This window comes from Pezoporus wallicus, unplaced genomic scaffold (genome assembly GCF_028554395.1).
Source record: "Pezoporus wallicus isolate ANWC-B61680 ecotype Strahan unplaced genomic scaffold, APGP_CSIRO_Pwel_v1 contig_229, whole genome shotgun sequence".
In the NCBI taxonomy this organism is placed as follows: domain Eukaryota; kingdom Metazoa; phylum Chordata; class Aves; order Psittaciformes; family Psittacidae; genus Pezoporus; species Pezoporus wallicus.
In genome coordinates, this window is record NW_026638360.1 from 2,030,758 (window position 1) to 2,102,846 (window position 72,089).

Genomic DNA, 72,089 nt, shown 5'->3' on the forward strand with positions numbered 1-72,089 from the left:
AGACTGAATGACAGCACTGTAACAAAGGCATAAATTACAAAAGGATGTTAACTTTATTGCCTACAGCTTTCAGAAAACTGTAGAGAATACAAAAAAAACAGAATGTGTGAAAAGCCTTGCCCAATACTTCATCTTTCCACCAGCCAAGTGTGCAATCTCAGCAATGCTCTGAGGAGTGAGCTGTGCACCATCTATTACTCCAGTACTTTAGAAATTCCATACATCTCAAAAAATGTAATATCTTGGATGCTAGTGATTGAAACAGATAACTCTTTTGCGCAGATCTCTGTGGGCACTAAAATGTGCTTATGTCTAGAAAGGCTAACTCTAGGCAAATAACTCTTTTCAAGCTGAGGGAAGGTAGCACAAGGGTTAAGAAAAAGTTTAACAGCCATGTTATAGTGGAGCAATCAAGGCAATGCCAGTGCTCTGGGCAATGACAATCTGTTAGCTCTTTTCTAAACGAAGTACAAGCATTTGTAATGCAAATGCTAGAGCACTGAATATATTGTTCTGTTCCTACACTCATTTCATACCAGGAAGGGGAAGAATCATGTGGCCCCATCCTCCCTCGGAAACAGATTGCTCCCTTTAGCTCTTGTTTACTTCCCCTTGTTTTCTCTAATCTAGCTTTAAATGTCATTAAACAGAGATCCTTGTTCAGGACTGGTTATAGTATTTGTTAGCCTTGCCTCTCCTTCCCAGCATACAGCAGATTGATGTACGCAGTGAACAGCTCGATTCCCCTTTCGTGTGATTTTTAATGTGGGTTTGTTGAGCTGTACCGGTGGCACCCCAAATTTAGCACTTTATAATCAATCTACTTTCTTTTCTTTTAGAAAATCAGAATAGGAATAATGGCCAAGTGTTTTTAGAAATTTATGGCTCGATCTCCCTGAAATCTGTACATTTGGGAAACTGAGTCTCCAAATGAGAAAGGTTCAAGGTTAAAGAACGGTATGAAGGAAAATTATTCCTGTTTGATGTTGCCATTCACTTAAGTGCAGAAAATATACAGATAGATAATATGCATAGCCTTCTATGTGCATCACTGCCCTGTAGCACTGGGGCACTTACAAACAACATTTTTTTGGAAGCCACCTTAAGAATTTTACCATGGCAGTGCTGAATGCCCACAAAACCAATTTAAGCCCAGTGTAGAGCTTATTTTTCTGACTGACTTTTCATGAACCTACTAGAAACAGGCCTAAGTTTTCAGAGAGCTCTGTAGAACAAATTGGAAATTGCTATATAGAATATCTGGGTTTTTTTCCTGACAAAAATCACTCCCAGTGACAGCTATTACACAAGCAAATGGAAGGATATTTTATTTTTTTCAGCTTCCTATTGTCCTTGATTAAAAAACAAAACAAAAAAAAACACGTAAGGAATAAAAGAAGTGAATCTGCTTATTTATCTTGGAGGAAATTAGCAACAAGAAATATATGACAAAGTACATTAGCCACATTCAACAGTTTCAGCAAGATCTGATGGCCAGAAACACATATGAAAAACTGGATTTTCATCTTACTTTTCCTTTCCTTCAAATGCACATGTGAAAGTGCATTTTAGGAACCTACCTAATGCTCAGGGAGACAGACAAGTTCTGACGAGGCAGACACCTCTGAGAAAGCCATAGGTATGCAGTGGAATATCAGGGATTTTTTGCACAAGTTCTGAGGTATAGTAGAGTTCACAGCTTCTCACTTTCAAGTTTACAGAAATGGGAAGATAGTGGTAACTGATGTGACTTAAAATTGACACTGGAACACTTGCCATGACACACATGGTAGCTGAACCACACACAATAAGAATGTGCTAAGTGATCTGCACAGATGGTGAACTTCTACATAGTTAAGAAGCCTACAAAAGACATGCAGGGAGAGGCAAGGGATACAGTATAGGAAAGAAAGGTGGAGATCTGCTCTTGCCCAATCCCAATATTCAGTAGCAGAAGAAATTCCCATGCCAATTTGTGCATTTTATTTTTCATAAAGCTGTAGGACTTCAGAATCACATTTCATTAGTACAGATTAATTGGACTGAGCACTACATAAATAAAAAGCAAAAGAGTGATGAAAAGTAGAGTTTTACCTGATAAACTAACTGCTGTGGTTTAAGCCCAGCCAGTAACTCAGAACCACGCAGCCGCTCACTCACTCCCTCCCTTCTTCCCTGCAGCTCCTGGCAGGATGGGGAGGAGAATGGAGAGAATGCAACTCCCACGGGTTGAGATAACAGCAGTCCAGTAACTAAGGTATAACACAAACCACTACTACCATCACCAACAATAATAAGGGAAATAACAAGGGGAGAGAATACAACTGCTTACCACCCACCAATCGATACCCAGCCTGACCCAAACAGCTATTTGGGCCTTCTGGGTGACTCCCCCCCAGTTTCTATACTGGGCATGCTGTGCTATGGAATATCCCTTTGGCTAATTTGAGTCAGATGTCCTGTCTCTGTTTCCTCCCAGCTTCCAATGCCCCTCCTCGCTGGCAGAACACGAGACTGAAAAATCTTTGATCAGGGTATGTGCTGCAGAACAACAACTGAAACATGGGTGTGTTATCAGCACTGCTCTCAGTCTAAAGCTGAAACACAGCACTGCATCAGCTACTAAGAAGGAGAAAAATAACTTTTACACCTGAATCCAGGACTACTAACTTAGCAAGTTTTATTTCTATCCACATGTATTTACTTATTCAAGAAATCACTGCTTCCAAACATAAATATAGAAAGCATAAAGACATAAGAATATATATTCAACAGTATTTAACTACAGAGCTGTTAACAAAATATGAAGTATTTAACAGTGAAGGCTAAAGTTAAACTGCTATAATCTAACATGGACATAATTTCAGCAGTAAAATGTCCCTTTTTTCCCTTCAAAAGAGGAATAAGCAAGTAACTATTGGAATGAATAGCAATTGGTGTTGATAAGTAAATGAATAACCTGAACACAGACAAGTCTTGTGTGACTGAACATCACCTGTTCACCACCAATAGACTCATGCCCCTAAATAAAGGGGATTATTTTGAAAATGTAACACTTCACATAAAGGGTTTCAGTAATTAAACAAAACATTATTGCAGTCATTTACAATCTAAGTAACTAAGAACCAGTACTTTTCACCTACCTGGCTACACAGCCTGAAAGTAAAATCATAATAATGAACTGTCATTCTAGAACATGGGTCAGGACAGGACATTTAACCTTGTACTTCATTAGAGCAAAACGGCTGAATTAGTCAAAAACTACCTCAGAGGAAAAGACATTTTTCGATTGATAGCATATGGCAGCTTCCCATACTGTGTTCCTAAATGTACAAAACAAAATTACTACTTAAAAAGAAGGTTCCTATTTCTTCCTCAAACTAAGTATTTAAAAGACATTATCATTATTTCTTGGGGGGGGGGGGGGGGGGGGGGGGGGGGAGGGAAGGAGATACAATTCTATTTAGCATATCAATGAAATCAGAAGAGAAGTCCTACTGAAGTACTAACTCTCCTTAATGCCCTTATTTTGCCTTCATTATGCCACTGATGTCCCATGACAACGACGTTAATTTGACATGCATGAGTTATGACCCACTGTTTCTTGCACAACTCTCAAGGCAGGGATTTCTTCTTGGGGTATTGGGGCCAGAAAGACCACGCATAAAACCAATGTAGTAGAAGGAGCAATTAAGCTACAGGTTGTTTTGCTGGAAGCAGTTAACCAGCTGTGCCTAATAAATTACTTGATTAGGCAAGATCCTATAGTTTTGACATCGTTTATAACCATGCATAAAACTAACATTCAGTGACTTTGTATATTTACTTGTGTGATTATATCATTAACTCCTCCTGGCACTAATTATGGCACTCTGGCAATCCAGCACTATTGGGTTTTCCCTACAAGCGGTCAGCATGCTCACAGCACCTCAAAAACATGGATTAATAAAACACAACAAACTTGAGAAGGAAGTTGGAAATCATTGTTATTCCTATTTGCTGATGAGAAACAGACCTGTGCAAGACCACTTGCACATGGAACAGAAATGAGTAAGAGGGTGAAATTGAGGCATGTATACATCATGTGTGTGTGCATATATACATACACACACAATGGACATACACACATGTAAGTACATATACACAAAACAATTCAGCAGAAATATGCAAGAAATTCCTGAACTAGAAACCTGATATGCATATAAATATATATAAATAGGTAGAATACCATGCTAATGTGCACGCTTTTTCTGGCACTTGCACTACTTGACTCAGCAGCTCTTCATTACCTCTATATGCACTACTGCAGGCTTAGGAGTTGTAGCTACAGATATCACATTTCCCAGTCCCACACTGACTACACAACCCTGTCTTCTCACAAAAGAAAGGGGAATTTGCTCTGAAAAGAAAGCCAGATTACAAGGTCTTGCACAAATCTGAATTAAATACAAAGACACTGTGAAACAGACTTCACAACCACTGCAAGTCTAAACAGCTGCCCCTCTTGACCACATCCATTTTGTAAGAAATGCAAGCACATGAGCACTCTTCATGGAGGAGAGCCACCTTCTCATGCGACCACAAAACTATGAAGGCTGTAACTGTGAGGATCAGAAACTATCAAAATGACTCAGAGGGCTGTCACACATGACATCTGACAAAGCAGTGATAAAGTGACAAAGTCAGATAACAATTTATAAACTATTAAATGGAAGACCATTAATAACAATTAGATGAACGTAAATTCAGTTTGCCATGGATAGTACATGTACAAAAATGCTAATTTCCAGGATAAATTATTCTCAATGAGTCAATCATCCCTATTCCCTCACAGATCACTACTTCCAGAGGCTATTTATAAGTAAAACAAAATCGGTGTGCTTGTACCATCTATTTCTGTACAAAAGCAAAGCATGTGATAATCCTCTATTGTCTTTATTAAGGCATTTCATGAACTTGAATGATAACAATGAACACAAGAACTGTTTGTAATTCATACTGCAGTGAGCTAAATTGAAACTTGATGGCTTTGGCTAGCATTACAAATTTTGGTAATTCTGTTCAGGCACTTCATAACAAAATGCCTTGTTTATTAAGTGACGTAGTCAGCAGAATTCTGAACAAAACAGCCTGTTTCAGAATTCCGTCACTACCACAGGTGGCACAGGCACCATTCCTAAAATAAAAATACCTATAATTCACAGGAACAGTTACAATTGGATATATTGCCAGAACAGCCACATCACACAGCGTTGCTCCTCCCTGATTTTCCAGCCAGCTGTATTTCTCCCAGCCCAGGATACCCTCCTACTTGGAGGGACTTAGCAATCCTGGGCAGCAGAGAAAAAAAATGCAGTTTAGTTTTTCCCCTCTGCTCCAAAGAACAAGATTTCAGCATTTATAATTTGCTGCGCACTGTACAGCATGACAGAGGCAGTCATCAAGTCTTCCTTCTCAGCAAATCAGCTGTATCTGATTCATTTCCAAAACCGGAACAAGTCCTGAAAAAAGGACTTTTCTGCTGAAAGAAAGATCAACTGCTTGCATACAGGTTCCAAAGAACTTTGCTGAACTGGGACAACAACAAAACCACCTCTGATTCACGCTCTCCTTCTAACATTGGGCCAAGATCCTTAACTGTCCCCATCCTGTCTCCCCCCCTCCCCCCAAATTTTGGCAATTATAGCCCTATCAGAATCAAGGAGTAAGTTTGCTTGTAAAATAGTATCACTAAGATAACAGTTGCTATGTTACTCACTTCAACAACTTGACACAAATTACGAAAAACGAAAGATCCACTAGAGAAACACATTTTTCCAGATACAATTTAAAGGTTAAACCAGACAAGTCCCTTGAATAGGGATCTAATTAGATCCAAAGGCTCAGCACAGGAGTCTTGATGTTGTACAAGCAAAGAGGCTGCTCAACATTGCTTCTGTCAGCAACAGCTAAGACTCCCAGAAGGCTACAGATGCTTGCATGTGGAACCTGGATGCCTCGTTTTACCAATGAAACATCCCAATTAACTTATAAAGCGATTATCCATATGAATTCTCGCTGCAATGAACATGGCCAAATGTCTTTCCTGGCTTTGTAGAATTGAATCCTTATTTATATGTTGCTGAGCTCCTCCCCCCCTCATACCTGGAAATGGCACATGTTTTACCATAGCTGTATGAAGTGATGATGGCATTCAAGGGTTAAGAAAAAAATTGTTAAGTGTGATGTAAAAATAGAATTTGAACTAACCTAAAATAAACTGAATGCTTTTTTAAGCAGTGAAACCAACACTGGTCTAATTTTTTCAATACTGATTCAAAAAGATACAACAAAGAGAATATAGATTCAACTAAAATCAAATGAGATTAAAAACTGCTTCCAGAGTTCATGCTGAAAACGAAGCATGCACAAGGGTCTACTATGCTGCACTCTTGCAGGGCATAAACCAGGTCTGCAATAAACTGCTTGATGCTGGTCATAAAGCTATGAAAAAAAGGGATATGCCATTTTTTATAATACTGCAGGGTCCAATACAATATAAAATATATCTGGCTTTCTGGCAGTATATGCTTTGGGAACAGATTCTAGTGACTTTATATACACTTCTGCACTACAGGAACATGTAGGCCATTAAACAGCTGTAGCTATTCTCAAAGGACAGCATAAGCGACAAGCATTCCAAACCCCAGTGAAAAGATAAATCATCAACAAAAAGACCAAGACGAGAAATCCTTGAGTTGACATTTCCAGGATGAAGAGATATTTTTGTATTCCTTTTCCACTTAAAAGAAACATTAACTTTTCTAAAAATATTAAAATTACTTTATTTGCATGGATACAAGAATACCATCACAACTCCGCTAAATAAATGGTTGCTTCTTCTAACAGCTATTAAAAATTGAGTAAGAAATGCTCTAAAATATTGCAAAATCATCATAACTTAAAAACCCCATAATCTTACTTTCTCAAGGCATGAAGAATATCATGTACTTTATTAAGAATAAAATATTAAGGTACCTTCACTTTATCAAACTATAAGAAAAAAAAAAAAAAAAAAAACAAAAAAAAACCCTCCATAAAAGTAATTACCAAAATGCCAAAAAAAAAAAAAAGCGCACCTACATTAAGGACACACACTTTCGTTTTCATAAGGCCCTGTCCTTGGCTTCCTTTTTCTTTATCCTGTTCCGCAGGAGTCTCATTCGTTAATACAAAACCTCCACTACCTCACTTAGTAGAATAACTTATAGCTCTGCTTCTCTACTCCAGACTTCTTTTTGAAGTATCTGAATTGAAATGTGTGCCTCTCTACCATTAGCTTATAGATATTCAGCTCCACAGGACAGTGCTGCCAACCTTTCACATGCCCAGTGCTTCCAGGCTTCTCCCTTTCCTAAGCCATATGATCAGCACTACCTTCACCGCCATTATTGAGGGTGATCAGCTGAGCATTATCTCCAGTTCCACATCATTTTAGCTGTATAAAGATCTGAGAACACCCTCTTGCAGAAAGCAGCTGTGACAGACCAGTCTCTCCTTTTGAGGCATAAAGCTGAAGCTTTAGTCCAAATACTCAGTACTGTGTCACAGGTTGAGCACACCACCTTTTTTCACATCCCTGATTAATCCAATCCAGCTCCTTCAAAATGTTTTGCAAAAGGCCATTGTCTGAGATCACTGCTCTGATCACATCGCCATTTTCATGACTGCTTTCCAGGTGGTTCCTTTGGTTATTTGCCACAAAGAGCACATCTATTCAAGGCCTTCCCTGGCCTATCCCAACCTCCATACCACCACACATTCATAGTCCATGGTGACTCCTTCCTGAGTTCTCATTAACTCCAGCTTTTAGCAACCCGTTATTAATTTTGGTTTTGCCAATCACATTTTGTCTTCTCCTTACCTACTCATCACTCTCAGAAGGACTTCTTCACAGACTTACACAAAGGTCTTTTTCAAAATGTGTAACACCTTTTTCTCTTGGCACCTATGCAGACAGTATGTGAGGCTACATAAGGAAATTTCTGGTTTCTTTTTTTTGCACCGACTAGTCTGTTGACATTCACATATTATTTCTGACTATACTGGAACAATATGTTCTCTGGGGGGTGGAATGGTTTCCTCCCCTTCCCCATATTTATGGTAATCCTAACCCAAAGCAATCATGCTCCTAGGCAATAATGTAAAACAAATAATGAATAGTAATAGCCTTAAACTGAATTTCCTAGGTTTGTAACGCATTATTTTAGAAAAACTACTTGTAGTGTCTTTTACTTGAAAAAAAAATGTACCTATGTTCTCAGATCTGAACCTTTTAAACACAGGTTTTGATGTGCTAAATCTTGATATGTAGTGAATTCCAGCTAAGTTAAACATAACTTTACCATTAATGCAGCATTTTGCCTGGGCAACATACACTGCATTTTATCTAAGGTACACACAGAAAGTACAAACAACAAGAACATTACTGAAAAGGTCTTCTTTTTTAGGATCAATAGATTTGGGTTAAAGGCAAATTATTTGAAAATTTACTGAGGCAATATTCAATCAAAGTGACTAGTATCAGCCACAAATATATGGGACTAACTACCTAGGGTAATAAGTCTTGTATATTATTGCTGGGAATTCCTTCAAAGCCTGAAACATTTTTCATTTGCAAAGCTCTTTTAATTTATTTTCCATGGTTGGGAGGAATCTGCTACTAAACTAAAAATACAGTTTTAACCCCCATTATCTCTGCACATAAAGAGTCACAGAGCTTTAGGCTAGAATTAACATGAGATAGGCTATTATGACTGTAAGAACATTTAGCAGTCCCTGTTGACTTTGCAGTTTGTAATAATAAATATCCTCCCCATAATCTCTCGCTCTTTTTTCTGAACTTGATGCCTTGAGGAGTTCTTGAAGCTTGTGATAAAATACTAACAGTATTTACCTATTTTGTTGGTAGCCTGGATTTCCTTCTCTCCTTGGGCAAAGTCATTTAAACAGATGATACTTGCAAGCAAACGCTTTTAAAAGTATAACCCTTGATTTCATGAATGCCTTAAAGAAACACAATGTCCTAGTGTACTTGATTACTGAAGCAAAACTAAATCTGCTTGTAAAAAGGAATGGCACTTTTTCATAACGAAGTGTTCACTCTTTCACAAAGAACCTTGCAATCAGATGTGAAGGTTATAAAAGATGTAGCCTGCAACTCAGAAAGATCTTATCATCCCCAATCAAGATAATAATTAAAACCAGATCTTTATAAGGAGGGGCTAGGCATTTAGAGGGTTTCAAAACGTACTGAACTTCCTGCACTTACTAAATGGTGTAAAGTACTTATACTTTATTATGAAGATGCTGAAAGTGACTGAAACTAAGGTGTAATCTTGCCTACATATGTATCTTACTTTGACATGCTATTTCCATGCAACAGAAAAAAACACCAACTTACTTGGCTAGTCTCACATATATTAAGGGGGATGGGAGGTGTTAATATTTTTTTTTTCTCTCCCAAAACCGTTCACAAGCACATTCAAGAGTAAAAAATTAAGATGAAGACAACATCCTTTAAATGTTCAGAGCTCCAGTTCACTAAAAGCTGTTCAGCAAACTACAGTAATATTTCACATTTAAGATACTACAGCTTTCTTTAACTCTTTCTTGCAAGCTTTCACTTATTCAGAAGTCCATAAAGTGAATTTGGTGGGTTATCAGGCAAAACATGCACATCACAGAGCCCCTCTCACATAAGACAATTTCAGTCTCCACAGATGTCACACAGTCCTCACAAGAATAAGTTAAATCAAACCACGCTTCCACACCTAAATGCATATTTCCCTCTATCCTGTACACTTTGTATGCTGTAAGGCATAGATAAGTAGTGGTCTATTAGCAATTAATCCTTTTTACACAGAGAAAGCAGTTATACATAAGACCAACAACACACTCTTTTTCACATACAGGCCCAATTCAACTTAAATTGTGAACAGATGGGAAGCAATACAATCACTTATCCTCCCCTACCCTTTCCCATTTCACCTTCTTCCCAGCATCCCACATTTTGTGCCGATGGAGTGCGTTGCCATCACCTCTCCACCCTGGAGAGCACACTCTGACTTCCAAGTACCATACCTAATGAAAGCAATTATAACATCATGATCCAGAGGCAGACTTCAGCAGAGCCATATGTTAAAACAAAGCCATAACATTTACCCTGTGCCACCACAGATTCTTGCTCAGGAAAGAATTAAAGTGTTGAACTGAACTGCAGCCTAAGCTTATTTAGGGTCTGCAGTTCTCTCCCTGCCTTTTCCTTCTGTCCATCTCCTAACTCAGCCTATTTTCATACAACAAGGTACAAGGTAACGTAGCCTTTAGAACACAATCTCACAAACTCTTACACATGTAAGTGCCATGTCATTTGATTTCAGTGGAGCTCCTCCAGAATAAAGTAAAGCATTAGTGAGCCCTTGCAGGATTTGGAAGATGGCCAGTTGCTGAGGCCCAAAACACGCTCTCCTTGTTATCTTATTTTACACCAGAAGTGCAGTTCCTTTCATATAACACTAGACATATACCAGTCTTCTCTCTTTCAGGGCTCTGTTAACTTTAAACTTATCCATTTCATTCTTTATTATACATGTCCTCATTTAATTTCCTTATATCTGCAGATGAGAAATTAGACAGGCCCAGAATAGATCAGAGTACTGAATTTGGGTCATCTTCCACTGAGCATCCCAAGACAGTCTGCTATAGCTTGTCAGCAGAAGTTAACTTGCAGTATTTCCCTCACCCCAGAAAGAGAAATATGGACTAATAACTTTCATTAGATCAGCTAATATAGCCAGAAAGCTTGAAAAGATTTAAAGCATAACCTTGAGAGTTTCTCAAATGTCTGAAAGCTTACCTCTTTTTCTCCTGAGAGCATGTCAGAAAAGTCCTTTTCAAAATCAGCCACTTTTGCTACTATTCTAAAGAACAGTACCTGACAACACTGATTTACAAAGGTTTCTTCACAGCAGCCATTTCATCTGAGCACCTGAACACATTTAGCATGAAACAGACTGAGCTTAGTCACCTGGTTTAAATTAACAATATGCTTAAGTACTCCAAACGACCAATTATAAAGTAGCTTATATATATATATATCGATATATAGATATAGATATATTTAAAAACAAATAGATGCACACCCTCCCAAACACATATTTTTCTACAGTGCAGCTCTGGAATACAGACCACCTTTCCTGCTGCTAATCTACTTTTAATATCCAAATTAATTTTTCATACTTTGATTTGAAGGTGCTCAGATTAATGCAGGATATTGTATCACCCTTCTGGACCAGTTTCTGTATCTCACTTCACTCAATATCCAATAAACAGAAACTACACAGTCCCAGCTTTTGTTTGCAACCAATATTTGCATACAGTCACTGTTGATTTCTGAACTTTGTCTACAGCATAAAGGACTAAGACATTCTCTTTACATTTTGATTTGCAAACAGAGACTGAAACAGGACATTAAGAATCTAAAAGAAATACTGAAGATTAAGCTTTTCTTTTGAAAGATAAATTCAAGGGCTTCTTTTCTTGTATCAGTACTATGAAAAAGATTCAAATCAAGTATACAATAGCATCCCAGCATTCAGGCTTATAGCACAAAAAAAAGTAACACTAGGCAAGCAATAGCTCAGCCATACTTCGTTTATTGCAATCATGAAGTCTATTATGGACATCTTTGTTTACCTCATCACAAGCAAACATTCATGAAGAAATAATGTGGAAAAATCTTTTTCTGGTCTCATAGCTAATTAGCATGACCTAAGAGTAGCCATAGTTAAGATGTCTGACCTTACTCTCAAGGAAAGTGGAGAACTGAATCTAAATTACTCTCCTGCCCTTCATCTGTGCACTTTCAAAGCCAGGATTTCAGTTTTGCTTACTAGTCATCCCTGACCAATCTGACCTAACAGTACAGACACACAGGAATAATCTTGTAAAGAGTGTTTTATTTAATCTATCTCATAGTGAATCATTAATCTTCCATGGTATCTATGTCATCACACATGATCTGGATTTCAGTCTAGCACATTCAGTGAAAAATAAGTAAAAGGCCATGTGAAAAACAACAAAAAATTGCTATTTGCAATAAAATCAGTATTTTCAGAAAAAAAAAAGAAATGCTGACACAAAATACATAGTTTATACCTTCCTACATCCACATACATCATTACACAGCTATTGTAATATTCTAATAGATTGTTTTTCTGTGCAAGGTTATAAAAATGTGACTTATTAGGTACTACCACAATAAAGTTACAATCCTTCTTCAGGTTAAATTTATATCTAGCTATCAAAATGCATTACCACATTCCAATCATTTGATTTTCCTTGCAAATTAATATAAACCCCCCAGTGCTTGTACTTTGGTGAAGGTATATCTAGCTAGTATTCAAACCAATAGCTCTGTATTTTCTACTATCGCTGTTTTTATTTCCTAAGGTCATGATGTGTATGTAGATAATTGCTGATGATGAAACCACTGCTACATTATTGAACTACCTTATTAAAAATTAAGGATTGTAAGAAGACCCTGAAAACCAAGAAAAATGTTATTTCTTTTTCCACGCTCTCACATCTTGTGCACCAGGGTAGTTGTGACCCAGAAAGGCTTATCTTAGAAAATGAATGTTATCAGTTATCAAGACCAGGTTGGGTGGGGCTTGGAGCAACCTAGCCTAGTGGAAGGTGTCCGTACCCTAACCCTAACCCTAAATGTCCCTTGCAGCCAAAAACGCTGTATGATTGCCCAGGCATGGCACTGGCTCCAGGCAAGAGCTCAAAGCAGAAACACCCCTTAATGAAACACCCCAAACCCCACGGTGTACTTGCCAGTGGCTGCTGGAGCACTGTGCTCAACACACGGCTCCTTCAGCCTGGCGCTCCGCGCACAGCGGGCAGAAACGAACACCCGCAAGTGCTCAATTGTGACCTGAGCCCAGATCTCTATCGCTACCCATGCGCGAAGTTGCACGATGAAGTGCGGTGAACCCGAAGCGCACTATGCTGCTGAATTTAATTAATTTTTAATAATCAACCATACAAAAAACCCCTTCCCGCCCCCCCCCAACCATCCAGCGGTGCACGCAGTGGGAAGCTACGAAGGCACAGCGGGGCCCGGCCCCACGCCGTCACCACTAGGGGCTTCCCCGCTGCTCCGTCAGCCGGGACCCCAACTGACCCCGGCACTGTCCTGGAGCGCCTCTCCCGCGACCCGGGGGAGACCAAGTCCGTGCACTAGCTTGCGGCTGCTGCTGCCGCCGCCTCTGCCCCTTCCGGGCAGCGACTTCCCCGAACCAAGAAGCATCCCCCAAGCCCAACTCGCTCAGCGGGGAAGGCGGGGTCAGCGCGGCGCGGCCGTCCAGGCCCGGCCCCTGTACCGCCCTTCGCCGTCGGGGAGGCGGAGCTGGGTGGGTTTGCGCGGCCGGGCCGCTTCCTGGTCACCTGAGGAGGAGGTAGAATCCCACTGCGGCGACAGCAGAGGTCTGCTGGTTTCGGGTCCGGCTGCCGCCATGGCCTCTCTCTTCAAGAAAAAGACTGTGGACGGTGAGTGGGGCGCTGGGCAGCCGGCTCCAGGGGGAGGGCCCCACCGGTCCCCCTCTGCAGCCCGCAGTGGCTGCCCCCAGCCCTCTTACGGTCCCGGGCGAGGACTTGGCCCTGGCCTGGGCTCGGGGGTAACGGGGGCCCGGGGGTGGCGGCGGCAGTGCTCGCGGGGCGGCCTCGGGCTCTGCGTCCCGGCGGAGCGGGAGCTCGCAGGGAGAAGAGGAGGCCCCAGTCCGCCGGGATGACTCACCAGCCAGGCGGGGCGGCAGGGTGTCCCTGGGCCGGCCCCTGGGACAGCAGGAGCTGAGTCCTGGTGATCCCTCCCGGTCTGTGGGTGAGGGGAGCAGGAATAGCAACGGCCCTCGTTAGTAGCGAGGGAACAGAACAGGCCCGCAAAGAGTTGCTGGAGCTGAGAGCGAGCAGGGGGGCGAGCGGTGCGGGCCTGCGGAAGCCCGCTGTGTGCGCGGCTGGAGGCGGCCGAGCATGACAGCAGGGTTCGGGAGCCGCTGGAGCCCCCTCGGCTTTGTAGGAGCGTTTTAAAACAAGTGGGTCTGGATGCTTTAGTAGTTGCTCTGTCAACAAAACGCTTAAAGTTATGCAGAAATAATGATCTCCAAAGTAAAGCCAAGAAAAGGTCGCTTGTCTGACAGCAGTCCTGTGGGCGATCAGCCCTCCAAATATGCCCTATGTGTGGCTGTGGGGCAGAGGCTGGCTGGGGCTTGGTGAGCCCCAGAGCTGGCTGGTTGGTGGGCATGTTGGGTGCCCTGTGACAGATCAGGTGGTCCATGTTTGAAAATGGCTCACCAAAAATGACGCTGTGCATCAACCAATTGTATGTCACTAAGGGGGAATATGTATGTATCCCCCCATGTCCCATTTTTGGTGCTCGGGGTGCAACAGCTGGGAGGGGAGGAATATGGAGATGACACTAAGCTTCCATGACCAAGGCGGGTTGTAGGAGCTAGGTCAAGCCCTGCTGGGTGTCTCTTGTCTAACCTGTTCTAAGAAGCAGAGGCACTTCCTACCCTGGTGTGCAAGGCTGTGGGAGTGACTACTGGCAAAAGGCTGCCTCAGCAGTACCCCGTCTTGTATTCTGCTGGGGTAAAGCTACAGATTTGTGTCAGTTATCATAAGGAAACAAGAACCAAGTTCTTATCTTAGCCTTAACTTGACAAAAAAACCCAACAAACAAAACAAATGAAAGGGCCTTTAACTGCAGATAGTTGTTTCAGTTTATTGCTGTCCCTAGTTTGAGCCACTGTGAGATCAGAAACAACAGAAATCAGCATTGTGCTCACCCTTATTGTCTCATGACTGAAGTATAGTTCTTGTTTCTTATCATCTTGAAGTTCCTACTTCTCAAGCTTTATACGCTAAGGGATTTTATTTTTTTTTAATAGTTATTGTACTTATAAAATACAGTCTTGTATGTAGCTGTTAAGCTTTTTCATTTTCACAAGTACAGCTATGTTAGTAATATATGTTTGTCTACCTTCAAAATTACTTGCCTGTAGCATTGTTTTCAGAATAATATTCACTGCTGCTTTGCCAGTGTGAAGAATGAAGTGTTATATTGTGTCATCTTTCAGCTCTTTGTTATTGTCCATAGAAAAGCCTACATCTCCTGAAGATGCTTTTTGTCTATGTCTCAGAGAAGTAGTAGCACTGTAAAAACAGCTCTCTTTCATGAAGTTTGTTTGGAATATGCATTTATTTGGACAAAAATAATTGGTGGCAAGGGGTATTGTATATGCCCTCTTTAAAATGCCACCAAAGGTCCAGTTTTTTTCTGAATCAAACTTAAGGTTGAAATAATTTCAGCAATGAATGTTTTACAGTGTTTATGGTTGTGGGAACAAAGAACACATACGTTTCTTTCTGTTTGTAGAAAAACTATTGCAAGTCTTAATACAGAATGAAAATGGTGGCAGCAGTTTTTAGAATTATCCTATATGTCTCTATTTCCGTTAGCAACTCTGATTCTTTGTATTGATTTTCACCTCCTTCAAACTTTGTAAGTATAGTAGTGGGGCCCCGCCATGACGTTACTTCTGTGGATTAGAAGAACAAGTCTACACAAAGTTTATGTGACGGTCTCCTCCTTTTAAACTCCCACCCAAAGTTTATCTGATATCATATAGATGTATACTTTAGGAGCAGATGAATTTCCTCTCCAGAAGCCAGAGGATGCTGAGTCAGATGCAAACCTCTTTACCTTTGTCCAGGTGAATCACACCTAAGCATGTGCTGTAAACTCTAACAAAAGTTAATTGCAACTAGCATGATTAATGTCTATACTGTAAATAATGCCATCTATAAATACTTGCTTTAATAAATAGGTGTTACTGGTAAATAATTTTTAAATATTACAGTGGACAAAACTCCTCTGCAAGTTGATAGTTGTACCTGACAGTATTCAAGCTTCTGCTGGCTACACCAGTTGTCAGGAAACTTAAATTTGCTATAAAGGCCTCCACTTTCATATCTTAATTTCTTAAGCATCTGCTAACTGAAAAAGTTTGAACACTATTGCTTTATAGTCTGAAGTAAATTTGGGCTGCACAGACATGGTACAGTTGTGGAGGAGAGTAATATCCATTGAACAGGATGGATATTACAGGATAATATCCATCGAACAGGACAGAGAAGAGCAGGATCCAGACATTGTGTCTGAGAATATCTTCACTGTTTAAATGGACTTGGAAGCTCCATAACTGCTCTGAGGTGTCATATACAAGGTCTCTTCAGCTGGTCTATGTGTTGCAGTTAGGCCTGACTGGTTGAAAAGCAATGGGCTTATAATGAATGTTATTGCCAAGCGAGAGTTGAACTTGCAGAAAAGTGTATGTACCCAGCTCTTCCTGTGTGGTTAAGGCATTTGCTATGGTTGTGGTGCAAAGAAACATATTAGAGAAAACTGCTATTTTCCTACAGGATATGGCCTATGCTGCTGAAACAATGATTTGTAAACCTAAAATTGTATTTTGCTAATATTTCATTGATTTGAAATGCTGACAGTTCAGTCTAAACAAAGGGAGGCTGTCAAAAATACTGCATGTCTGCAGGGTGCTTAGCAGATAAGATGTTCATGTAGTATTGAAAACTTTTCCCAGCTATAAATATTTTCTTTCCAGATATAATAAAGGAGCAAAATCGAGAGTTAAGAGGTACACAGAGGGCTATAACCAGAGATAGAGCAGCACTCGAAAAACAGGAAAAACAACTGGTAAGTAGAGCAGGGAACTTTATTTTACTCTAAAACCAAACACACTGGTCCAGTACAACAGAAAACTTGCAGAGTTCTAAAGATGCAACTCAATATAGAATAATTGAACACTATCAAAGTTGTCTTCACCTTTTTGAGTTTTTAGTTATTGAAATTGTGTTGGAAAAAAATGTACTATCTAAAAGTAATGCTCAGTCTTTAAGATAGGAAAGGCCTGAAACTGTTTAGATAAAAATAACCATTTTTCCCTCCATTCTCAGAAGGAACCTTCTGAAAGATAAAAAATGCTCCTACAATGCAGGCTTGTAAATCAGTGGTTTTGTGATGGAAAAACTAACAGAAGTGTGAGTGCTATCATGTTACCTAGTGGGAGAGAATACTTGAAAAGTTAGGATATCCTCAGTGCCCCATAGGGGCGTTATTTTAATTCATATACAGCTTCCCTAAAACTAGCTGCTAGTAGGAAAATCATCTGCCTAAATTAAGATCTATTTAAAACTTTTTGAGTGTGAGCTATCAAGTATTCAGTGTATGGCTTTTGCACCTGTGTGGCAGTATAATTGGATAAATGGATGTGACAGATGGTGGAGTTTTGATGCATGAAGGCATGCTCAGATTGTGGGAAAAGCTATGCAAATCCAGCCACTGTTTCAGTAGTTATTGAGGTGGTGTTCCATGGCAGCAGGTTGTATGAATACCAAGAGCTAAGAATCATAAGCTAAAAGAGATCAGAGAGATTGTTTCTTGAAGTTTTGAACATGCAAGGTACAGCAGGTTCCTCATAGATAAGGCATTTTCCAGTATGAGATATTCTGACTCTAGAAATAACCTTAATTTCCATGAATACTCATGTTTACCACAGTAAATTGTTTCAGAAATGCTGGATTTCTGAGGGGGAGAAGAAAGGAGAAATGAAATGTGTCTTTGAAAATGTTAAAATTTGCTGTTAGGATGAGAGGATCAGTGGACAATAAATACTAGTCTTCAGAGGCAGATCAGGTGAAAAAGGACCAAGGGCCTGTCAGTCTCAGAACACTTTGTTGGGTACTTTCTGAAGAAAGACTTTTCTTTCCTTAACTGTGATGTACTATCCCGAGAAAACTCAAGTTATATTAATTCTACATGTAAAAATGCCTTAAAGTATGCAGACAGTTCTGTTTCAGTTCAGTAACCTTGTATGACTATCTGAATTTTGATTATTTTTTTTCCAGGAGAATGTAACTGCCATTAATAAGATTGCCCCAAACCTCTCAGAAGCAAATAATGTATTGCGACTCTTTACCCAAATTATTCTTACATAAGAATAAAATCATCTATATATAGGGTATGATTTCTCAGAGGGATTATCTGCAGTGACTTAGCAATGGGTGTAGGTTTGTATTTCATGTTGAAAATCATGTTATAGATGCTACATAGGTATTTCATATCTGAGAAATCCCTATTTTCAAATGTTCGCTCTTAAAATTAGGCTGCAAAGTAGTGTTTGCCAGTGTGCAAACTAATCCCTCCCATCCTTCACTGTTCTTGAGGTATAAGGAAAACAAACGTAATGTTCTTTGCATGCTACAGAAATTTGTTTTTGTGGTTTCTGTGAGCTACTTACAAAGATAACAGTTTTATGTATATTTGAGGCCTCTCATGTTTAAACAGCCCTATTCTCTGTATTTGCTCATCTGTACCTTCTTGGATTAAAAATAGTATGTATGACACAGCCTTCCAGAAATTATGGATTTACAGAGATGACTTTGTGCCACTGCCATCTCTATAGTAAGCTTTACTCATGATTTTTCCTAGTAGAAAGGCTAATACAGTGGGTTGGTTTCCTTTTATCATGACCATTTTGCCTATCTTGGAGACCAGTATTACCTTTTCAGTGCAATATGTCTTAAAAGTGCAGTTTTCTAGACCACCAGTGCACATGAAGTGAAGTAACTGTGTTGCCATAGCAGGTATATTCTTCTAAAGAATCACAGGAGAAAGCTAGTCTTTAAAAGTTGCTTCTACTTAATGGTAAAAATCAAAATATACAACTGTACATAGACAAAGAACTGAGCTATTATGGCAAACCCTTCTTAAAAAGCCTGACTGAGAAAAATAAGCTGCAAAGTTTACATTACCAACTCACAAACCAGAAGGCATACTTTGAAAAATCCCAGCTGACAGAATTATTTGCGTCAAACCTTTTCCTGGTACCTCTGGGCTAAATACCCACTTCTAGGTTTGGATGTTTTGGGTTTTTTGAAGTGGTATTCCCTATCCAGTTATGTAAATGAATGTGATGTTATGCAGATGTTGAAGTCTTTTGGGGAAGACTCTGCTACCATGCTATAATTCAGTTTTATTGTGTTTTCTTCTTCTGGTGAAGTCATAACAGCATTATATTTATTCTACTAAATAGTCTTGTTAAAAAAGCAAATATGACTATGTAACATTAAATGTCTTTAAAAAAATCAAGAGGATAGTTAACTTTTGGAATTTAATTATTAGGTTTAATTGTAGTCTTTGAATTAATGAAAAATCTGTAGAATTAATCTTAATACCTTTTTTAACAGGAACTGGAAATAAAGAAAATGGCTAAGACTGGTAACAAAGAAGCCTGCAAAGTGCTGGCAAAACAGCTTGTACAACTGCGGAAGCAGAAAAATCGAACTTATGCTGTTAGCTCTAAAGTCACTTCTATGTCAACTCAAACAAAGGTCATGAACTCTCAGATGAAGATGGCAGGAGCTATGTCAACTACAGCAAAGGTAAGGTGTTACAAGACATTCTTTTACATCAGAATGCAGCATATGGTTGCAAAAGTTAAGTTGTGTTATTTTGGTTACAGTAATTTGCTTAATAACCCCCCCTGCTTAATAACCCAAATGGTGTTGAGGTAGGAAAATGTAATTTGATTTATACCATGAAATAGTTACTTAGTCAATCCAGCCAGTTAGCACCTAACTGTGCATATTTTCTTGGGCTAGTTATCTGTCAACTGTTAGCATGATAAAAACGTATTCTAATGCCAGTGGAAGAACTTGCTTTAGTAGAGAAAAAAAATCCCAAACCATGCTGCTGGTGCCTTGCCTGTATATCTTGTCACAAGCAGTTTTTACAGGGCAAAAGGAGGGCATGCTTCATCTAGAAATCAAGGCAGTGTGTCACAGTAGCTTTATGGCTTGTGCCAAAAGTAGGTTATTGCTTCAGATCTTAATTTCCCAAGGAAGTCAGATCTGGAGTTCCCTGTCATTCTCACTCTCTGTGTTCTAAAGAAACAGTATTGCATTAAGTTTTCTCACAAATCTTACCTCATGAAAGTCTGAAAAATCAGGGTTATGAGAGTTAATTTTTTTCATTTTTCCTTTTTGAGAAATTTCCCTATTTCCCTGAATTAATAAATAGGGAATTTGCTTTTGGCAAATAGGATTGTTCAGCTTGTGGTGTAGGAAACAGAGTTGGCACGCATCATTGTCGACAACCTGTGCTTTTATCACAGTCCAAGTTAAATCCAGTCATGTGCTATTTAAACACAGTAATGCAATGCAACTTAGTGCAAGAAGTAATTACTACTAAGGCTTTGCTATCAGGTATCTTTTAGAAGCAGTGAGTTGACAGCTGTCAGCCCTTCAGTGATACAAATTGTAGCTCTGCTGCAAACTTGCCATCCTTCCTGACTAACCCACAAAGCGGGGGGGTTTGTCTTACTGTGCATGTAGTCAAGTAAAACAGCTTACTCAGTATTCCTGCAGCAGTGTTACATGTGAACTAGTCGGTCTTGCTTTTTAATTATTACATGGTTAACTTATTATCTGCAAGATAAATTTATCAAAACCAAAGTGTCAGTAGACTAATTGTGAAGGGTAATCCAGTAGGAAGAACCCAACCAAACAAAAATATATTAAAAAAAAATAATAAATTGACAAGCATCAAAAAAGTGCTGTTGTTTGGAACACAGAAGGTACTTCTATGGGCTAGTTTGTGCAACATTATTGGAGAGGATGGTGTTAAATTCTTTTGGTCACTTTTAAACTGAGTAGTTTTCCTTATCAACATGGAAAGTTTGAAAAAGTGTTCACTTATGCATTTTGAACTTTATAAACTATTCTTAATCTCATACAACTATCAGTGAAAAAATATATGGAATCAGTTACTTCAACAAGCAAGATAAATACATGAATGTGAAGTTTTCAAAGTATTTTCTGTATACTTTTTAGCATGTTTGGCACTAATTTTGGACACAGTAAAGTCATCTACAACACTTGTAAAAGAATTCTAAAGAACCAACATCCTCTAGATCCATAGTGACTTTTTAAATTCAAATGAGTGTGAACACAGTCTGTCTTTTACATTCAAGTAACATTAGAAGCATAATACATTGTCACTTTAAACAAACTCGGACACAAACGCAGAAGAGCTTCAGTGAAGGTGGTAGCTGGTAGAGCTTGATAGCATCCCTTTTAATTAATCAACTCTTACCTTTTCAAAGCTGGTTGAAACTTTGCCTGAATTGCTCACATTTATTTTTAGGTTTAGATGTCCTATGAGAGGTACAATAGCTTGCTTCTTAGGAAGAAAAAAGTATTAAATACGAGTGCCTGCAAAGGTAATGCTGCATACTCGTAGTAAAACAGGTGATGTTTATTACACTGTTGCAAAAAAAAATCTCTACCCGTTACAGAGGTTCACACTAAGCTAATATGTATTTCCTGAACACTTGGATATTTGCTTTTCAGAGAAAAGTTTTTTTTTCCATTAAATTGACATAAATAAACACTTGCAATTTAATGCCTAGTCTCTAGTGGTGGTTCAAATAAATATTCCTTACTGAATAAAAAACCTGCAGCCATTTACCTCTTTAGTAAGGCCATAGCGTGCAAGTTAAGAAGTGTCTCATTCTTTTCATTTAAATCAGGCAGATTTTTCGTAATACACAGCCAGGAGAAGGATCATGGTACAAAGAAAGATGCATATGTTTAAAAGCATATCTATTAGGATAATAGATAGCAAAATTTCTTACTAGGTGCAGACTGTACTATTGATCTATTGTATGTCTGTAATTTTTTATTAGAGAAGTCTGATTCCTTCTGAAGGTATATATTGATATTTACTAATGTCTCGTTGTACGATAAAGGTTTTTTTCAATATTAATAGACAATGCAAACAGTTAATAAGAAGATGGATCCACAAAAGACACTACAAACAATGCAGAATTTCCAGAAGGAAAACATGAAGATGGAAATGACTGAAGAAATGAGTAAGTTCCACACTGCAAGGAACAGCTAGCTGCAGCCTATACTGCTGTCAGAAGGGTACAATCTAGAAATAGTGATGCTTGAAGTTTTATATCTACAATTAATGAGATTAACAGCAAAAGTGAAGAGCAAATAAAACAGTGCATGTCTGAGCAGGGAGGCTGAGCTTAGACTTTTTAGTAGCTCTGTGTACCGAATCTACAGCCCATTCCTTCCCATCTTCATGCAAAGCACCCATCATACTTCTAGAAAGAACATACTGGGAGGGAAGAGGGTTTAAGACCTGTTCAAAACCTTGTTGGCATAACTGGTAGGGGTACTTGAAAAAATGTCCTTTCTGTAGCTGATAGTTCTGTATGTGCTGCTCTTCTGGGACACTTAACTTAGATGTTACTGATAATCTGAGCTTTACATACATGGTGTTTTGTCTCCTCTTTTAATTTTAAGCTACAAACAACTTCTTGGGGAGTGGCAAGTTTCCTATTCCCAATTGCGTCTGTCCACTGACACCTTAATAATACCAAACTTCCTGGTGTTGCTAGCGCAGTCTTCTTCCTGTTACTGTGTTAGCTGAAGTAAGTAGAATAGAATCAAAAGTATATTGTTGAGCAAGATGTGAATACCTCAGCAGCGCAGAACTGTTGTTGCAATATACATTGTTAGCCAAGTAGTTAAAAATTTCTCAGCTTACTTGGAAGAAGAGGAGGAAAGGGATTTTTGTGGAATTATGGAAGATGCTTTTAAGAAAAGTTAAAATCTAATGGGGAGGGAGATAGAGCAACTGAACTGTTCTTGAAACTGAATAGTTTTTATAACAGCAGGCATGCCTTACCCTGTTGTTGCTGTAGGTGTGCTCACAAGCTTTGCAAGGTAGAGGTGAGAAACCAGGTGCTTTCTGTTGGTACCTTATACAGTGGTATTACTATTACATTCTGGGTGGCTAGTAGGAGGAAGGAGGGTAGGTAATTGTAATAACCTTTTTCCTTAATACAGCATGGGTTTGTTTTTTAACTTTTTTTCTTTATTTCTTCTAAGTTAATGATACTCTGGATGATATTTTTGATGCTTCTGATGAAGAGGAAGAAAGCCAAGATATTGTTAACCAAGTGCTTGATGAGATAGGAATTGAAATCTCTGGAAAGGTATGGCAGTTTTCATCCACTTTAGGTGCTTTTTCCCCTTCATTTTTTTTTTTTTTTTTTTTTTTTAAGCAGCTGTTACATACAGTCTTATTCTAGAAGTCAGCTTGTCCCAGCGTGTATTACTGTGACTGAATTCAATTTCTGTCTTCTTTTAGATGGCCAAAGCTCCTTCAGCTGCCAGAGGCTTGCCATCTGCATCAACATCAAAAGCTGCTACCATATCAGATGAAGAGATTGAACGGCAGCTCAAAGCTTTGGGAGTTGATTAGCTGAATGGCAATATACAGTCTGCTTTCTAATTATTCAGCTTCAGACAGATGTAAAAAGTGCAAAGACTCTTTCAGTGCAACTGATGTGTAGGAAAACTTTGAAGCTTCAGGAATGACAGCTTTAAGTTAGTACTGGGGAAAGGAGAAGGGAAGAATATTTTGAATCATTTTACTAGAAGTATCCTTGGTATGTCCATTGCATGGAGTCCTTCTGAGCACTGGACCAACCAAAGATGTAATTCTAATGTTAAATTTATTTATACCAGATCTGAATCTGTCCTCTGAATTCAAAATCTTCTTCTGTCTCAGTTCCTGATCTATCTTTAAAATTGTCTGTGGCTGCTGGTGATGACTCCTAGGATGGCACCTATATAAAATACATCATTTTTATAAAACTATCTCTATCGGAAAACTCTTAGTCTGTCATCTTAGCACAAATGAAACTTCACCTTTGCTCTTTTGAGGAGAAACAGCCTTGAAAGCCTAGCAAATTTAGGCAGAAAGAAAAAATATTTTATGTATTTCTTTCAAGTTCCTGTATTAACTTTGAGTTGATTAAATAATAGCTGGTTATTCTTTTTACCAAAAGGGAAGGATGCAGTCCTTCTGCAGTTAAAAGATTAAAATTTGGTAGTGAACTTTTTTGCATGAAAGGCACTGACGGAACTATACTGTACTGTAATATAGCTGGTTTCAACAGAATTGCTGTGCCTTTATGTATATAAATCTTGTACCTTGTAATTCTTTTCAGAGTGAGTCTTTGAAAAGTGAGTAAACTGGTAAATAAGATGCTTTCACAAAGACTACAGTGAGATCTCTGTGTGCACTTGATGGGACTCAGTGCTGAAGTTCAGAAATGCAGCTTGTGCACTTAAGAAAAGGACATTTGCCTGAAACAACATTTGTATATATTTTACAGTATTTCTTAATGGAAGATAACTGTGCATAATTGTATTGTTTACTAAGATGCAATTGATCACATTGATAAGCTAAATGAAATCTTAGTTTTGAGAACAATTTTGGATGATACATAATAATTACTCCTCTAAACACTATAATAAAAGTGTTCTTGTTCTGTGAAGGTTTTTCTATGGTCTCTGAACCGCATAAACATGATTCTAGCTGTAAGTAGAATGCATTGGGCTAATCAAGTAAAAACTGCTAATATTTTAAATAGATGACAAAGGCTGAGAACTCAGTTCCCAGTTGCGACTTCCTAGATAGTGTGAAGTTCCTCAGCCCTTTGCTCTGATGGAGATTATTTGCCCCTCATTTGTGCTGGTGTAGTGGGGCTGTTCACTGAACAGAAACGACAAAATCGTCTTGACTTTAAAAAAAGTAAAATATCTCCTCCCAAGACTGAAACTGGGATAACTGTGGGGAGGACAAACTGCAGAGAGAGACTTTGCACTGCTATAGAAAGTGTAGCAGGAAGCCATAACCTCTATGATCTACTATTGTTGCATCATCTGGGTTTTGGCATAGAAGTGCAGGTGTTTATTCTTTCTATTTGAAGGAAGTAATGGACAAAATATGCATCTGTGAGGTAGTGGGTAGGAATGTGTAAGTTTATATATTTCATATATCCACTATAAAGTGTTTTTTGTTTTCTTTCTTACAAGTTTTGTAAAAATCTAATAAAAGGCTTTTTTTTTTCCCACAATGACTTTGTCCTCTGTAGGGTTAGTCTTACACATCTGCCTCTTAGTGGTCTTTCTTTGGACTCCTTTTAGCTGTGATAAATTTCATTTTGATCTGAGCTATAAAGCAGCATAACGTTTATTGTACTTGCTTGTACAACTTCCTTGCTTTAACTTAAACTCAGCATTTGGTACAGACTTGATCAACTTTTGCATTTCGTTCTGTCTGTAACCAAATAGTGCTCTTAGCATTGAAGGAGAAACCATCATGTGAAATTAGGTATAAAATTTTACTGATTGATTGTATTTTGATTGAACACTAAGGTTTATGGCCTTTCTGAATGAAGTTGTCTGCACTTTAACCTTGTAATGGCTGTCAAAATAGGGAATAATTCTGAGGCATTTATCTATGTGGTGTTCAAGAACATGAATAACGGTATTGCGTTTTGGTGTCAGTAAGACTGCTGAACTAAGGCTACTGTCAATAGCTAGTGTTTCTGTTAACGGTTACCTTTTAAGTCCTGCAGCTGTAATCTGTATAAAACACTTTAAGTAGCAGAATGAGAAGTGGTGTAGGTTTGCAGGCTTGCTTATATTTATTTCAAATACAGTTAGTACCTTGTAGCTCTCTATAACAAAATTGCATCCCCTACAGAGGAACAAATTCCTTTGTAAATCACTTTTAGCAGGCTGAAGAATACCCAACCCACTCAATCCTTAAACTCCTTTATCTTTGGTGACACCTTACTAGTAATTGAATTTGAAAGTCCTCCGTCCAAGAACGGCTCCAGTGGGGCAGACTGAGGTCCATCTTGCCCAGAATCCTTCTCCACAAGTTCCCATAAGCAATGCTCAGGAAAATATGAGAACAAGATAAACATAGATGCCTCTTCCTCCCCTAATACTCTTCCAACCTGTAACTATTTTGAATTCAGAGCACTTCCAGAGCAATATGCAAGTTCCTCTGTATAAAACAGCTTGGGGTGGCTTTCTCGTCTGTGAACTTGTCCATATAGATAAACTTCTGGCACCCGCATTTTTTAGTTCCATAGCTTTTTCCCCACCACATGAAAAACCACCACTTGTATTTTTCCTTAAGCTTCTTTCCATCTTCACGTATTTACTCTTAGTTCTTAACATGAGGCAGGATGGTGAACAGCCTGCCTCCATCCAGCCTTTCAAGACAGCTTATGATTCAGTAGACCTGTATGGCATTCAATGCACACGCATGAAATCTAAAAGAGAGACAGTAGCTTAAACAGTTCCTCTTAACCTTTGATCACCAGCTTTGCCTGTATGGAGGTCTTTTCTAGGTCTGTTGTGTCCTTCACATGAGAGGGACAGAATGCTACACAGTACTGCAGAGGTAGGTGAGCCACAGATTTATGCACTATCAAAACATGTTGTTTTAGCCTCTATTCTAGTTTTATCACCCTGCCAAAAGTTACCAGGGGAAAATTAGTAGGAAAAACAAACCACCCACAAAGAAAAATAGTGCAGCCCATGTTAGTCAAATGGGCACCTAAACTCTTACTTGCAGGTTTATAAAGCTACCCCTCAGAAGCTTTATCTAGAGTTTTTTCCTAGTCAAATGTGATTTGTGACAAATCACTTTCTTTAAGTCTAATGGCTGCAGCAGCAGCACATTAATTTGCTTTCATCTGGCTTTTTTCTTTAAAGAATTCTGCTCTAGTTTGTATTTCTGGGGCAACAGATAGATGTGTTTAAATGGTGGCTGCTTCCTCCACTTTGCCTTTTGTTATTCTTTTGCAAGAAAGTGGCATTATTTGACACTTTTTATTTTATTTTGCTATGCTTCTGCAATTCGCCTCTGCTGGTTATGGGAAGTCTGCTCTTGAATTAACTATTACAACATGCTAAAATGAGTAAGTGCATCAGCACAATACACAACTGAAAAAGTGCTACCAAAACAGAACTACCTGGAATACCAAATGTATAAGAATACTTTATTGGATGGGGGGGAGGGAGGTACATGCTTGTAGCATTTCCAAGAGCCTTTTGTAATTAAGAAAATAATTTAGAATATAAATAGGTTTTATATATATCAGATAGTTTCATCATACGTAACACTAGATGACATAAAAGGTACACAAATGCATGCCACCACCTTCACTGAGTGCAAATCTTCTTAACTGCATTCATCTTTCACCTGTTTGGAAAGTTTATGATCTGTTGATAAATGGGGTGAATAAAGGCTACAGCTTGGTCTTTCCCTGCTATAGTAGATAACCTGTGCTAGTGATGAGAACAGCTTGGAGAGAGTACACAACACAACACTTCCCTTTTGAGTTCTCAAATTGGAGTATTTCAAATTAAGGGCTTACAGTAATGCATTCATCCATAAAAATGTATTATCTTTAAATCTAGGAGCCTGATTTCCGTAGCTGAATGGGTCACTGTAATAGGTATTGTAGGTAATTTAACGTACGCTAGAGAGAGAGCACTTAACTTGTACATGTTGATTCTACATGGTCTTGAACATTGAACTCCTTTTGCTTTCTGTGGGCCTATTATCTGGATATTTTCTGAATCATCTGGTCTGTTTTATGGAAAACCTGGCCGGTACTACTGGTGTATACTCAATTTCAGCCCTGGGAAGATAGAAAATACGTATATAGTAATGGGTGATTCTAATAACAATAAGCAGGGCTGATGAGATGGCTGGATAATCTATCCCTGGTGAATACTACAGTCATTAATTCTGCTTTCTCAGTGCCTGACTTTCTGATAGCTTGAGCTCTGCCACTGGATTTGTTTCTCCCAATTATCTCTCTAGGCTAGGGAATGACAAATAAGGGATTATTTTCAATTAGTGGGGTGTAAGAGAATGGGATTGTGCAGTGCAGTATATGCTTTGTGTGGATATTTATGTCAGAGGGCAAGGGTCTTCTCTTTTTAGCTTAACACAGTATCTCTGGTGTAAGTATGTCCACATGTGGATTTAATCAGATAAAAATACAATGCAGAGAAAGCCCAAAGTCATACCACTTGATAAGTCCCTATTTTTCCCCTCAGGACACAAAAGTCTTATGGTAAAGTAAATCATATCCCAGTGTTTATATCTAAGCCTTTACAAATCAAACTTTAAGATGTATAATAAATTAATTACCTTTGATAACAAGCAAAAAAATCACTTCTACTTGGTACCTGTTTAAGGCAGTCAAATGGTACTCTGAGACAGAGAACACAGTAGGAACAGTGTTGGCACCTCCATGTTGGTAAGCTTACTCTACCCTAATAGTGACAGCATTTATGGCCCATTTCTAATGGCTTTGTCCTGAACTTGCCCAAGTAATTTAACTGAAATGATTCAATTAGAGGTGCATAGCTGTTGTGAGCAGGTGTGTGTTTGAGCCATCCTTTGGAAAGGCAGGTCTTCAGCTCATGTTCCTCTATGTGGCTCTTAGATCTAGTGGCAGTCCCACAAGGTCCCATGAGTATATCCCATCCTTGGCCATAACTAGATATGCAGCGGTGTCACCACTGCCTGTTTAAGGTCCCTTATTCACCTTCTCTTCCTTGAAGTTCTCATTTTTCACTGATGTTCAGTGTACACTGCTGGAGATGCGACCTAGCTGTGAGCTTAATGGCTTACAGTCTCACAAAGGTTAGCACAGTTAGCTACTTCACATGGGAGTGCATGTGGGGAGTGAAGCGCATGCATGGACATGCAGAGGCAAAATATCTTCTATGTATCTTCGATAGCTGCAGATATCCAGCTTTGTAACATTTCTTCTTGTATAAGGTGAAGGCTTTGTTTCCTGAAGCTTCTCCATAAATCACTAAATGTACCACAGATGGGAGAAAGGCACAGCACCGGGAAATTGCAACTGATTTAACTTGGAAAGCATTTCTAGCTGAATAATGCATAATAGGTTCCTTGCAGTTAAGCAGAGAATACCAACTCTTTGAATATATACAGTAGCATTTCTTACATTAAAATCGGGTCTTTCACAACGCACTGCATCTGAAGCTCCCTAGCTTGTAAGAGAAACAAGTGCTTTAATGATTTTTCTATTTGTTTTAAACAACATAGTCTTTACAGTATTTACAAAAAGCAGAACAGAAACCCACATCTATACATAGAAAAGCATTACCGGCATTCATGATGCTCCTTGATAATAGAACTAAAGGCATTCTGATGTAAACTTGTCTTCACTCTTTTTTCCCTTTGTCTTCTGTTGCAAAACCAGACTCTCACAACTTCTTTCTCCAGATTGAGCCCCTCAGCCATCCTCATAATTTCCTGAGAAGAAGGCTTACTCTGTTCTCCAAAGTGTCTCTCTAGGGCTTCTTTGGCAGCAATACTGGATAAAGGGGTAAAATTTCACCTTTAGAAACTTCTCTGACACATTTAGGCTTTCACCCCTAGTTCAGAAGAAGGCTCAAGTAACAGCACTGAAGGTGATGACTTGTTTCCTCTTTTTCAACATGAAGGAAACCCACAGAGCTTACATCACACTGTGGTTCTTTGCTGACATGAACAGCACAACATCACGCAGAACTTCAGCACAGAGTAATTTAAAGGCAAAACTGGCAACACTTCTGGTGCAATTTCAGTGGTAAACATGAACTATTCATGCTCCTTGATGTTCTCTAGGAGTAACAGCTACTAACTAGACATGAATGGGATCACAAGAATTAGAGCAAGCCTGACCACCCATTTTGCCTGTCATATTTTCTGGCAGAGGTTCAATCTGATCCTTAGAGTCAGCAGTGACCAAAGTTGAGTGGTTCCATAAGAAAAAAATAAGTTAAGACTCCTATCTTTTCTTATTGTCAGGTAGAATTTGCTTCTCATTTGTGTTACATGTTCTCAGAAAGTACTTGTGACGTGTGTGTGACAAGGATGCACCCAAAGCTAGCATCAGCAGTAGCTGTAATTTATTTGGACACAAGAGGGCACTTCATGCATTATTATGGAAATGAAGTGCAAGTCAGTCTGTTATAGACAAAATAGCTGCTGAAGTTCTGGTTATTTCATTACTTCATCTGTAATATATTGCTGGTCTTTCATTTACAGGTAAATATTTTGCAGTATTTACTAATGGTACCAAAGCAATGTATTCTGCACAAACACAAGCATAGAAACATCATTAGTTTTGACTAAGAGCTTTTTAGGCTTTGATCAAAGTATGAAATAATACAGCTTCCACAAATTCAAATTAAGTAGTTTTTGCTCAGGGTATAAATAACCTAATTCAGTTTGTGCGAATTTTGTTTTACTCCAGTTTGCCTTCAAACATCCTTTAGGAATTGCTAAGAGTAAGGCTGCAGTTCAGATAAAGTCCATCTCCCTGATTAGTTTCATGTTGGACTAAATGACCTTTAAAAGGCCCTTCCAACCCAAACTGTTCTATGATTCTATGACTCAAAAAAACCAAGTCTTCAGTTGAACATGAGAGGAGAAAAAATGTGTTGTGGCTGTGGGACAGTTGAGCAGCCTACATCTCTGGGAGGTGGCACTATCAGGAATGATCCCTGTTCAAAGAATACACACTTCACTGTAGCAGGTATGCCCAACAGCACCAGAGTTGTCCCCAGAGACAAATTCCCTTCCTGCAGAAGAATACTGCAGCTCCTTGGACTGCCCCTGAGTGAATTCTTCACCAAAGTTTCTAAGAGTCTGGGATATCTAAAGGAGAAGGAAATACCCATTTTGTCTATTTGGTAATTGGTTTTGTAATGTCATTTACCAGCCTACTTGATTTTCATATGGAGTTAGGCTGGCCACCAGAGGCGTGAGACACAGAAGGACAACACCCTATTTTCCACTTTAGCTCATTAAAGTGTTTCTTTGGGAATTCCAAAGAATCCTGTGACAGAGAATAGGGGCGCAATATTATATGTAAAAGCTGGCCCTCAAACTTCCCAGACCTCAATTCCCTGGTAAAATAATGCAGTTTATTTTTGTATAAAGTAGAACCTCCCAAAATGAAAACAAGAATGCTCTGATACCTTATTCAATATATAAATATAATAAAATATGGGTAAAATTGGAATAAAATATTTCTTCATATTAAAGTGTGTTATGAGATGTTGAAAAAAGTCTTTAATTGGAAAAAGTAGTATATTTGGAGCAGGTTGGAGGGTTATACTGCTATTTTTTCACTGGAATGTTTTAAAATAGTGAAACATTGGCTATAGAGACTCATTAATAAAAAATATCACTTTGATTTTGAACTCGAGAAAAAGCAGCATCTTAGTCAATGTGGTTCCTAACACGTAACAACCAAAATATTTATTACCTTATGGTGGTTCTGCGCTTCCTCTTCCGCTCATTCACTCCGACTTTTTCATTGTATAAAGCTGTTGTAAAACCAAACCAATACCTGACAGTTACCTCCCACAGGGAATGGAAAACAAGCACAATCACCTCCATGAAAAAGTCCCTTTCTCTGAGGGCAGAACAAAGCATACAGATAACGCCACTGATTAACAGCAGCATCGCAGGCAGGAGCACTTCGTTCTTTAAGGTGGCTGGCCCTTGTTTTACCTTCAGCTGTAAATGGTTATAACCAAAAGGGTGTGCACCAATAGCGCTGCAAACAGCACTGGTTCTGAGCCTGGGTACCTGTGTGTACCTGTGTACCTTGTTCCTCCTACCCTGCAGGATACAGCCTAGGGAGATGCAGTCCAGCCCCATACCCTTTGGCTACCTCACTCTCTTTCTTCAGACATTGATCCCCAACCCGTTATTCAGCTGCCTCTTTCACCCCTCTTTCTGAGGGACAAGTCCCCCCTCACTACTCAGCAGCTGCTACCTGCACACATGGTCTTACCCTGCAGCTCCAGCCTGTAACACTGCCCAGGCAGGCAGCAGCTGCTGCCCACCGCAGCCCCCTCACAAGTGATTCTTGTACTACGCCTTGCATGCATTACGAGAGCCTCTGGTTCCCAGTGCTGTTACAAGGGAAAGAAGCTTTCTACATTTGGTTTAAAGGGAACTGAAGTGCGTGGCAGAAGCAGCTGTTTAACAAGTTTTCCTATCATTTAATACAGCAGCAAATATAAAAAGTAACATTAAGACCATCTTCTCTTTCTTCCCATGCTAGGTGAATGCAGCACAGTGATAGTCCTGACTTTTGCTGGCATACTGCTTCTCAGCACCACAATTCATCCAGCTGAAAAGGCTGTTCTTTAAGTCAACCCATTTCCTTCCAACCTGTCCTAATGTATACCTTGCCCAGTGAACCCATGACTTGTCCTGCAACTGGAAATTAACTGGGCAAAGGAAGGGAATCCTCTAGCACCAAAAAGTTTGTATCAAAACCCTCTATGCCATGCTATTCTTCTTTAGATTTTAAAGACCACTGTGTCAGCTAAACTTAAATCCTTTCCCCAGTGGCCACATCTCATATGCTAGAGGTTGGAAGAAAGAGTCCTCTACTAGTGAAGAATCCCCATATGCTGCTAAATGGTCTGTCCTGCAGATCCTAGTAACAGCTCTGGGCAGGCTACAGGAGGGGAGCTAATTTGCTGGGATGAGACTGAAATAAATTACTTCCAGTAGGCCAGACGATGTTGCTACTTTTCTATACCCTCCATGCATTTCAGTTTGCCTCTCCTTGCTCACCCCAAACTACTAACCAAAATTTAATATAAGCACATTTTAGCACTTGGAGCTGGTAAACAAAAAGCTCTGGTTTATGGAAGACACCTACTAGTGCTTCAGCATATATATGGGATTCTGGTTTAAATGCAAATCAGCATTTGGAAGTTTTCAGATCTCTACCTCCTACTTGTTCTGCTTCCTCCAGCCACTTGGACAGTATTGATTTCAGTTTGCATGCATTCTTGAAACTCAGCTGCAGGTTTTCAAACCGGCAAATAGTGGTTTGACTGAACTCAGAGCCGTGCACAGCAGCCAGCGCTTCCCCAACGTTGGTTTGGGTATAACCTGTCAAAAAAGCAGAGAAAAAAAAATACTTCTTTTGAGCTTTCTAGAAAGTGTTAATTTCCCTGAGGTGCTTAACTGACTCTTATGAACAGTGTGTGTCTGCAATGCCCAGGATGGGCTTTCTCCAGAGGTCTCTGTGGATGACTCTGAGCTCACCTCAGAAATGTGTTCAGTCTCCTGTTGGTTTCAGTGGAGCTTTATACCCTCAGATTAGAAATTTGAAAAGGATCCAGACACCCCATATATTTCTTTCTACAGATGGTGCAATGACAATAAGCTAAATGGTGGCAACTTTGGTCTCCTGTTATTTGCTGCCACAACTGAGTTGAAGCAATCAGAGAAATGCTGCAGTTTCCATGCAGACACTGTCTTTGTAACAGTAGCTCCCTGCTCCATGCTTTGAACACGTATCTGCTGTTTTCAGGGGTCTGGCTCATGGTCCTCCCTTTCTGCCTCCGAGCCACAACAGGCAGGAACTCCTTAGATGCTGAATGTCTCATGGGGCATCTGTATTGCAATAACCGTGTCTCAGTCTCAGACCCAGAGCCTATATTAACTCTGTCTTCCCTTGGAAACCTCAACCCCATATTACTTTTCCGGTGCAAATTGCACTTTTCCCATCAGAACATCAAGCCCAGGCACTGTGTTATTGTTTGCATCAGAGGAAGTTTTGTTCCCTCGCAAGTTCCAGATGAAGATGCAGTAATAATTACAGTGATTAACAGCGCGGGTCCTAAGCAAAGCTTTCCATTCCTGTGGCTGACATTAAATGTTGGGTGTTCTGTTTTGTGGGATTTTCTTGGGGTTTGTTTTTGTTGCTTTTTTTTTTTTGTTGTTGTTGTTGGTTTTGGATTTTTTGGGTATTATTTTTTGTGTTGGGATTTTTTTTTTTTTTCAGTGTGATTCAAACAAGGGTGAGACAGGCTTTTACTGTGCAATGTATGTCTGCTCCCTACAGGTGAGAAGGATAGGGTTCACTCAGTCTATCTTTGTCCTCAGCTAAGATTTCCCAGTGAAAGACAAGCACCCCACTGGAGACCCTCTAATGCAATCCATCTTGCACCAGCCCCAGTACTTATCAAACAGTAGCTACTGTACTTGTGTCCTGGAACAAGAAAACCAATCAGGAAGGGAAGCTTACTACTGGTATGAAAGATTTGACATGGATGTGACCCATCTTGTATACTGAACTGACACTGCACCATCAGGTGAAGTGGGAAGAAAATGGGTATGAGAGGTTAGAACATGTGCTGCCCTAAGTTGCAGAAGATTTGTGGTTGTGCTAAATTGCACACTTGCTGCTGAGTGTAATTTAATGAACAATAATCATTTTCTATGCACTTCAGAAAATAATTTAAGGGCAGGAGAGTTTAAAGTAACTTTCTGCATGCTAAGTTGTGAAAAGCTGAAGTACACTAATTCTGTGCAAGCCTCCTAGGAATGAAGAGAGTTTGTCAGTGCAAGGAAGGATTAGTTATGGTGAGACAACTGCAGAGGCAAGACCATAAAACATTCAGAAACAATTGGGCTTTCAGTGGAATCTTTCAGCCTGTTTTTCAGGGGCATGAAGCACATACCCAGCTTAATTCTCCGCAGTTTAAATTCATTGGCGAACTTCTCCAGTTCCCTGATTTCAGGGGAGTCCATGTCAACAGGCTCTTCCACTGACTTGCTCTTTCTGCGGAACTCCTGCTTGAAGTCTGCAGCAGTGGGATCGTCTGTGAGGAGGGACTGGTGCATGGGTGTGAAGCTGTGGCTGAGGGCACAGGAGCTGGTGCTCAGGGCGTGCTCTGGGAATTTATAAAGGCAAGGGGCCAGGCTACCTGAGCAAAGAGAAAACAGGGTGCAGTTATTCTCTGCAGCTGCACAATAAAAGCATATCTTCATCATCTCATAATCTCTGCCTGTAGTAATTATTACATGTCATCTGCGAAAGTATCCAAGAGTGAGGATCTCCTAGGAAGCATGGTCTTTATCTTGTTGCAATATATGAAACCCAACCAATAGCCATTTTCACAGGCCACAGCCATCCTATTTCTTAGACAACTGTGAGGCACTTAAATAAGATGGCAAATGGTCTAAACTTGAACAACAACTCAAGATATCAGCAGGAATTAAGTGGCATAACAAGGCTGATGGATCTAATGACATTTTGAGCCCAAAATATGCCAGTCTCTATCTTATGGTACAATGAATTTTTCCACATAAATACCATTTGATGCTCAGACAAGATATTACCTCAGTTTAGCTTCATCATAAAAGTTGTTTGAGGAAAGTAAACAGGTAAGAGATCAAAGAAAAAATAGACAAAAACCCCAACCAAACAGAAAAACTTCCACAACCTCCCCGCCAAACCCAGAACACATTCAGAAGGAATTGCTCAAGGACAAATATTGTCTCATGCTATCTTTTGCTCACAGATACCAGACTCAACAAGGAGATTCATTTAAGAGTGAAGGCTGGAGTTTTTGCTGGATATTGTATGTAGAACTAAAGAGTCTCTGACCTGAAGGGGAAAAGGAATCATTGGAGAAATATGAGCACTTTCCAGTGTACCTGGAGCAGGCAGTGAACTCCAGGTTCTCAGGACAACCTCCCCAGTTTTCTAAATCACACAAAGCTTTGTAGCAGAACTCAGAACTTCATTAACCTCCCACCCCTTCCTCCATTTACTTTTTCTGACTTCACTGCCCTGATAGCTCTCCCCAGGGTTGGAATTTCAAACCGCACAGGAATATTTTATACACTTCACACAGGATAACCGGAAAAAAAATTACAATTCTCAAAAGGATAAAGGAAAAGACTAAAACCAGAGAAGGAGACTTTCTTTGCAAGGTGCTGACACTGTTCACCACATTGGGATGCGGCATGCTGCACGTCTGTAAGATACGGCTCTGGGAGAGACTTGCTGACAGCATCTCTGGTGTTGCAGGCTTGATGCCTAAAAGAAAGTAAAGGTAAAAAAGAAAGGAGGGTAAAAAAAAGAAAGGAGAAAAATGAACATGTATTTAAATTGGAATGAAACAAAACAAACTTCTGAGCAATAGTGTTTAATATCTATTAACTTTTCCTGGGGATCTGAGCAATGCCAGGAAAGTTTGCAACACATAAATGCACAATGAAATAGGAGCATTTGCACATTTACACACCATGAAGAAAGCCTATACTCTGTCCCTAAAATGTCCCTATACTCATGTATTCATCTATACTTACTTGCTCTAATTTTTCTTCACTTTTAAGTGAAATAAAACACTAAGTTTGATTTGGACTTTCTGTGAGTCATGATTATTTCCTTATTATCTCATTGACTGCTAGTTGAACTTGCATAGAATAACAGTTCCTCTTCCTTACTTAGCCTGGGATATGGAAAATGAAGTAGGATGCTAGCATACATTCAGGAGTGCAAAAATCCACAATCATCCATATGATCTGCCCACTGAATTCAGCTATCCTTCTATTATGTCACCATTTTATTTTATAGCTTCAGTCAGGGCTCCATCACCCCAGGTATTTATAATACACAGGTATTTTTGGGTAGATCACTCCTGGCCCTTCAAAAAGCGATGATCACCAAGGCAAGTGGGCATAAATGAGTGAAAAGAGCAGTACTGTCCAAGACTTACGGGGATAAATAAGACACAGTGATTTCACAAGGGGTTTGGGAAAACCTGGGGCACTGTCCTCTAATGTCCTAACCACTAGAAGTGCCTTAGTCCCAATCTTGTCTTCTTTAGGCAACTCTCTTGAATCAGTCCCTCTAAAGGAAAACTGACAAAAATCAACACCCATTTGAGGGTACGTTCTTACCTGCCATCACCCCATAGGTAGATGGTTGATTTCCATAATGACAGGAAGGCACAGAATAATGAAGGCCTGTCAAAGTGTTTTCCAAAGTCGTCATGGCAAAGCAGATACGGGAACATATAGGAATTTGGATCAAAGACAAAACAGATGGGACTGGTGAGAAAATATGTGAGGATTCAAGACACAGCATTTAAGCTCAGAAGCAGACAGTACCCTTGTGTGCAGTTTTTATGTGCATTCATTCAGTATTTAACTCTGAGCCATAACCATGAGGTTAACACTGCTGGAAGTCCAGACACTTGGCCAGGTCACACCAGATGATAGCCAGTACAATTAGCGAGATACCCTCTGAACTAAGACCACAGAAATTGCCATGCTGTGGTCTCGAAGCATTACTTTTAGAATAACCTATGGGCATATCCCAGTTTACACATACTGCTGAGCAAGGGAAGTTAAAGATGAGACCAGTTCCTCACAGCCAGCTTCCACATGCCATTTCATTTAATCTTACATAAAAACTTGCTCTATGTTCCCATAAAACTGATGGACTTTGCTACCATGCAAAGCCAACATTGAACACAGGCATCAAGGAAGGCAATATTTTATGCATACCTAAGACCTGGGCTTCCAAAACAGCAGTTTGGTACATTTTCATTGAAGTATCCAGAAGTCACATTTTCTTAAGTACCAAGTCACCAAAACCATGTTGGAGAACTTTGGCAGTGTGTTAGGGAAACAGGATGATTGATAGACTCTGGGTTCTTCTAAAAGTTTAAGCCTAAATCAACATTTTCTGTCATCACCACCAAAATCCACACAATTAATTTATCTCTAGCGTTTTCACAGGAGTGTTTCAGATATGTGCTTAGTAATCACCAGCGCCTGAACAATCAATTTTTGCTGAATGCACAATGTAAGAGATGTGGCACAGAAATGCACACACTGTCCCCTCTAACAACTGCTATAAAACACAATATTAATAATATAATATTCATAATATAATATATATATAAAATTTGTGTTCATGAACATTCGGATATGTAAACTTGTATTATAGAGTACACATTCCAGCTGTTCATAACAATATCATTAATTAGGGATTAGAATGTGTTTTTACAACAGTAATCATAACAGTTAAATTTAGATATACAGATATAAATTCTTCTAAAACAAGCATGCTTATATTAGTATAAATGCACTGAAAATAAAGATTGCATTAGCAATACTATAGCATTTAGAGCAATTCAGCTTTTCTGTTGAGAGAAGATCTAAATGTTTACAGTTATTTTTGTATTACTTCATAATTCACAGACTACAATTTTAATGCATAAAACCAGCATTTTCAACTGGCTAATATGGATTTAAAATTAACTAGCATGGATGACACTATTTAAGTTGAATAATAACAAAATGCTGAGGATACAGCAGAACATCAGCTCTATCACACTGTATATACTCCTGAACAGGAGTATATTTTCCTGTACCTTGTGATGCAGAAAGTCTACACGCGATTAACATAGGTCATTACTCAAAATTATTTCATGTCTACTTTGTGCACAAATTATCCTTTGGTACCTTCACCAGAACGATACTGTTTATGATTTCTGAATCTATGTATGGAAGTTGTAAACTTTTACCCATTAAATTAGCACCCTCTGTCACTACTTCCACTCTCGCGGGGTCATCTGCTAGATGTGATCCTGCCAACAAAATTCGCACTGACTACAGTGATACTTGGTTTTGGGTTGTAACTACAAAATATCAAACCCTGAACCTGATGCAGATAGCAAATGCTTTTGGCTGGTTATCATCATACACTTTTTATTATGAATCAGATGAATCTAGAAAATACTCCTATGATACAGATACATAACTTTGGCCTCATACAAAATTTAAATCCTCATATTCCCTACTACCCCTGCTAACAATTTAGGATATCTTGAGCCCCCTGTTTAATGTATAGGATTCTGTTATCTATCACCAATGCTCAGTTTTCTTTACTTACATGCTTTTTCTTCTTATTAAAATGTTTTATCACCAATGCATTTCAGGAGAGGGCAGGTTTCTTGTTAAAACTCCAAATAAAATTCTTACCTTAATGCAATTCCAAATAAATCAAAAATTTTTTATTTTCTGTTCCTGAAAGCTTTCCATCAACAATTCTTGTATTGCGGAATCTCACTTCTGCAGGTTTAAGGCTGCAAGAAAACTTTGTCTCTCTCTCAGATAGTTCAGTGATTACATTGCCCTACTATTTAAATACAATTAATTGGATTATATGTATAAACACACCAAATTTAAAAATACTGATGAGGATTCTGCTACCAGTTTAGAACACCCCACTTCAATCTTAGTATCAATTATGCATTCTGCTTTGCAAGACAATGTTTTTCCTTCTTGAAATCTTCCCACGAATGACATTAAGACTTGTCCTGCTTTAGACACCTTTCCTGTTTAAGGTAATTTATGTTATTTTAAATTGTGGTTACACAATAAACAAACTTTCACTTTATTTACATGACACTTGTCTATAACACTTGTCATAACTACAGTGACGGTGTTTGGACCTGTCCTAAGTCAATGTATTGGTAACATACTTGAGCCTAATCTTGTAACAAGCTTACTTAGAAAAAGCTACAAACTTCGGCAAAACCCACACATTCGGGGTTTTCCCCATTCCCTCATCATGCAGTCATGTGAAAATGCATCTACTTTAAAGCATCTGCAATCACACACAGCACACCAAACACTTGAAGTACTGCAGAACTCGATGGACACGTACCATCCAAAAGCATTATAAATGAGAGTTACTGAAAGCAAGATTATCTTTAAAAGTACCTGTAGACACAACATTGGTGGCATGGTTAGAAACCGGTAGACACTCTGCGGCGCTGTGATGCATTATCAGAGGCAGAGAGGCAGAAGAGTCAGAATTCAAGGGTACAAAGGTGTCAGATGAAGCAAATGCTTGGCAAGTCATACCCTCCAAAAGGCAAAGAGCCGCTTGCCCCTGTTTTCTAACAGAATAGATGCTGCGCGATTAACAGCAGCTCAAACTATTCTGGGCTTTTTACTTTCAATACATATACAGGAGGGCTCCAGAGCACAGGGAGGTCGTGTGCAGGTATTTATACCACTAGGAAATCCCTTTATCCATTTTAATGTTCTTTTCCCAGCAATACTGCTATACTGCTATAGAGCCTCCTTCCTTCCCACACAAACACGATACGTTTCCAATTAATGAGGGGAGAAGAAGAGGGAAACTAGAGACATGATTTGACAGATATTTTCAATTAGGTCTTTTGTGAAGAACAATGACAAGGAAAAAAAAAACATAACAGTATCGTCTCCAAAGTCAGGAGCAATGAGACAAGTACATTTCATACTAAGTAGGTTTCCACAGTTAACACCTGCCCCCCAAATCTCATCCAGGGAATTGTCTGGAAGGCAACCTGGCTGAGACTTCAATTGAAAGCCTGCAAAAGTCAAGGATCTATAGCAAAATAATCAAAATTAACCTAATTCCCAGCAGTTGCACAATGATCATTTGTCTTAACATATGTAGCATAAATCAGAGACGTGTAATATGGACCAGCTGTACGCAGGAGGAAGTTTCTGAACAGATAGCTTTACATTAGCATGGTGTACTAAATGTTTATCAAAGATAAACTCTTGAAAGAGCCCATAGTGTGACATAAAACTCATTCACAGTTTCTACTATTTATTTATATTATTGCAGCATCTAGTTTCATCCAGAAGGTCCTGGTCTTTACTGTGCTACATACTAAGTAAAACCAGGATGCTTCCTCAAAGAACTTACCAGTGTGATTTGTTAGAGTGAGAATGGAATTGCTTTAGAGCAGTAAAGAACATAAAAAACAGGTTATCATAAAAATGGTGATAATTACTGCAGAACACAATAGTCATATAGTCTATGTATAAGCCATAAATTTCAAATGCAAAAATGACACAGGTGCTCTATTTAATTTACTTTTACTTTATAGGAAGTAAAATGTATTGATGTGGAGGATTTGGTTTGGATTTTTTTGTGGTCTGTTTTGGAATTTTTGAAAAGGTTTAGGTGGGTTTTGTTTTTTTTTAAAGAAGGTTGGTTGGTTTTTGTTTGTGACCAAAGATGATTGGGTCAGAACTTTCATTTATTTTCTATAAAGATGAGACACTTTCTGCATGTTTCATATTCCAAACTGGTTCAAACATCTGAACAAGATTTTTGATAGCATAGGCTTCATATTTATGACATGAGAGCAATCATACATATCATACCTATAATTGTGTCATTTGGGCAACATGCTCTAGTGTGAGGCATCCCTGCTATGGCAGGAGGATTGGAACTTGATGATCTTAAGGTCCTTTCCAACCCTAACTATTCTATGATTCTATGAAAAGTAGTATTGCATCAAGCCTTCCTGCAGAATCCTTGACGTTATCTGTAAATGTGTTTTGGGGAGGGGTGTGTCTGAGGTTGTGGAGAAATTTCAGAAGAATTACTGCATATGGCAAATTGCATATGTGCTTTAACTGCGGTGAGGCTCTATGCTCATGGTTATTATCAATACTTGCACTTTTGTATTGCAAAATACACAAAAACTTAAAAATAATCATTGCAATATTATGGAAGATACTGTCATCAAACGAACTGCTATTTGTACTATTTTGGGCTGCGCCTAATATTAACATCTGTGGATTCATGAGTATGCTGACTAATAAGTGAGAACTGAGTCACAAACTCTAGCATTGCATTCAGCTAAGGATATATTTGGAACCCATACAGTTCTCAGGTCAGAGCATGGCACTGAAGGAAACTAGGACAGAAGTCAACAATGATGGCATTGCCTTAGAACAGCCTATATACAGTTCTCAAATGGTACATCACTCTTATGACGCAAATTATTTTGTTAGCTTCAAAGGCCAGAGTGCTATGTATGAACGGTTACATGAGTGACAGGAAGTTCAGAAATTATTTTAAGCATTTTCACCTCTAATGACTAAGTCCACCTACCTACTGGGGTTTTGAAGCCTTATGAGGAAAAGAAACACTAGGAATAACTTTAAAGCCATGTCCCTTGACAATTCTTTTTTCTCAAATCCCAACGGGTAATACTTCTCCTGCAAACTCATAGCTAGATGAAAAGAAGTTGTAGCCAGTCTCCCAGGTACAGGATGGAGCTAACTTCCATATTTCCATTTCTTCCTGAAGTCGGAAGACTTACCCAGCTTTGTCTGGCTACCCAAGCTTTCCAGACCTATACAGTTCATTAGAGGAGGTAGTAGTAGGTTCATGAAGGGTACTCACCACAGAAGCTGGGAGCAAGAGGCTGGAAAAGTATGTGCAGACAGAGACCATGAGATGCTGAAAGTTTCTTCAGGGTACAGTAAAAAGTTGTTCTGTGACGCCATCCCAGACACCACCTCAAATGAGTTTTTCATGCCACTGCTATTTATTGCTGGGTTTTTATTTTTATGTGCTCATGCCACATTGCCTACTTCTCACTACAGGTAACAACTTCAGTTTTTCTTTTCTGCATTATGACTGAGCTTTTAGTTGTATTCAGTTTAAAATAAAGTTATTTGTCAATGTTTTTGAGGCTGAATAGACTCTGCTTACCAATATTAGGCTTCCAACAAATTTCACATTCATCAGGTAGAGCTCATTTCTAACAAGAGTAGCATCTCTCCTAAAGCTTTATTACAATCCTCTGTGAATACCGCTCAAAGTCTGGTACCACATCTGTTCTGCAAAGAAGAATCCCTTGTTGGTGAAGCCCTGTCGTGCGAGCCACATGCAGCTGTTTGGCTGAGCTTCAGATTGCCTTACCCATGCATCTGAGAAGTGCCTCATTACTGCTATGCTGACATCTCAAGAACCTTAGATAAAGGACACTCCATTCTTGCCATAAGAACGTGCTAATCATAAATAAAAAGGATGACACAGTGTTCTCCTGCTGTGTCAAGAAGCAATTGGACTTTGGTACTGGAAGAAGTCAGGTTGAACTAACACCAGTTTCTCTCACGGAAGATCTTCCAGAAGGGTAGATCACGTATGGATGCCTGGAAATACATTGGGATGTTTGGGTTTTTTGTGTGGTTGGTTGGTTTTGTTTTTTAAAAAAATCTTTATCTTAAGGCTCCCTGAGGTACTTTTTCCCCCTTACTTTGTTGCATGACTTATATCTGTCCTCCCTCCAAACTGCATTCTTTGGACAAATCTTCAAAAGAAAGACAGGACTGTACTAATAAATCCCAACTGCCATCTGAATCTCAACATTTAGCATCCCAAGGTTTGACAGCTTATAGAAACCAAATGGATGCGTCCTCTTCTGGTAGGAGAGTGCCTTATGAATGAGAAAGGCTCCCCTGGACATACTCAAGTGGACCAAATTATATACATGGAAGTCATTATTACCCTGAGAGCTCTCTCTTCCTTTATTTCTGAATTGTCTCTCAGCACTTAAGAATAACAGAGTAGCAGTTCAGCTGGAATTTCAGACCTACAGCCACCAACTGAAAGAGATCATTCCTTCCCTGCACTTACAAATGCCCTGGTTTTCTGTCCTGAGACGCAGACCCTATTCTCCATTTGGATGGTGATATGATGTTGGTAAATGTCACAGTAAAGCCCATCCAAACCCTCCTGAATTCTTAGCTGAAACTGGTCTTTTGAGTGGCTATCATATATGGAGGATTAAGGAAAATTTAGATTTTAATGTCACTGTCTGTTATGAGATAATGCTGAGCTCACTCAATTTCTTCCCTTGTCTCTAATTTTTACTTTATGTCAGGAGACTGATTCTTTTCCCTCTAAATCTGTTCTGATTGAATCCCAAAATAGTGAAGAATGCTTTCAAAAACCCTTTGAGGTTTTGTTTAGACATAATTAAGCTATCTGTTTTCATGGCAGAAAGATCCCTTCACACAGTTTTCTCATTTAAGAAACAACCTCTCACTGTAGGCTTTCAGGTCTGGCTGAGAGGCAGCCAGGGAAAGCACCATCATATTGCTCCACAGAAGCACAACACCTCTGTTCCTAAGAGATGATCCCATGCTCATCAACAACATGGATTTTAATTCTCACCTTTGCCAAGTATTATATAATTGCAAAGGAAATCAGGCACAATGCAGGTGTTGGCAATATCATTCCTTCCTTTTCCTGGGAAGTAAACCATAAATCTATGATATCCCTCTTCCTTTGCTAGATAAGTTGAAAATATAAGGTTTTTTCAAACAAAGAGCTTGTACAGATAGAATTCTCCATAAGCGTAATTGCTATGCTACTCTTAAGGCTGAAATATATCCCATTGAAACATTCACTCACATGTACATTTGCATTCTGGAGAGGGGGTGTTTGTATAGATATAGATATAGATATAGATGATATAGATATAGATATAGATATAGATATATAGATATAGATGATATAGATGATATAGATGATATAGATATAGATATAGATATAGATATAGATATATACACACAACTCAGATATAGCTCTGTCACAATAATGCATCTCAGAGAACCTCTGGTTCCTTGAGAAGTAAGCTTCAACTTTGTCTTTACTGCATGTGTAGTGGGGGATTTTTAATGCTTTCTATTTCTAATATTCCTACAATTTGTGTGCTGTCAACCCTGTACTTATTTGCTCAATGTTCTTGTATGTAAAAATTCCTTTGTCACATTTCATTGTTATACAGAACACCTAACTTCCAAAGTTTTAATTCCATAATATCATGGATAGTTCACTGTGTTTGGGTAAAATAAATAGAAAGGAATAATAGAACTACTTTCTAACTTGTTTCTATTTTGCCATTAACAGCCTTTAGCAAACACTTTAGCAAAAAATAATGGGTTCAGCATGCTCCATCTGCATTCCAGATTTCCAAAGAATCCAAGCTCTAGTGGGGCTTTCAGTGGTATCATTCCTCTGTGTATTTTCTTAATTCATTTTACTATTGGCACACTCTGCACTGCTCAGCAGTAGTGCAGAGCTGAGGAGTCTGTTGTAACTTTTCTGCATCAAGATTCCAAGCTGTGCCAGCTCAGTGCTGTGTAATAAGAGCACCTTCAAAACATAGTGGAAACCATTTCACGTATGCACAGTCTTTAAAAGATCTTTAGTGGAACAGCAAGTGCACAGTTCCTCCTCTCTCCATGTCAGCACAGTAGCAGATTTGGGCCTCAACTCTCAGGACGAAATACTCTATTGTTGCTGCACAGTCTACGTTAGAAAGTTGGAGGTTGGACTAGATGCTCACCAGACGTCCCTTCCTACCCTAATGATTCTGTGATTCTCTGAAAGCTGGTCTTTAAAGACCACGGTAGTGTTGAGGATAGCCCCTTAAATACAGATGCTTGGACTGCTTCTTGGTATCACAAGTGCGCTTTATTTTTCAAGGACTTGTCTCCAAAAAGTTAGCAGTTCCAACTGCAGGTGGTTTCAATAGGAACTGGGAGTACAAAGCATCCCAAAAATGTGAGGCTGACAAAGCTCAGCATGTCTCTGAATGTAACCATTAAATATGCCAGTAGTATCACACAAAACCGGTGATCTGGATGGAAAAAAGCACTAGCAATATAATTACAGCTGCTGTGTCAATTTTGCAATATTTTAACATTCTCAGTGGTTCACAACTGCTCTAAAGATCTGCATGTTTACCCAATTCTTCCCTGTACTTTTACTATCCAGAAAGATCTTTAGCTAAAATTACTATGCTTATGTTATTAAAATAAAAAAAAGACAGAGGGATACAATAGATTTATGGTTTACTTCCCACATCGCAAATCATTGGAAATCATTGTAAATAAAAAAACACATCCCAGTACATTACACTGTTCACAGAGAAAAAAAAAATCTCTCTTAGCTATGACACAAATTGACTAACTAACTGCCAGCGTATACCGCGGATAATTTCATCTGCAAATGATGGGGAGGGAAGGCAGATTAAACATTTTCAAGGAAGACACTTTCCCAGGGACCAGAACAATTTAATTCACTTTTAAAAACCTATAGAAGGCTTATCTGGTCTTGGTGCCAAAGCCTGGTTCACTGGAGTCTGAGTAAAAACCATGTAATTGCATTAGAGCATACAATAGCCTTAAAGCCTGATTTAGACCAAGTGGGACTACTTGATAAAGACCAAAAAGGGCATAAGATTATTTGTTTCTCTGAACCACCTGCCCTTAATGTTAGATCATCTCCGCAGAAAAGAGCCTCTGAACGTGTAGCACAGACATGATCTGTTATCTGCAGGGAAAGGTGTTGTTCCCACGGCTCTCAGAGCAACCCTATCCTTCTTGTCAGCAGCTCCCCATACAGGGAGCATCATAAAATATGTTTAAACTTATAGATAAGATCTACAAACTTAAATAACATAGACATACAAGTTTCACTGCTTTGCTTCGTGCTCCCCCCCAGTCAGACTGCTGCTTCTCAAAATGTTACACACTGCACATAGACTGCTAGGGAGAGTCCCTGACACTTCATGGCAGTGGCCCAAGCTTGTTCCAGTGTAATTCCAGTGAACAGCACTTTAGCACTAGGCTGCAAACAGGTATGAGTTGTCCCGGCCAGTGGACTGATACCAGGCATGAATTTAGCCAAGGATGTGAAAGCAAAAAGATTATAGCTAACATCTTTAAAATATTTACAAAATACTACTAATAATAACAGTCTCACAGCACTTAAAGGCCAGGCTTAAAGCTCAGATGAGTTGCAACTGACTCATTTTCAGTAATTCAGGATCACATAACATCCCTTTCAGTGGCAAAAGGCTATTTTCTCCATGTAACTTTTCATTTAGAAAGTGGGAAATTTTCCACGTGAAAAAAGATTTTCATATACCTGGCTGTGAGTTTAAATCCACACAGAGCTATTTTTAACAGCCTAAACTTTCAGTCAGCAGTCGTATTCCTGTCCAAGCGACTTTTTTAAGTTTTTCTTATGTCCTTTCAGAAAGTGTGTCTGTGACAGCAGGAAGCTTTTATCATGCAAATATCCATTATCAATTAATTCTTTCCTAATTTTCTCTTTCATATTACAAAGCAAATATTGTTTTCATAAAGCTTTTGTAAATATTCATGCACTGAATACAGTATAAATGGTACTGTGAGTCTTGCAATTTCAACATTGCCTTGCAGCTTCAAAGTACTTCATTATCTAGCTGCATCTACGCTGAGTTGTCAATTATGAATCAAAATTCTGCAGTCAGAAATCATATTTCTTGATATTCTCAGATTCAAATGTGTCCAACTACAAAGAAAAAACAAACCCTTTCAAAAGATCAGATTATTCATCCATATCATATAGCACACGCTTACCAAAACTTAAACAACAAGGAAACCAAAGTAGTTTTGTAATGGTCAAACACTGTAAAATGTCACTTGCTTAGACTTTGATTTCACTATATTTTCTCAAAAAGAGAAAAGCTCTCGACAAAGTACCTGGGCAAAAAAGCAGTGGTTAGATTTGAGGCTTTTTTTGCCTGCTGGAAAGTAATGTGAAGTATTTGGAAAAGTCTAACATTTAAAAGTTAGTATAGCAATGAAATAAGTTACATTCACTTCTACTTTGAAGGTCCCTTCACATTCCCCCAAATGGTGTAAACATATGCATCCTCTGCTTCTCAGTTTATACTCCCCTTAGTGACATAGTTTCTTCCCAAATTCAGTTAATCAAAAAGTCATTCTTATTTTAAAAATGAGTAAAAAATATTGAAAGGAGGGTAATTGACCAGCTGTATGTCTGAAATGTTACAGAAATGACCCTTTATACCCTGAAGAGACACAAAGATCAAAGGAAACAACATGTAAAGAAATGAATATAAACACACCAGGGCAAAGAAAGAATCAAACCCAAGAGAGACAGCCTGCCAGGGTAAAACTGCTAAACCAGATCACTGAGATCACAAAGGTCTCCCAGAAAATGCCTTGGAACCGCCCAGATCAGCATTCCAAACACCCACCAACCTAATACTGAAATTCATCAACACTACATATAACCTAAGACCATCATCTGATCTCTGCAGCTTTGCTATGAACTATCTACTATTAAATATCTACTATTAAACATCTACTATTGAAGATGACAAGATCTGCCAGAAAAGCCAGAATATAAGTGGCAGCACAAGCTCTACCTTATCCAAAGTACAAAAGCCTACCAAACATAACGTTTTCTCAGGAACTAGACTTGTACAAGTAAACAATTGTATTAACCAATGACAATGAACAACCCCCAAATATTCTTCTTGAAAGTATCATTCACTTCATGTATCTCCAAAAGCAAAATTTGCTTTCAGTTCCCAGAGAGAGCAATCAATACTAGCCTCACTCTCTTTTGAAAAGATTGTGGAGATTTACTTCTAGAAGTCAAAAATCATGAAAGGACCTGAGTTCATTTAAAAGCTCAAAACGTTCTTCCATGACTGTTTGTCACAGCAGGGTGCCTTGGGCATTATAGCCTATGCCTACTTGGAAGTACATACACCTGTATTTTCCTGGGAAGATGAATTTCACGATCTGCGTTTAGGTCCATCTCCAGCTCCTGGTGAATCACAGCAAGGTTTCTAATAGCAAGAAAATATTCATCCTCACCCTCTCATGCCACATAATGAAAGAATGTGTTTTATTATATATTCTTCACGTGACCTCATCTTTGACACTTTACAATTAACTTAATTAGAAAGAACACCAAAGAAACTTTGGTAGTCTAGATACTTAGCATAAGCTGCAGGCAATTTCGCACGATTCACAGCCAGAAGCAAATGCATGCCTTGTATGCCCAAACCTCTCTAGTGAAGTGTGAGAAGCATGTAATAGGAAAAAAATGAAATCATATTCCTGAAAACTGATTAATGCTTTCGCCCATTGCTCAACTTTATTGTAAACCTGGGACAAGGATAAGTTAAAACTCATGAGAATTGTACTGAATAATGAGGATTCTTTTCTTCGCATCCCCCTCCCTCCGGCATGACAATCAGTCTCTAATGTGTTCATCTGCTTCCCTCCTTGCTCTGTGCCTCCTGCTCCTAAACCCACCCCCCATTACATGTCACAGGAAAGAAGAACAGGTTGATACAGTCTCACTTACATTTGGATAGCTGACCAGCAGAACCTAATTTTCAGCTATGGAATCGTTTCAAAACTAAAAGCAAAATTTTCAGCTTCAAAAATATGGGCATAAAATAAATGAAATCAATATATTTAAATAGCAAGTTTCAGGTTTAGTGGAAAGTCATTCAGAATTCCAGAAAGGCTTCACATTATTCTCCGGGAAAATTTTATGAGCTTTCATAAACTATTCTTTTTTTTTCTTAATTATCTGAGGTTATTTTTGACAAAATACTCAAAGATTTTTGGTCTGAGGTATTACCAGTACTGTTTAAAGCAGATAGTACAGGCAGCTAATGTAGAATAAATTGTGTGAGGAAAGCTTTCCAGACAAACTGCCACTCTAGACATCCCTTTTTTGGATTTAAACCATAAATTATATGATTACAATGTTATTTAATAAGATTTACAGTAGTAAAGACACAAGATGAAAAATATATGTGGGTATTTTTCTAAATTTAATTTGAATCTTCTGAGGTTACCACCTTTTATTTTTTTAAATTACTCTGATACTTCAGATCACAGCTTGTACAGATACATTCTGCTCTTTCTAACTAAGACAACTGCAACATTTATACTTCATCCTAAAAAATTACCTATATTCATCTAGGTTCATTCTGATTTAAATGGCGGCAACAATCAAGCAATAACCCAAGCAACCCCAAAACCAGACTCTGAAATACATTGAAAATAATGGGTAAGACTTTGATATCTTTACTTTACTTAAACAGTAAACAGCCTCAAAATCACATCAAAGTCTTCAAAACCACTACTTAGTAGAAGTACAGCTGGTAAGATGGGTGATAAGTAGGACTTTCTAATTTGCTAAGATGATTAGTGATTAGAACACCATTATTTCTGTATTCATGGAGCTAAGTGATAAAATAATGTTGGTTTCTTTCATTATCAGTGTCAAATAAAGGTCATTGGCTGCTCACAAAGATCAGGACCTAAAAGAGGCTATTACATGAGCTCCCAGAAAATCCTAGTCATCTATATTCACAGCTGAACTTTGCCTGCACACCCTGCATTGGTGAATATTAATGTATTAGACAGACAAACATCATCAGCTCAACACGGTCAGTAGTTTTGAGTTTCATTACCAAACAAAACGTCTTGCGAGCAAAGTGATTTCATTAGAATATTCAAACCCCTCACTGGCTTAGTCTGAAGGTCATTCAAAATTCTTTGAAATACGAGACAAGTTTAATTCTTAAATCTCACGTAACATTTAAAATGCACTGTTCTTTAGGAAAGTATTTCATAACTCTCACTGAAAAGTTAATTCACACAACTTGATTACTCATTACCAAGCAGTGTTAAACCTGAAAAGTGCACCATATCAGTAAAAGAATAATCCTCATGATACACCACCACTTTGCCCTTCGATATCTCCTTTCATCTAAAGAGCTCATTGCTGTTCCCAAAAGTACTGCTTCCCTTTTATGGGTGAGGAAACTGATGTGTTAAGTAGCTTGCCCAAGACAATACAACATAAGTGGCCAACCTAAGGATAGCACTCAGATCAATGACTTTTTGATCAATGCTTCACTTATAAAACTATACAGCTTTTAAATGTATTCCTGTGCCATGGGAGAAAGCATGAAATATCTCACTAGGTGGACGTAAGGACTCAAAAATTCCACTTGCATTGTCCAGGCTGCTTCCATGGGCAAAGGACCATGCCCATCCAGTCTCCAAATTCAGAAGCCACTATCCAAGATCCAAGCTGGTTCAGTCTCAATACAAGTTGACAGCTGAGAGATCTCCCTCTCATTTCAAATAAAAGCAAGAATTAGGGGGCTTTCCTATTTTTTTATAGATGAGAAGCAAAACAATCTCATTCATATACACACCCCTCCTATAATATTGCTCAGGTAAAAGTCAGAAAGTGGGAACCTTCCCAAAACACAACTAAACTCCAAAAACAACAGAGCAATTGTTATAAACAATTTGCATGGGATTATAAGAATTACTTATTGTTTGAAAGTGTTCAAATGTGTTCCTTTCTCCCCAGAGCAAGTACCTGAATGTTTCTCATTGGAACTGTGTCTACAGTCCTTTCACGATGTCACTGCTCTGCTAACTAGGGCTTCTCTCTCCTTTTAAAGCACCCTGCCACACAGGTACCATGCTTCAGAAATCATGCTGGGAGGCAGGTACAACAGGGCTTTGAATTTTCCTTTTAAATCACAGCAGTGCACTTCAGTCTGACAGCATACAAACGTAACACACGGCAAGAAGCTCTCACCATACCAGCAGGTGTGCTAGCCTGAAGGAGCAGGTATTTAGATAAAATACCTTGCCATTTTCCAGGTGTTAAAACAAACAAGCACAACTCAAACATGTACATGAGAGGGGGCAAGAAGAAAGAAGCCCTCAGGAAGCCCTCCTGCTTCTTTACAGATTGTCACACTGGGCAAATGGAATCCTAAGTTCAGCTCAACAGCATCTAGACCTTTAAAATGCCCTCTTCCTTCCTATGCAAGGAAGCCATATGGGGAAAGCAGCAGCAGCAGACTGTGGGTAGGAAGTGTGATTCTCAGCATGATTCAGTTATGGGTGACCTCTGCTCCGTACCATACTTGAAGCCATCAAGCAATGTGGTGGCCTTCCTCCTGCTCTAATACCATCAGGAAGAGGCAGTTGGAGAATCTCCACCTTCCCCATGGGCTGTCAGTCAGCCTGTGGAGCCAGCAGGCAGCTGGGGAGCATCAGCAGGAAACACAGCCACCTAGGAGCTATTATACTTCACATGCAAGGTGCAACAGTCAGATAACTTTGTAGGAATCCCTTTTCTGGAGGAGATTTCTTCCCATCCAGAGCAGTCAAACACTCTCCAGCTTGTCATTCCTCAGTTCTTGCAAGAGCCCTGCAAGGAAACTGAAGGATTCTTCCGGCCTCACATGCCAGGCTATGCCTCTCTTGGAACTACACAGCATCTCAGGAGCTGAGCTTTTAGGGAAGTCTCCATTAGGACACTCTTGCAACAGAAGTATTAAGTCAAGGAGCATAAGTACTAAGTACAGAACATAATACACGCAACCTAGGGACTTTAAACATGTTTTTTCTCCAGGTAATTTTCCTATGAGGGGAAGGAGTTTACCACAGGGAAATTCCACCGTTCACCATTGCAACATTCCCTGCATAGTGAGGATGGGGTGGGGAAGAAACATCATGCACAAGCTGACCTCCATTCTCTACACCTTTTACACCACTTATCACAATACTACAGTGGATGAAGAGAAATAAGGAATTTATTGCAAGGAAGACATAAGCCATCCCTTGCAGTAACTTAACACCAAGAAATACAAATAGCATTCTTAATACGTCACTGACAGATTATTGGGTTTCTTTTACAATAATAATAATAATAATAATAATAATAATAATAATAATAATAATTAGGTATGTGTGATTCTGGGTAACAAGACAGTAATACTGTCCCGCACAGGCTACATACTCCAAAAGGGAAGGTATTTTTCCACAAGGAAATACTGAGCTTTCCAGCGCATGTTATCTGGACAAAGGGTGTGAGTACAGAAAAATAAAAGGAACTCCTTACCCACATAACACAGCCTAGGAAGAATACTAACAGAATTCTCCTCCCTGTTCACCTTCTCTTGTTAAGACCAGTACGGATTAGTATATTCAGAAGCAAAAGAGAAACAAGCAAAGAGAGATGGTTTGCAAACAGCATCTTTGAGTTAGCATGGTCTCAAGGTCTACACTGATAATGGTGCTATATCCCCATCACTACACTACGAAATATTTTTACAGTTGCGGACTTAAACAGTTTAAGTGAAGAATAAAAATAAAAGAAAAAGAAAAATGGCAATTTAACTGAACTTTACATAATACAATCTGTTATAAACCACAAGAAACATCTCAAGCCAAGCATCTATGTGAAACGTGTTATACAGCAAAATGTAATTTAGTTGAGTTCATCTTCCCAACACCCTTTGGTTGACCAAACAGACAAGTAAATCTTTCACTTTTCTGTCACCTTGTTACTTCTCTTTGGTTTTTCCTCCTCTTTTCAAGTCCCTGCTTCCCCCCTGACTCGGAACTGGCTACAAATCCCTTTTCTAAGCTCCCTCCAACTACTCAGCTGACTCAATCACATGATGAAAAATCACTTGCATTAGAGGATAACACATTTTTCCTGTTGTCCAGTCAAACTTAAAACTACAAGTTGAGCAAAAATATACGATATGTTAAAAAAAGAGCTGGCATATCTGAAAGAAAGTCAGTTTTAGAACAGCCGTTCAGAGATTAGTACAGTCTAACCTTTTTATATTTAAATGGAGGTTAACTTGGGAGCTATACTTCCTCAATGAAAAAAGGAAAGTAATAAAAACATCAGCACATACCATTACAAAACTAAAGGAAAGAGAGAAAGCCACCCCTCTTTTCTCTGCCAGCTGGCATTTACTAGAAGATGATAGTAACACCACCATAGTCCAATTACATTTTTAGTATTAGTTTTATAAACAATAGGTTGATTTCTTCCAGAATTTCCCTGTGGACTGTCTTAGCCTGACTGAATAGTCACCTTCCCCACAGAAGAGAGACTTCATTTGATACAAATAAACACCAGCTTTTCTTTTTAGTCTTGTTGGAGCTTTTTAAAAAAGCTGGTGAACTACCTGACTGCTCCTTGACAGACAGAATGTAAGCAGTTGCCTCCCTGTTTGCATCATGCCCACCAACACAGAACGAAAGGAATACAAAATCAGATCGCTTGTCTCTATTTCAGTTCAATGAGAGCATGATGACTTTTCCAAATTCCTGGGAAAAAAAAAAACAACACATTTGATTTTCCCTAACATCTCCATGCTGATGTGATTCACAGCTATTGTTATTTATTCTGCTCTACAGCTTTCATGCAGATCATCAGCTGAGCAATCTGAATGATGAATTAAGTCCTTACAATGAAATTCTACCACTCTCAGTGACTGTTCTATACTAGCCTGAAACAAATTGCCTTTGAGTTCACAAAAGCCTCAACAGAGAAAGCTAACTAAGAAATATGGCATTATAGAAAAAAACATGTGTTGCTAGTAATGCCTATCATAACTTATTGTCTCCACACAGCAAACACAGTACCTGAGAGGAAGATTTCTGCAAAGCCGTCTCTTAATCTTTTTCTTAATCCAACACTCAGACTCATCTTCATGTTTGCAAAACATAACCACTTGCTCCTTTTTCCCCAAACTGTTGAAAGCACGTCCATATCATCTACAGAATATTCTTCTAAATGAATAGCATGATGGATTCCCAATAGCAAGACATCTTTCAAGAGGCAACAACTTTACATAGAGAATAAATAAATTTATAAAATGAATACTTCATATCTAAAGAGAGAACTAATTGATATTACTAAGTACCTCCACCTGTCAGAGGATTTTATTAATAGCTTAGCTTTAAATAATCATTCTTTGGTAAAGATTACTTATTTAATTTTCACTGTTTGCTCAATGGTTAAGGATGATACAAAGCAGTAAAATATCACCTTAGGTGATGTCTGTCTGAAAAAATATCATCTTTGTAGTGAAAGATAATAGAGTGATGTTAGAAAGGAGAAATATGCTGACACAAAACTATGGTAGTTAAGACACCATTTTAGTGTGAAGTTGGATTTAAACACATAAATAACCTAGTTAGGTTTTCCATGTTCTTACATTAAAGTACATGTTAGAAATAAAGCTTTTATTCTAATAGCAGTTTTGCAGAACACAAAACTGCAGGCCTGGCGACTCCTGAAAGTGACTTTTGAAAAAGCAGAATTTTTCCATGACCAAGAATAATCCTGTAAACAGAGGAAATCCATGGGTAAAAACATCAAAAGTTTACAACATGTATTTGTTTATATAGGAACACATACAGATACCTCACAGCTTTGCTTTGGACGGAGAGATAGAGCTGATTGTGTGCTTATGTCACAAATACAGCTGAAATAAAGAAAACCTGTTTAATACCCATACAGCTTCTTTCCAGATCAAGATATTTGTTAATTCCATGAAAGGACACACTGAACTAATAATTTCATAGTTTTCATCAGCCATTTTGAGAAGAGCTGAGGAAACCAAAATATTAGCAAAATTGGATAGTAGGAGTAATAAACTAAAATGCTTTGACCCATTTTAGTCATGTCATTAAACACAGGATGGAAAAGTACTGAGAACACTGCAATGCCAGGGCATGTGAGGGCAGTACGATAGCTGCTACAGAATATAAATATCCATATGTACTTGACTGTCATGCAAGGCTTTTTTACTGTTCTTACACTGATGTAAATTAAATCTAGAATAATATTTGAAATAATGATTTTCACTACTATTTTTGGAGGAAATTCTGTTAAAAACTTCCATTTTGAAAGTTTGCCACCCTTTACCAACTTGGTCTGGGGGATTTTAGAGCTTCTATTCCAACCTTCATGCACACCCAAACACCATCCTGTGCACAGCTCACTTTTTGAAAGGTAATGCTTCAACTTGTATTTAAAAAAGGAAAGAATTTCCATCTCTTCCCTTAATTAGAAGAAAGTGAATTGCGTGAAAGCTGGACTATGGGTCTCTTCAAACATATCAGCTAGTTCCACTTTTCTCAGCTGCCAACCTGAATTTCTATAGAGAGGAAAAAATTTAATAAAGGCCATTTTTTTTGCCCATTCCTGACAATTGTCGTTTTTATTATTGAGAATGTCTAAATACAACCACCTTCTCCCAGCTGACATTTTGAAGGTAAAAAGTGATGTAACAGTATGTGCATGAATGGGGATATAAGCCATTACCTTCGTGTTCTTTGGTAGGAAGAGTCATTGCATACTTTAAATACAATACCTTAATATATACTTTTTAAAAAATCACCAAGAATTAAGGTTCAATGTGATCTCTAAGTGCAATCTTTGAATGAAATTCACCAAAGCATAAAGGTTATTTGTGTAACATAACAAATTTCCTTAGCAACCAGTTCAACATAGAATGATCACAAATCTCACCAAGTTTGCTTAGTACCCTTCAACATTCAGTTTTCCAATGTGAAGCCCACATACATTGAAACTCCCTCAGCTTCTCGGAAATGCTCTTCCACACTTTAAATTGTTGCAAGATTATTTTGCTAGGTTTTTTTTAATGGACTAGTTACAAATATGGTCACCATTAACAACACCGTTCAGCCAGATGCTCAGTTACTGCAGTAGCAAGGTTGCCTCTCTCTAGAGTACAGACATGTAGACACATGTAACAAACTTTTGTATCAAATACAACTTTGGAATTAGGGTCAAATGAAGTAAACTGAAACATTAATAAAAACAAATTTTTTTTTCTTAGTAACTCAAAAATAAAGGAGCAATCAAACTGATTTGAGATTCATCTTTCACAGAAATAAGTATCTGGCAGCATTTGGTTTGTCTTGAATGCCAGATTTTGCAACACACTGAATCTTTTCCATAGAAAAATTAGCATAAAAATTAATCAGATGTTGCTGAGACACCAATTATGAAAAGTCGTGTGCTCGTGGGTACATGCACACACACACACAGACTTTAATCTCTACCCTTAGCACTGGCTTGAATTTTTGGCACATCAGAAATCAAAAGTAAGGTTTCTTTGTTTCAGCAGGCGTTTTATATTTATATTCAAACTAAAGCACAGTGGATAAATTAACGCCTCATAGTCAATCCAGTGTTCAATTCTATGTTCGCTTCATCCAGTTTTTCAATAGAAAAAAGTGGAGCACAGATTTTAGGTGTACCTTTGCACCTTTACTCTTTTCATTTTAGAACAACAGGGGATCAAATAATTCATCAAGGTTTCAGTGCTCAAACCCAATCAGATACCATAAAACTTAATTACAGGTCAGTCTCATTCTCTTTCAATTTAATTTTATGTCAGCTTAATATTTCAGGCAGAAGCAACAAATTCTTCATGCTGTGCCAGCGTCTACTGACCCCACAATTTGAGGAACTGATACGCAAGGATTGCTGAAAGCTTCACTATGGGATTTAGGTCAGGATTCACAAAATGATGAATCGTTGTCAGAAATGAAAACTCAGATCACCCAACTCTTGATCTGTTGATTTTAGCAAATGTCCCATGCCTCTTTTTTCCCAGCATCACACATACTTATGCTACTATGTTTGAATACCTGTCTCTCATAATATGCAGATACACTTCCCAGAAAGCAAAGCTACAAACTACTGGCACAAGTGAGGAGGCTTGTTAACATAGCTCAAGTTCATCTGCTTCACCAGGGGCAGTTCCTGGTTCAGACTTCACCACTGACATCAGTGTCATGCACTGAGTTATATGTCAGTAGTGAGTAAGAAAGACTAAACCATGCCACCACTGCTCTTGTGCAATGTTGCTCACCATGGGCTTTGCCATCCTAAATAAGTATGGTCTCTGTTCATTTTTCTGATCTTAGGGTAAGAAGCTTTGATTTCAAATTCAAGTGAATTGTTAATTAAGGAAAATAAAACATGTATGTTTCTTCTACCTATTGATCTAAAAATGTACATCACACCTGCATCTGGAGCAGCTGATTTGTTCTGAAAGCTGAGGAATTGGTAGTTGTTCCAACACACTCCAAGGGCAGCTTCAGAGGCATGAGCAAGCTGCTGAGAGCATCACATTTCTGGTCTCAGTGGTCTTTTTCACTGTACCGTAGCCTTTAAAATCAGGCCATTTATATTCACAGCTTAGAGGCCCAGGACTGGAGTCTGAGGATGTCTGTCTTTCACTGGTGAGCTGTAGTTCTTAGGGGGCACCAAGGTATAATCTTTGAAAGCTTTAGGCTTTCAGTAGCTGTTTAGACTGCTTTCAGAAGCACCTCATCTGCTTTCAGTAAAGGAGAGAGATTTGCCTTCACCTCCCCAAAATAAACATATCCTAGAGAAGGCCATAGTGGCACAACCATACAGAGTCTTCACTTGCTGATTCTTTATGTTTGCCCCCTTTTTATTCTGTCTTCTCTAGTCTGTCCCTTTCTCATATTTATCCCCATACCTCTGGTTCATCATCACTGGCCATTACCTTCTTTAAAATGAAAGGTTTATAATTGTTCATTACTGCATTTTTTTAACCTACAGAATTCTTTTTGCTGTTTGGGGTCAAGTTACAGTATTTCAATGCTATTCTATTGATGGAGCACAGGCCAATTTTCAAAAAGATGTTTAAAAACATCTCTCCATATTCCAAATTTTAAGCATGAAATAAATACAAACACAAAGAGAGGGATTTTTGTTTGGTTTGGTGCTATTTGAAACATGATCAAAGTAATTCCCATTGCATTTCTCATAAAAAGTGGAATTGGTGAAACTGTACAGAAAAATTCATCTGAGACTCTCACTAAGCATGAAAAATTTCATCCCAGTTTTTCAGAGCCTGACAGCTCTAAATAACTACTAACAACATACAGTCAGACAAAGGGCTGGGCAGCCTTAACAACAGGCAGCCCTAGCTATAACCACATATTTTTCATCAGGGAAGGGATTAGACATTTATTATAATGCCTTGAAAGAAACAAAGCTGAAGGCCGAGGAGTGACCTTCCACACCTCCAGTCCCTACGTACCTCAACAGGGGAGGTGGAGAGAGAACTGAAAAACAACCTTTTCACAAACTGGAGAGAGGGAAGAGGGAACCCCATGTGCACCCTGCCCCTATACCCATGCAGACAAGAGGGAAAGCAGGTCCCTTTGCAGAACTATCCCATGAGCCCATACACACAGATCCAGTTGAATCCACTTCAAAATCAATTTTGTGCCAGTCAGGGGCAAATGATGGGCATGTACAATGGCACAGAGCAGAACCAGACAGCACGGGCTCTGTGGCTGTCAATAAAACCACCCTGCTATAGCAAGTTCCCTTCAAGCATCTGACCTGCAGGTCCTCACATGAGTCATATGAAATGTTTTCCCTTCCCTGCAGTTGCCATTCCTGGTCCATACCCAGCTCTCGCATCACAAGTCATCAAATACCTGCTCAAGCAGCAAATAGCACACACTCTACAGGTCTTTAAATTATTAATTGCCAGGAGATATCTGATAATTATTGTACTGTGGAAAAGTACATGTTATGCAGAAGACAATGAGATTAGCTTCTGAAAAAAACAGTAATCCAGGATTTATGAGTAATCACTTAGATTGCAATACTATCCTCAAGATGTTCTCTCCCATGCACAACCCTTTAGCTGGGGACTAGCAAAGGGTCATCAAACTCCACTGCCACCACTGCCTCCTGCCCAGGGCTCACACTGGCTTGTTTGTCCAATCTGACCTGCTCCAACCAGCAGGTCCATGTTGACTGGCAGTGGTCAGCACAGAGCTATAGCAAACACAAGCAGCATTTCCTATAGGGTCTTTACACTTTTTTGAGCAAAGAGCATTTCCTCACACTCTTCCCCTGGGTCTGTTTGATACACGTCTCTGAACCTGAGCAACAGAGGTACAAGTTTAATGCCACGTGGTGCATAAGTTCTTCAAGCTAGCAGAAGTTGGGTATGCAAAGGGAGACAGTGGAAAAGGAATATGTGCATGGGCAGTAACTACAGTATCACTACTGATATGATAACTTGCAAGTCACCACAAGTTGTGTTTTTAAGCTTGAGACAGAAACAACATGGGCTGTTAGGTGGTCACAGTTCAGCTTTGACATGCATTTCAGGTGAGCTCTCCAAAGCTTCTATAGGCAATTTAAAACCCTAAAGTTTTAATAGGATTATTCAATTCAGGTCCTTTAGGTCCCTTTGAAAATCTGATTGTTACAGTGGTTACAAAAATGCAACAAATGAGATCTGGGCCTTGGAAATTTACACAATTTAAGCATTGCTCTGACTAGAAATAAATGCTTATTAGAAATAAGCATTGCTCATTGCTTTTTGGCTGGACTGGTTGCTGGAAAATCTAGTGTAGGTCATGCTTTGCCTTGAAAGGTTGTACCTGATGATGTGCCTTCTAACCTAATATCCTCTTTCTATGAATATTTGGCAGCTTATATGATCAGCAAAAAACAGAGAGCAGTAAAACCACATAAATTAAATTTGAGAAAAATAACTGTAGCTGCACTCAAAACAAATTTCCAATTAAAAAGTTAAACCACTTAATCAGAAAACATTACTCGTAGTTTTGCAGCTCATTTGTACGTGCGTCTCCTCCTCGGAAGACGGAAAAGCTATGCAGTATTCTTACCAGCAGGTGGCAACCCCAAACAGCCAGCCAGCAAAACGGTGCAGAACGCTGCGGGAGCACGGAGTTTCTTCACAGGGTCCCGTTCAGAATGCTGACACAGCACCGCAGCATTGCATCGCACATGGACACGTTTATTGCACTACGAGTTTTGCATTCTTTTCTGTGTTTGTCTCCTAGAGAAAAACAAAATGCAACAAGAGCAAGGAACTACCCTGGTTTCTCGGCAAGACAAGGCTTCTGCAGTCACAAGTTGTGTTGCATGCATGTGCTCATTGTGTACACAGGTGTTGGCACATCCGAAGTACCCTCCCAGTGATGTGTATTTTTCCAGGTTTGGCTACAGAATGAAAGCAGCCGTGCACAGAGCTCAGCAGGTGAGAAGGTGCAGTCTGAGCTCATCCCATTAGAGACCTGACAACCCACAGACTGTTCACTCAGCTTCTGGAGTTCCGAATGCCGGACACGCATCCATCACGGAGCACACACTGTTTTGGCTGTGCCTAGGACTGTTTGATGCTCCCTGGACCCCAGCCTCCAGGGCAAGCAAGGGTTATGCTAACGCACAGTGACCACAGAGGTAAAACCATCACCTCCAAATCGAGTTGGAGCTTGCTTGGTTTTAATCCTCTCGCTAGTGCTGCATAGGTACTTTGGGGTAGAGGGAAGAACACAAACCAGCCTAGTTGTGAAAGTCCAGGGGTTCACAAACAGGAACAAAATTATGTTTGTGGCCAAAGCGGGATTAATTTTCCTTTTATTTCCAAGGCTGAATTTTTTCACTTAACTTTAGAAATATACAGCAGCTGAGCCTGTCACCTCAGACTCTCTTCATAACCAGCCATGAGAAATAAGTACTTCAGGGCCCAATTATCTGACCCATTTTACACTGTTTTTTTTCCCCAGATGAGATGAATTACAAAAAGTTTCTCTCCACTGGCATAAAGCAGATCAAACATAATAGGCCTATATACACATTTTCTCACTGAAACCTTCCCTCCCCTGGAGTTCGAAAGAGCCATTAACAGTTCTCTGCACCATTAACATCAGCAGCTCAGAAGCAACTCAGCCTCATTCCTATGAAATGTTTCTCCATCTCCATCTCCCATCAAACAGGCATCTTCAGATAAGATTTTAAGAGGCACAGTGCTGGAAAGAGGCATGTGAAAACTCCATCTGCATTTTTAAAGCAATAAAGTGTGAAGCTAACACTGTTTTTTGGGACATGAACAGCATTTCAGGAAGCTACTCAAGGTGTACCAGTGTCCTGTTGGTCAACTGTCTCAGGCTACAACATACCTAAAGCGGCCTAAGCCTGTTTTCCATAATTTCAGTCAGATGCAATTGTTGTAGGTGGAGATTTCCCTCCTTTCCCCAGACTACCTGACTTGCCTTGAGAGCTTTCCACAAAAATCTTCATAATGCACTAAGAGGTTATTTGTACAAATACACAGTGCATCACAGAATAGGCACTGATCCTTTCTTTACCAGCCTCACTCATGGGTACCATAAGTGCAAATCGTCTCTCATCACTGTAGCAATGCAGGGAACCATGAATTTCAACATGGATTTCAAATGCAGCATGATGTTATCTATACAATGGAAGCACCATCTCAGCAGAAAGAAAACGAGGGTGAGGTGTTGACGGAACCAACATTCAGACTTCAGTGTGACAGACTGTCCAAGAACCACGACCTCCCATGTGCAGAGGTCAGATACTGCAAGGAGTATAAGTTCTCTCCACCATGCTTAAGCCATTCCCTCTTCCTCATCCCCCAAATACTCTTTACTGCTCTCATATGCTGGTTTAAAATATGGATGATTCCTGGCAAAAGGGAAAAGCTTGATGCTTATCTGGAGTACATAATTACAATAAAATCCAGTGTAATTATGTGACCACCTGTTGAGAAAATAAGTTAAGTCTGGTGAGAACTGCTACCTGTATAAGCCAGTAACAATAAATCAGGTTGACTACTTCAGTAAAGCTGAGAGAATTAGTCTCTAGGTATTTGATTTAATCCTTTAATAGAAGTATTTCATGTACATATCTATAGTAAAAGTAGTGAAAGAACAACAGGACAAACTGATTTTCTCATGAGCTAAATTCTAAGCTTTTGATCATGTTCTGAATGCAAAGTCTTAAACATCACCAGTGGTCTCAAAGCTATATTCATTTGGCATCTTGCAGAACTAAATCATAATTGCCCTCAGAAGAGCATATTGCTCACTGAGAAGAAAAGTTTACCTAATTATCTCATTGAGAATAAGACGATAAACCTGTGAGAATAGTTTAATCCATCTCAATTAATCGCACCATAAGCACAACTATTTTTTTGTCCAGTTTTCAGTACAGCCCTGGGTCTAACCACAGTAGCCCGCAGAAACATTTTAAGATGAGCGAAGCGCCCCGTAAACACTTGATGCAAGTCAGTCCCAGCTCTTATGCAGCCAGGGACATTCACAGTTATTGTTGTTGAAAGTCTTGTCACTTGTGCTAGGATTGTCACTTCAAGATAGAAGTCCCAAGAATAATTTGACCATGCAGCTTATGCCTTCCTCCTAAGCAGTGTGTGTCTGTAAGTTCATCCTACTGAAGCTAACTTTGATGAATTTTTGATAGCTCTAGCTTCTCTTTTAGGTTCAGATAGCAAATGGATGCTGTTACATGGTAGTTTCTTTCACATTTTCTACCTAGAAAGGTAGAGAGAGGGCAATAAAATATTTCTGCTAGGGAGTGAAACTTATCCAGCTTTTAGGCAAGCCTTTGAAGTCATAAGCAGCAAGACTTTCCAAACAGCTGTTGGCAGATACAGTTCTGAGTCCCCACCGGATTTCTATACACACTGTCATTTCATGTGCTGCATCTGTGAATACCCATTTTACTAGGAGAGTGCATAAGGAATCAAATGCTTTAAAACTAGCCAAGTCATTGGAGCATCAGCGAACCATGTAAAAGACACCTCATACAAAAGATACAAGGACAGGGAGAGGTGGCACTTTGCATGGCATATAATTTTTCGCTTTCTTTTATGTGGCAGGACAGCTGTTACAAACATGAACAAGCATTGGTCAGCACCAATTGTTTTGCAGACCCACAGCAGAAAGAGAATTTTAATATCGAATAAAACTTAACTATGGCCAAAAAGAGGGCATTATATCACTGTAATGATCACTATATCACTGTAGTATTGCTCTCAAACTTATGGACTGTGCAAGCAACTCATAGAAAAAAAGCCACCTATCATATTTTAATCCCCGGTGACAACTAAGCGCCATGCAGCTGCTCTCTCACTCCCACTGCACCAGAATGGGGAAGATTGGAAGAGTGAAAGTGAGAAGTGGGTTGAGACAGTTTAATAGGTTAAGCAAAAGCCATGCACACAAGCAAAGCTAGAGAAGGAATTAATTCGTCACTTACCATGGAAAGGCAGGAGTTCAGCCATCCCCAGGAAAGCAAGGCTACATCACATGTGATGGTTACTTGGGAAGATAAACGTCATGACTCCAAACGTGTCCCCCTTTTCCTCTCCCCCCAGCTTTATACTCTGAGCATGATGGACAGGGATATCCCTTTGGTCAGCTAGGGTCAGCTGTCCCAGCTGTGTTCCCTCTCAGTTTCTTGTGCATCCCAGCCTGCTCACTGGTGGGGTGGTGTGAGGAGCAGAAAAGGCCTTGGCTCTGTAAAGCAGTGCTCAGCAGTAATGAAAACATCCCTGTGTTATCAACACTGCTTTCAGCATAAATCCAAAACACAGCGCCATACCAGCTACTATGAAGAAAATTAACTCTACCCCAGCCAAAACCAGCACACCACCAACCCAGGTGTCACATAGGAGGGCTTGTGCGTGCGCTCAAATCAAACTTCAACAGTTGCAGTGTCACATTGCTAAATTCATGCTGAATCGATGTCTTCATTTAAGGGCCAGTAGTAACATTCAAGGCAACTAGACACTGCTTGTGATTCTGGTACTGAACTAAACTCTCCACACCTCCATTCTTCCCCTTTGTAAAACTCCTGCACTGAAAGGGAGCAAAGATTTGTGTGTGCTAATTTGAGGGGGAAAGGTAAAAAAATTTCTTTTCTGACCTTCTCCTTAAAGGAATTCTCACATCAGTTTTGAACCATCATCTGATCACACAGCCCTTCTTTCAATTGCTTCCACCACACATAGCTGCTTACCAGGCTAAACTGCAAGTGTCCTGCTACCTTTCATGTGGGAAAAAGAGCTGTTTTGGTCAATCGTAACTGTCATGGTAAGAAATAAAGCAGGACTTGACAAATAAATGGAAACATCTGGACTGTTAACAGAGCTGTTTTCCAGCGCTTGACAGATGTCTGTTTGGATATCTGCACTGAAGAGGATGATAGTGACAAGGATATCTAAGCACGGATCTAACACTGATATAATAAACACACAAAGCACTGTATCAGAGCAATGAGCAGCAGTTTTACTGACCCAGAAGTCTAAATCTCCACTGTTATGTTTTAAGTAAAAAAGATGTTTCATATCAAATGAGGGAGGCAGTGAATCATCTGGGGAGAATGACAAAGTTACTTTAGTGGGATACCATCAAACCACGAAACCTACAGTGACTGCCTCTATTTCTGGAGATCCTAGAAATATAGTTCTGAGTTCTTTGACACCCCTAAGTTTTCTCCTCTATAAAAAGACAACTTTGGAAATAAAAGTTGAGGTATACCAGACACTCAGATTTTATAGGGCATGACTAGCTGAAAGAACTGTTTTTCCCAAGCAAGACGGGGTGTTGTTCTTTCTACTGGAGGGCTACTGCACCTAAGATGGATGGTGATTTCCAGTTATGGAGTAGGGAAGCACTACATACTGCTAGGCACAGAAAAGGATAATCACTAGCTCACACATGCTAGGAAATTCACAGCTTCCCAGGGTTTTTACAAGGAAGACCATCTGTCCTGCTTTTACCATTGTGATCCTCAGGTTTCCCCTGCTGATTACCCTAGACTTGAAAGATCCTGAACCTTGGCTGATTTCCTCAACCCTTTCCCTAAGGGATTTGTTTTGCTTTTGCTTTCATTAAAACTGTGATCTCCATCCTGCTTGATCTCCACACTCCACAGTAAGAAACCAAATAAGAATCCCCTTTGAGCGCTGAAAATAGATCTTTAACAGAAATGAGTTTCCTGGAAATTCACCGATGTGCTTATAGTTGAAAAGCAGCACAATAAAGATGCATATTGTGGTACCAATACCAGGGACTCCGAGTATCATAAACCCTAAGAACATTTTCTGAATCTTTGTGATTCAGCAAGATGACCAGCTCATGAAGAAAATAATTACAGTGAATACTCTTAATAAATAAATAACCTGGTCTGTGAACTGGGGACTTGATTATAAATCAACACTTAGTATTTACAGATCAAAGCCTACTTAAGACATAGGGAAATAGCCACAAGGACATGTAGAACAGTGCATGTATATCTTCCAACAGGCATCTCAGCTGCTGCAGCAAATCCTTTAGTCGTGCAGGGAATGAGCTTGCCATTACCCACTAGACAAGAAATGAGGACTCATGGCACACTAACAGATACGGTCAGCCAAATCTCTCACTCTATTTCTCTCCAGTTTTGAATATCAAGCCAAAATTTTGGCCTGCTGCTTTCCATGGTAAAACAGGGAGAGGGCTCTATCCCAGTGCATTAAATTGTTTTTCAGCCCATGGTTCGTGGACTGCTGGTGGCTCATAAAACAACACAATGTGGTCTGTGAAATGCTTTCTAAATAAACCCCTGCTCCAAATGTACATTCTCATACACAGAAGGAAAGAAGGCAAAAAAGGGGACAAATAAGAGAATATTCAAACTTCTGCTTAACCTTTTCTAAGTTAAAAGCAAACATTGTGGCAAAACTGCACAAATAGTTGTTTTCCAGAAGGTAAGATAGTCTGATTAAAAAAAAACCCAAACAACAAACCAAACATAAAGTACAAGACATAGCATTGCCCTTAAAGCATATCGTGTAGTCCCTTAGAATTCAGGTCAATCAAATGTCAGATAAATTGGTTTTTATCCAAAAACAGTTAAGGAAACCTTCTAGAAGCAGCCTTCACTTAAACTGTGCATTACCCTGCACTCACATTTGCCTGCTTCACAGTCTTTGCTCTCACAAAACTGTCATTGAAATCTATAACTGTTATTCTCAGTGAATTCAAAATCTGGATGATATAAAATTAATTCTCATACAACGCAAGAATATGAATTAAGCATCGATTGAACAGAAATTATTTTTCTCCCTTAGTTTAATCCCTAAAAGACCAAGTTGTTCCAATTAATTTCCTAACAGGCAAGTATCCAAATCACAAAAAAAAAAACCACAAAACATCACAATTGGTTCTGGCATTCTCACTTACAACCTTAGCAGAGGTCCAGAAGAGTAAAGCAAGTTTGCAGGCCATCTCAAAGGCAGTCAGAGATCTTTCCAGAACATGGAAGGGGTATATCCAAGGGAAAAAGCAGAGGATTTACCATCTGTGCTTGTGTGTTCCATGCCCCTCCAAAAGTTTCAGGTTCCTAAGCAGCATCCGGCACCTTTTGGTGTGTGGTGTGTTGTGGGGGGAGACATGACATGAATTAGTGACTACTGATTTTTAGAACATTTCCTGTACTCTGTGGAAGGAACTCTGCCCATGCATCTGTTCTTCATTTACTCTGTCTCTGAAAGGAGATATTTGTATTTGATGAGCTCTAAGATCCCTGGAGAAAGAGCCTTTTGAAAGCAAGGTGGTGTTGTTTCAAAAAAGAAGAAGAAGAAAGAAAAAAGTTCACTTTCTTCCTTGATTTCTGGCAGGACACTTGCCTATTCCAAGCTTATTTTCATCATTTTATATTTAATTACTCCTTATAAGCAAAAACCATAAGACAAATACAAGGAAAAAACCCTGAGGTAACTGACTCCCCAGTGTTACTGAAACCTGCAGGAGGAGAGAAAACTGACAAGGGATGAACTCTGACAGCGCTTTTAGGAAAATGCCAAAGTACTCCTCCTCCTCTCCCCCAGCAAACAGAACTCAAGGCACAAGTCATCAGGAGCATCTGTTCTTTTATACTCTGGAAACTGAAATCTGCCACAGAAAAAGCTCAGGGTACTTTAACTGTCAAAATGATTTTTCTTTTCATGTTACTTACAAAGGAGCAAAAGAGAGGATGCTGACAACAGAGGGTTAGCTGTACCCTGAACATTACATCATATGAGACACAAATTTCAGGTTATACATTCAAAAACATCAGAAAGATCGAAGCAGTAGTTTCACAAACCACTGTGCTCACGCAAGAAGCCTCTTCATGGGGCAGCATAAGGCTGGACGTAGAAATGCTGCAAATCCTCTAGGTCCATACGAAGAAGATGAAGCTACAAGCTCTGCAGCAGGTTATCTGTAAGAAGAGAAGCCCTTCAAAGTGCCTCTCCATGTATCTTTTAGGAGCCTAGCTGCTGCTGCTGTTTTCTTTTTCTAGGCCTCTGCTCAGCGCCACAGGGAGAAGGCAGAACATGGAAGAAATGAATACGACCTGCATTCAACACTGTGTTTCAAAGTTGCTATAGTTTCACACCATTGGAAGTCAACAGCATTATTATTTTCCTCTTTTTTTTTAAATTGTACTCTGTCCATGCCCTCCCTCCATGGACCATGGTGGAGCAGCTGACTCTGGACACACTCATGGACACAGCAACTGCCTCTGAAAATCTATCAGATCATGCTCAGAGGATCAGCATCACTTTAATGTTATTTACCTTGACTTCTTTGATAGCTGTTTTCAGGAAAGCACTGTTCTAGCATTTCATTTGTTCTTAAGATTCTTTCAAGGGAGCTGTTAACTTCATCAAGGCAAATTACCTCTTCTATAAGCCTACAGGTCTACATGTCCATCTATGTTGTCTATTTTATACATTTTACTTCAGAATACAGGTAGCAATAAGCAGAGCAAAGCATTAAACAAATTTACTACCTTCACTGTTACGGAAATTAATTTTCCTAAATAGTCAACTTCAGTACTGCAAGGATTTCCTTTTGGACAATTGTCATTCAACTATACATACATATTTGGGGAAGATGCATAGAAAGCATTATGAGAAAAATTCTTGTACATTTCGTTGTTGTTTTGTTTTATATTTTTCTTCAGCAGACACTTTTATCAGATGTATTTTCTTTATTTTCTCAAATTAGTCATTTTTATAAGGAAAAAAATGAGGTGGTGTTGTTGTTGTTGCTGTTTTGGGTTTGGGTGGTTTTTTCCTTTTCTTGTTAAAAATGGGTAAATCAAGCTAGAAGACCCTGTAATATTGAGCACAGATTCATAGAAGTGCAACATTGAGCAGGCTTTCAAAGGCTCTGGGTATGCTGACTGCTAAATTTGTTTAGCGCCATATTAGTTGCCATCTTCTGCCAGGTCATCTCCCAGAAGGACATCGTCTATGGGCAAAAATAATCCTGCAGAGAAGTGTGTAGCAGTAATATGCCAGAAAATAAATCTTCTCATTCTCTTTAAATAAAGAAAAATATGCTATACAACCTTAGAATTAATCCCTGATTTAATACCAGCAACTGAAGTTATGACCAGCTTCAGCAATCTGCTCGCAATCTTCTTCAGTGTGGAATAATAAATGTAATAAGTACAATTACCTCCTCCATCCTGCAGCTTTGGAATTACAGATTGTACAAATACAGCTTTCCATTCTCTTGGATTAAAAATGCAAGACTCACTCTTCCACTGCTCTCTTGGTGAGCAGATTACCCTTGCTGGCTTCACTCTCCCTCTGGGGAATTCTGGTGATGGGTTACTAAACCCCATTTAGGCAGGGCAGCACTTAGCCCTTGGCTCTCTGTCCTTACTGATCCCCCAGTTTCCAGGGAGACAGGAAGTCAATCCAAGGCTTTCTTCCCATCAGAGGTATGACTCCAGCAGCCCAGGATGGTTCTTAAACTATTTTAAACTACCACTTCAGGAAGAAAGCATACTTACCCACACCATTTTTGTCACATTAGCATGATGGAGGAGTGCTGGTGGCAGTTTTGAGGACTGGATTTCTATTTACTTCTCTGCTGAAGCTATGCTCAGCACATTGCTGGGCATTTCAGTAATTATATATACACTAAGTTTTGTTTCTGTAAGTTTGCCGTGTGGCAAAGTTATCTTTGAATTTAAGCATCTTTTTTCCTCTGTCCTCTGTCCACTGTTGAGCAGAAGTGCCACACTCCAAGGACAGGTGCAATTCTTCAAGGTGAAAACTGTGTTTTCATGGTGCCTAAGTGTACCTGCCACTCAAGAGGAAAAATACCAATTATTAATCATAGTCTTTGAATTCTAAGTGCAGGCTCCTACTCTCTAATGGATCAGAATTCACACATTAGTGTTTTCCCAAAAAAATAAAAGTGGCTTAAAAGGCCAAACACAAAAATACAACAAAACAGTCTCGTACTTTGTAACAATCATGTACTTGTGTATAGTGTTGAATATTGTTGAAGTCAGGTATAATGAATCAGAAAGTAACAGAGAATTCAAAAGTATATGAAGTCTTTGCAAGATGCTTAATTGCTTTTTCTTCTACTTTGTTACCCAACTTTTCAAGAGACTTATTTCTCAAAGCCTTTTCAGACAAAGTTTTATTCCTGTGATGATTGAGAAGGTACCTACTGGCCTCTAATTCCTACTGCACTATTTATTTGGTTAGGTGTTCTGCAGTCGCACAATAAACTTAATTTCAAGCAGAAGCAGTGTAGTCGATGATGAAAAACTCTACATGCGCGTAAGAAGTCCCTTTCTGAGAAAAGGAGTTTTTATATCTGGTAGCATACAATTCAAGTTACTGGTGCATATTGTCTTATGATGGTACCTTACAGCCAGCAAGAAAAGCATCTAAGTGTTCCCATAAAAACCACCCCCACAAATCCACACCACCCACATCAAAATCATGTCCTGTAGCACTGAACAGTATGACTACATGCTTTGTAGTGCTACATGCTTCTTTTGCACTGAAGAGTAGTGCCTTTGAAATACCATGAAGTCTTATGTCCACACTACACAACAGGAAAAAAAATAGGAGCTGAATAACCCTCTCATACATTTCAACTGCTTCAGTCACAGTATACCTAACCATTTCCCTTTCTAATTCAAAAATGCTGTATCCTCTTTAGCAAATGCACTTATCAAAGCTTCAGGTTCTCATTTTTATGCAATAGGTAACGCATTAAAAAAAAGTAATATCATGCCCCTCTGAAACCTGGAATTCAGGCAGCAGCAAGTACAGTGAAGTGATTATATTTCTCAGTATATGATGAGTGATACCTGCTTTCCAGGCTGTTAATATTCAGGTGCTTGGACGGAAACAACTTTGTCCAGATTGTGGCTATTACTTTTTGTAGACAAATCTACTTTATTTTACTTGCCACCTGGAAGCCAAAACATGGTGTTTTTCCATTTCCAATGATCTATTCATGTCTAGGTAAGCTGAGGCTGTCTTCTGTTCATTGTATAGAGTGCAAGTGACAAACACTCAGGATGGAGGCATGTAGAAACAGAAATTTTTCCCTCAACGTGCTTTTTTAGTCGCCTGTGGTCTCAGAACCTGAACTGAAGCAAGTTTGCCATCTCCCTTGAAGTGAGAGCACATGTTCCCCTTAACCCAGCCATCAACAGAAATACCCCCTCACACACACCTTCCTAGCCCTCTCAAGACATTTTTTATGAGGCTGGAAAAAGCACTTCACTCAAGAGCTGTCTGTGACTAATAAGCTGCATTGAGCAAAAGGAGAGAGTTGTCATGGGCTTTATACATCAGAGTTCTTAAGACAAACAGCTGATAATCACTGTCTTTTGGGTTATACTGGAAACAGTCAGCAAAGACAATTAGGAAGTGCCATTTTTTTAAATCCTGCCAGGTTAAATAGATGCAAAAAAAAGACTAACAGGTGAAGTAGCATCACTGCTTCAACTCTTTCTATGGTCACCTACCAACTCTATGGACAAACTTTCTATGTTCATTAGGACACCTACCCCCACAATGGACAAACTGGAAATCGGCTGAAGCTGAGAGAGTGCAAATTTATTACTGTAGGGAGCAGAACGTATCATTCATTAACTCACTGAGACCTGACAAGTAAAGATCAAGTCTCATGACCAAGGCCAGAATTAGAAGTCATCTAGAGATCCCAGTTTGACTGGCAAAATTATAACCTTGTCCTTACTTAAGCATATTATTTCTTTAGAGGGGACAGGTTAAACTAAATGCACTTTGGATGTGGAAATGAGAAATTAAGTTGGCTGAAGACTTTAATGTCAGTTATGCTTACACAGCAATTGTTTTATAGAAGTAGCGAACTGAACATGCTGCTTTTACGTCTGCTAACATTTTCCTTAACTACATACTAAGACTGTAGGTCAGTAAAATGCTCTGTAAAAGGAGATACAAATCACAGCTTCTGTCTCTCTGGATGTTACTGTAAATAACATCATCAGCAGGCAGGGACTGTCTTATAACCATACTGTTTATTGCACTAACAAGGTCATCCATGTCACTATTATATTAATATTCTATTAATAGTTGACTGGTGCAAGATATGAGAAATCGAAGCCCTTATAGAATTTGTGCCTAAAATCTCTTCACATACCTTGATCTACAAAATTACAGCATGCCTAAGACAGCAATGCACAAAAGTATGCAGACCATTTCTCTTAGAATATTTCTCAGTTTTCTTCTGTTCAATTACTAGGGAAATATAAACCCATTAAAATGCATGCTTCTACAAACATTTCAAACCCCTATTTTTAATAGAAAAAAAAGCTTTACATGTGGACTGCTTGGTGAGTTGCACAGCATTCTGATTACTCCTCTTTTTATTTAATTACTCCTATTTATGATGCAAATCACCAGCAGTGAAAATTATGAATTACATATTTGATTATAAAATTCAGAATTAG

The 72,089-nt window shown here is 39.1% G+C and overlaps 2 protein-coding genes across 4 annotated transcripts; one reads left to right on the forward strand and one right to left on the reverse strand.

The window, feature by feature from the left end:
* The first annotated feature begins 13,450 nt into the window (after positions 1 to 13,450).
* On the forward strand, positions 13,451 to 25,122 carry CHMP2B (charged multivesicular body protein 2B). The gene is made up of 6 exons (XM_057410470.1): positions 13,451 to 13,596; positions 16,728 to 16,819; positions 19,372 to 19,566; positions 21,953 to 22,055; positions 23,089 to 23,195; positions 23,351 to 25,122. Exons 1-6 carry the CDS (start codon positions 13,563 to 13,565, stop codon positions 23,462 to 23,464), a joined length of 645 nt encoding a protein of 214 aa, XP_057266453.1. The 5' UTR covers positions 13,451 to 13,562; the 3' UTR covers positions 23,465 to 25,122.
* Positions 25,123 to 29,107: 3,985 nt separating this feature from the next.
* On the reverse strand, positions 29,108 to 54,141 carry POU1F1 (POU class 1 homeobox 1). Of its 3 annotated transcripts, XM_057410473.1 has the most exons (9): positions 54,059 to 54,141; positions 53,066 to 53,137; positions 45,203 to 45,207; positions 36,833 to 36,898; positions 35,849 to 35,966; positions 34,603 to 34,844; positions 32,861 to 33,025; positions 31,374 to 31,434; positions 29,108 to 29,432 (listed from the first exon to the last, which is right to left on the reverse strand). In XM_057410473.1, the coding sequence occupies exons 1-9, from the start codon at positions 54,139 to 54,141 to the stop codon at positions 29,219 to 29,221; spliced, it is 1,026 nt and encodes a 341-aa protein (XP_057266456.1). In that variant the 3' UTR covers positions 29,108 to 29,218. The 3 variants fall into 3 exon arrangements, with proteins under 3 accessions (XP_057266456.1, XP_057266455.1, XP_057266454.1); XM_057410472.1 differs by lacking the exons at positions 45,203 to 45,207; positions 53,066 to 53,137; positions 54,059 to 54,141 and adding an exon at positions 39,668 to 40,200; XM_057410471.1 differs by lacking the exons at positions 45,203 to 45,207; positions 53,066 to 53,137; positions 54,059 to 54,141 and adding an exon at positions 39,668 to 40,200 and having other exon boundaries at positions 36,833 to 36,982.
* Positions 54,142 to 72,089: the final 17,948 nt, after the last annotated feature.

What these genes read in the sequence shown, in the direction of transcription:
- POU1F1 (XM_057410471.1), bottom strand. Translation starts at nt 39,809, where the DNA reads ATGACTTGCCAAGCATTTGCTTCATCTGACACCTTTGTACCCTTGAAT. An exon ending in GTCAGCACCTTGCAAAGAAA is followed by an intron (nt 34,845 to 35,848) that starts GTCTCCTTCTCT and finishes TTGCTCAGGTAG; the next exon opens with CCTGGCCCCTTGCCTTTATA. An exon ending in AAGCGCAGAACCACCATAAG is followed by an intron (nt 29,433 to 31,373) that starts GTAATAAATATT and finishes CCCTTTATCCAG; the next exon opens with TATTGCTGCCAAAGAAGCCC.
- CHMP2B (XM_057410470.1), top strand. Translation starts at nt 13,563, where the DNA reads ATGGCCTCTCTCTTCAAGAAAAAGACTGTGGACG. An exon ending in AAAAACAGGAAAAACAACTG is followed by an intron (nt 16,820 to 19,371) that starts GTAAGTAGAGCA and finishes CTTTTTTAACAG; the next exon opens with GAACTGGAAATAAAGAAAAT. An exon ending in GGAAATGACTGAAGAAATGA is followed by an intron (nt 22,056 to 23,088) that starts GTAAGTTCCACA and finishes ATTTCTTCTAAG; the next exon opens with TTAATGATACTCTGGATGAT.